The 69072-nt window shown below is 36.2% G+C and overlaps 12 protein-coding genes and 1 pseudogene across 17 annotated transcripts; 9 read left to right on the top strand and 4 right to left on the bottom strand.

Annotated features, from left to right (window-relative positions):
- Window positions 1-1906: 1906 nt before the first annotated feature.
- Window positions 1907-5846, top strand: LOC137738686 (equilibrative nucleotide transporter 3-like). Of its 2 annotated transcripts, none has more exons than XM_068478163.2 (10): window positions 1907-2378; window positions 2998-3065; window positions 3186-3290; window positions 3465-3620; window positions 3727-3870; window positions 3982-4087; window positions 4190-4365; window positions 4456-4616; window positions 5040-5298; window positions 5381-5846. In XM_068478163.2, exons 2-10 carry the CDS (start codon window positions 3024-3026, stop codon window positions 5486-5488), a joined length of 1257 nt encoding a protein of 418 aa, XP_068334264.2. In that variant the 5' UTR covers window positions 1907-2378; window positions 2998-3023; the 3' UTR covers window positions 5489-5846. The 2 variants fall into 2 exon arrangements, with proteins under 2 accessions (XP_068334264.2, XP_068334263.2); XM_068478162.2 differs by having other exon boundaries at window positions 1918-2378; window positions 4453-4616.
- Window positions 5847-7925: 2079 nt separating this feature from the next.
- On the bottom strand, window positions 7926-9665 carry LOC137740231 (putative GPI-anchored protein At4g28100). Its single transcript, XM_068480074.2, has 2 exons — window positions 8544-9665; window positions 7926-8463 (listed from the first exon to the last, which is right to left on the bottom strand). The coding sequence occupies exons 1-2, from the start codon at window positions 9189-9191 to the stop codon at window positions 8128-8130; spliced, it is 984 nt and encodes a 327-aa protein (XP_068336175.2). The 5' UTR covers window positions 9192-9665; the 3' UTR covers window positions 7926-8127.
- Window positions 9666-18817: 9152 nt separating this feature from the next.
- On the bottom strand, window positions 18818-20469 carry LOC137738670 (transcription factor MYB102). The gene is made up of 3 exons (XM_068478144.2): window positions 20219-20469; window positions 19964-20093; window positions 18818-19855 (listed from the first exon to the last, which is right to left on the bottom strand). Exons 1-3 carry the CDS (start codon window positions 20349-20351, stop codon window positions 19015-19017), a joined length of 1104 nt encoding a protein of 367 aa, XP_068334245.2. The 5' UTR covers window positions 20352-20469; the 3' UTR covers window positions 18818-19014.
- A 5652-nt stretch (window positions 20470-26121) lies between these two features.
- LOC137709196 (coumaroyl-CoA:anthocyanidin 3-O-glucoside-6''-O-coumaroyltransferase 1-like) lies at window positions 26122-28081 on the bottom strand. The gene has a single exon (XM_088700488.1). It carries the CDS (start codon window positions 28024-28026, stop codon window positions 26638-26640), a length of 1389 nt encoding a protein of 462 aa, XP_088556614.1. The 5' UTR covers window positions 28027-28081; the 3' UTR covers window positions 26122-26637.
- Window positions 28082-31799: 3718 nt separating this feature from the next.
- On the top strand, window positions 31800-36754 carry LOC137738991 (diacylglycerol kinase 5). Of its 4 annotated transcripts, none has more exons than XM_088699959.1 (13): window positions 31800-32140; window positions 32488-32696; window positions 32816-32938; window positions 33040-33168; window positions 33461-33546; window positions 33857-33980; window positions 34272-34320; window positions 34530-34612; window positions 34918-34985; window positions 35076-35150; window positions 35763-35847; window positions 35983-36096; window positions 36191-36754. In XM_088699959.1, the coding sequence occupies exons 2-13, from the start codon at window positions 32499-32501 to the stop codon at window positions 36512-36514; spliced, it is 1458 nt and encodes a 485-aa protein (XP_088556085.1). In that variant the 5' UTR covers window positions 31800-32140; window positions 32488-32498; the 3' UTR covers window positions 36515-36754. The 4 variants fall into 4 exon arrangements, with proteins under 4 accessions (XP_088556085.1, XP_068334563.2, XP_068334562.2 ...); XM_068478462.2 differs by having other exon boundaries at window positions 31805-32171; XM_068478461.2 differs by having other exon boundaries at window positions 31840-32171; window positions 34248-34320.
- An 86-nt stretch (window positions 36755-36840) lies between these two features.
- Window positions 36841-39821, bottom strand: LOC137738993 (protein THYLAKOID FORMATION1, chloroplastic). 2 transcript variants are annotated; one of them, XM_068478464.2, is made up of 5 exons: window positions 39466-39821; window positions 38497-38764; window positions 37825-38041; window positions 37536-37651; window positions 36841-37208 (listed from the first exon to the last, which is right to left on the bottom strand). In XM_068478464.2, exons 1-5 carry the CDS (start codon window positions 39662-39664, stop codon window positions 37121-37123), a joined length of 888 nt encoding a protein of 295 aa, XP_068334565.2. In that variant the 5' UTR covers window positions 39665-39821; the 3' UTR covers window positions 36841-37120. The 2 variants fall into 2 exon arrangements, with proteins under 2 accessions (XP_068334565.2, XP_088556086.1); XM_088699960.1 differs by having other exon boundaries at window positions 37825-38062; window positions 39466-39784.
- Window positions 39822-46824: 7003 nt separating this feature from the next.
- On the top strand, window positions 46825-47912 carry LOC148694102 (uncharacterized). Its single transcript, XM_088700127.1, has 2 exons — window positions 46825-47563; window positions 47875-47912. The coding sequence occupies exons 1-2, from the start codon at window positions 46825-46827 to the stop codon at window positions 47910-47912; spliced, it is 777 nt and encodes a 258-aa protein (XP_088556253.1).
- Window positions 47913-51943: 4031 nt separating this feature from the next.
- Window positions 51944-52475, top strand: LOC148694101 (uncharacterized). Its single transcript, XM_088700367.1, has one exon. It carries the CDS (start codon window positions 51973-51975, stop codon window positions 52240-52242), a length of 270 nt encoding a protein of 89 aa, XP_088556493.1. The 5' UTR covers window positions 51944-51972; the 3' UTR covers window positions 52243-52475.
- Window positions 52476-55458: 2983 nt separating this feature from the next.
- Window positions 55459-55789, top strand: LOC148694100 (uncharacterized; annotated as a pseudogene).
- A 913-nt stretch (window positions 55790-56702) lies between these two features.
- Window positions 56703-57194, top strand: LOC137738672 (uncharacterized). The gene has a single exon (XM_068478146.2). It carries the CDS (start codon window positions 56718-56720, stop codon window positions 57060-57062), a length of 345 nt encoding a protein of 114 aa, XP_068334247.2. The 5' UTR covers window positions 56703-56717; the 3' UTR covers window positions 57063-57194.
- A 4533-nt stretch (window positions 57195-61727) lies between these two features.
- LOC148694099 (uncharacterized) lies at window positions 61728-62482 on the top strand. The gene has a single exon (XM_088699573.1). The coding sequence runs from the start codon at window positions 61807-61809 to the stop codon at window positions 62077-62079; it is 273 nt and encodes a 90-aa protein (XP_088555699.1). The 5' UTR covers window positions 61728-61806; the 3' UTR covers window positions 62080-62482.
- A 1446-nt stretch (window positions 62483-63928) lies between these two features.
- On the top strand, window positions 63929-64546 carry LOC137738715 (uncharacterized). Its single transcript, XM_068478187.2, has one exon. It carries the CDS (start codon window positions 64076-64078, stop codon window positions 64352-64354), a length of 279 nt encoding a protein of 92 aa, XP_068334288.1. The 5' UTR covers window positions 63929-64075; the 3' UTR covers window positions 64355-64546.
- Window positions 64547-67397: 2851 nt separating this feature from the next.
- On the top strand, window positions 67398-67986 carry LOC148694098 (uncharacterized). Its single transcript, XM_088699607.1, has one exon. It carries the CDS (start codon window positions 67474-67476, stop codon window positions 67744-67746), a length of 273 nt encoding a protein of 90 aa, XP_088555733.1. The 5' UTR covers window positions 67398-67473; the 3' UTR covers window positions 67747-67986.
- Window positions 67987-69072: the final 1086 nt, after the last annotated feature.

Below are 69072 nucleotides of genomic sequence, written 5' to 3'. Positions count from 1 at the left end.
TGATGCCGTTAATCACTATTAAGAATATTCGGTTAAAGTTGACGGAATATTCTCCTTTCTTCTCTGGTGGATCGCCAGACTCCGCCACCGACCGCCATCTGTGTCACCGGAAACTGGAAAATTTCAAAGCTTGATATCTTCGCCATTTCTCAACCAAATTTCATGAAATTTGTACCAAAATGAAGCTTAGGATGAGAATTTGGAGTCCTAAAACCAACGGAATCTCGCCGGAAAAATTCGAGGAAACCGACTAAACCTTGCAACTAAATAAACCCGGGTGTTTTTACGTCAAAACCACTCCAAAATTGAACCCATGTGCTTGAAAAGCAAGAGTATTACCTTCTTAAGTCTCAAAACCACTTAAAACCCTCGCGATCACATCGGAGGAAAATCACCCCTCACCGGAGTTTGGGTAACTCGAGTTCTCGTGAACCATTCGTTGTCCCAAAGGTACCACTCAACTCGTGAAGTCACGAGGAGTACGATGGTGGTCTTAAACACCTTGATCTGTGAGAGATGACGAGAATTGAGGAGATGACCGTACGAGTGTACGGACGAATGGAAAAAATCCGAGAGGGAGGAGAGAGATAGAGGGTCAACGGGATTGGACGTGTGTGTGTGTGTGTGGTCCTAGTTGGAAACAAAACAACCAACCACAAACTAGGACAAATTTAGTTCCAATTGGGTCCAAACAATTAGGACTTAACATAAATTGGACCACAACCAAAACATATCACCCACGACACCAAGGGCAATTTAGTCTTTTCACACCATCAATAAAAATAATTCGGGATGGGCTATCACATATGTGCACTTCTTAAAATATCCCATTTATCTCGATGGGAGCAAAAAATTATAATGCTACAACAGCAGATATAGTAAGCAAAATAATATGAAAAGGGAAAGAGCAGGGGGGATTGTTACGAAGTAATCATAACAGATGTGTCGTATAGACGTCAAGTGGCTGATATTATCCCTCCATAACTGGAACTTCTTGTTTAGGTCTTTTGTTCTTCTTTGCATTGTTATTTTGGCACAAATGTTTTTAGTTCTTAAAAAGAAACAGTTTGAGAAAACTCAATTGTCCAAAATGAATTTTCTAGATCTGTGAATTTATCAACATCAAGCTCTAAAAAATGAACAAATTTTTGTGAGAATTATGCATGATAAAAACTATGAATTTTTTTTTTCTTATGATCAACAAGTAGAAGATGATAGATAGTATATAACTTAAGACTACCCGTCCGAGTATTTTGATGACCCTTACCTGTCTTTGGCTTTCAAGCTTGTGCATCTCTCTTTAAATATGTAATTATCTCGTGGATGCAACTAATGCATATATTAGATACACTTCACATGTCCTTGAGATTCATAGAGGCATACCAATATTTTCTGGCGATCTACGTTCTTATTCAACTAATACTTCACTGAGGAGCTGTTATATCCGTATACTTAAAAAGGAAAAATATGACATGCTAGGAGCATTATCTTTCAAACTTAATTTGCCTCTAAAACTTGTTTGCAAAAGTCATATATAAATAAGCCTTGTAGTTACAACAAAGCTCACTCCAAAGATCCTATGTTACTCGGTATCGAAATATCTGTTGATATATTTGTAAATTCCATCGTCGATATTTCTGTGAAGATCAAATACTTAAAACCTTGTGTATGACATGTTTTTCATTTTGGTCTCAACCCTTTTAAGAATCCCATGAAGTATTAAATATAGTATTACCAATGTGAATGTGGAAGTGGATGAGAGAGAAACAGGCATCGTGACGGCAGAGTCAACGCCCTCTAAATTGTGAACGCAGAAACGTCCCTTTTCATGGACTTTCACTCCTTTCTGTCTTTTTATGGAAACCCAAATAACCGGCCATAAACGTCCAAATCCTCTTCAATTCGAGCTTTTAAATTATTCTTCTTTAATTTTTCAAATTTTAATTTTAATTTTCTGTTGCGATTATTGAGATGTTTTCCCGGGATATTAAATGCGGTTGACATTTAATTTTTGTCATTGAATTGTATTGGATTGGATCATTATCTCATTGCGATTCCTGAATCCTAACGACTTTGATGAATGAATGAATGACTGCATGCATGCAACGCTGGATGCCACAATGCCAGAAGAAGTTAAACGCAAACATAGGATTTGAGTTTTACACGTGCAACCAAACACCCGCGAGTTCTTATTTCTGGGTTTGCACAGCTGACGTCTCATAGGATTCCATTCTTGATAGAAAAGGGCCTTTTTTCCTCATTGGATATGTAAGATACTAGAGAATCAAATTGCACGTAAATTGCAGATTCTGATAAAACAATCCACAGAGTCACAGTCCATTCCATACATATCAAATCCCACCCACCTTCTTCTAAGAGTAAGTTTCTATTTCTCTCTCCCCCTCTCCTTTTGTGGATAAAGCTTTGGTTTTGCATGTTTATGAAACATAATGGTGAAAGAAAGTCAAAGGTGAGTGCTTGGTTTTTTGTTGCATCCACTAACCTGTAACGGGTTTGTTTAGCTTACAACTTTTGTTGCTTCTTGCATCATAGAATTAAAATTTAAGATGTTCAGAATAACATATATTGTTTGTTTTCACCAAGAGATATCCTAAATTAGTCTAGTTCACGGTGGAGAGGAATCCATACATGAGTGTTTAAGAATGATGACACATTGTCATATTCAACTGACCTAACTTGCATATGCATACATTGTTCTATTTTATAATGAAACTTCTGGCTAAAAGTCTACAAATTCAATTTTGAAGTTCGAAGTAATTTATAGATAAAGATGGACCAATACTTAGTTAAATGTCTAATGCCTTCTCGACAAGATTGAGCAGAAACTTTGTTGCCAGAGCAGCAAATTTAAGATGAATAGCCGGAGATAATCACTGTAAACTAGCCATTGATGAATAATTTCCAAAAAAACTACTTCTAATCATGTGGGCTATTATATATTGCTGTGCTAATTAGCCATGGGCATTCGCTATGTAGGGAAAGCTGGTTGAAAGGAAGCAGCAATGGCAAGCCCTGATGTAAATGCACCCCCACCAAAGCTTGAGGTTTGCTGCCCTTTCTTTTGTTTCCTTTACGCTACAACGAATTTGTTGCACCCAAGTTCGAATCTGCCTCCCGATTAGCGTAGAATCAATTCCTTATAAGGATTTGTTCTCTAATTGTAGGGGAAGTATGCTGCAATGGTAGTGTGTTGGCTTCTTGGAAATGGATGCCTCTTTTCATGGAACAGCATGCTCACAATTGTAGATTACTATGTTTACTTGTTCCCGGTAACTGCCCGAATAAATCAATTTTTGTTCTCACTATTCCTGTTAGTTCATAATCTCCCGTATTTGCTTTTGAATCATGTGAAAGTAGGCAGTGTGTTTGGACAGTTTGTTACATTTGAAGTTAGATTAAATGCCTCATCCCTTAAGTTTTGTTTCCTTTTTTTCCGGGTGCAGCGGTACCATCCCTCGAGGGTACTTACAGTGGTATACCAGCCATTCGCAGTTTTAACAATCATTGTACTGTCATACCATGAGGCGAAGATCAATACGAGGAAGCGAAACCTATTAGGATACATTCTGTTTTTCTTAAGTTCTCTGTTGGTGCTAGTTGTAAGTTCCCTTCAAATCTCCAAAGACTATATTTTCAGTATACTTTTTAAGTTCACAAAATGTTAGCATTGGTTAAGCCTCTAAAATTTTCTTGATTCTGGTACAGTTGGATTTAGCCACATCCGGGAAAGGAGGTCTTGGAACTTTCATTGGAATTTGTGCAATTAGCGCTGTCTTTGGAATTGCAGATGCTCACGTACTAGGAGGAATGGTTGGAGACCTCTCTTTCATGCCAGTAGAGCTCATCCAAGTCAGTATTGTTTCTTTCCACAATTTCACGTTCGGTGCTAAATATTTGTTGTCCATCGTGTTTACGAAGTTGTTATAAATTTCTGAGTATCTCTTGTTTCAAACTTTTCAGTCTTTCCTTGCTGGTTTGGCTGCATCAGGAGCTCTAACCTCTGCTTTGAGGTTGATTACAAAGGCAGCATTTGAGAATTCCCAAAATGGTCTTAGAAAGGGAGCCAGTAGGTTTTTTAGTTCTCAGTTTTTCAAATTTTGTTGAACATTTTACTGTTTTCTTTTGGACCTCTAACTAAAGACTGTTTATTTTTCACTGTCCGCTGCAGTTTTGTTCTTTGCCATCACTTCATTCTTCGAGCTTCTCTGCATTCTCCTCTACGCTTTTTCTTTTCCAAAACTGCCAATTGTTAAGTACTATCGCTCTAAGGCAGCTTCCGAAGGATCTAAAACTGTTTCAGCTGACCTTGCAGCTGGAGGCATCCAAACATTTGCTGAAGCAACAGTATGTTATTTTGTCCATTATTTGCTTACAAAGTTTTCCAAGCATTCATGTTCTAATGTTCTGCAAAAAAAACACCCCAATTTGAAGCAGGATGAGGAGAATCTTAGAGAATGTGATCGACTTGGAAACAAACAGTTGTTGCTTCAAAACATTGATTATGCACTTGACATGTTTTTAATCTATACACTCACTTTGTCAATATCCCCCGGATTCTTATCAGAGGACACTGGATCTCACAGTTTGGGAACATGGTATGTAGTGAACATAATCTATCACATGTTTGCGTCTCAGATCTTACCAGTGCTCCTTGAACTTATGACTTTCTTTCGGTTTTCCATCTCGACTTTCAATTTGATCTTCTGATCCCCATATCTTTTAAGATGTGCTAATAATTTCACTCACCATCAAATTTATTGCAATTTTCGTTAGTTTTCCCCTCCTTGAATGGACGAAAGTAACACTCAATTTACAGAAAAATTGACAGATTTGAAGGTATGGGGGCATATCCGATCCTAGTGAATGATTAATTAGGGAGCCTCCGAATGAAGTCGAAAGTTCAAGAGGCAAATCGGAATAGAGAACTAATCTTAAGAGGCATTGTCAAAATGTCACCTTTCCCTTATGTTCCATTCAGTTCTATGCTTATATGAATGCACATGCTTTTTCTTCGTCAGGTATGCACTTGTTTTGATTGCACTGTACAATGTGTGTGATCTCATCGGAAGATACATTCCGCTAGTGAAATTCCTGAAGTTGGAATCGCGGAGAGGGCTCATGACCGTGATTCTTTCGCGCTTCTTACTTGTCCCGTGTTTCTACTTCACAGCCAAGTATGGTGACCAAGGCTGGATGATCATGCTGACATCCTTCTTAGGTTTAACCAATGGTTACCTCACCGTCTGCGTCCTTACTTCAGCACCTAAGGGCTACAGGGTTTGTGAACTTCATTTTACTAAAACCTAACAGTTTTTTCGAGTTGAAAGTAAAGACTTGTCGGATTTTTTCTGGTTTGCAGGGGCCGGAGCAAAATGCTTTGGGAAATCTTCTGGTGTTGTTCTTGCTTGGAGGTATACTAGCAGGGGTGGTACTTGACTGGTTGTGGCTTATAGGCAAGGGCTGGTAAAGGATGGATATGGTATTAGCTCACTTGAAGATTGTGATTTTTTTAATGGTCATGATTTCCAGGAGAAAATATGCTGGATTTATGATTCTTTTTTATTGGTGATTCATTAATTAATGAGTAAGAAAACGATAGAGTTTTTTTTCTTTTTTCTTTTTTTTTTTATCACAAGACATTTTTAGGAAGGATGGAAGTAAGTCATTGCTTTTGTCTTGTATTTTGGGACTAGTGAACTGTAATATATGTACAGTAAAATTGTTTTTTGAGGAAATTGGGAATAAAAGGGATTGGCTCCCACTTCACACTTCCCAATTTTGCGACATAAAATTGAACTCGATTGGTTATAAAATCTTTTGATATATTTTTTTGCATGTCTATTGTTAGTCATTCTACACAAATGATAAAAATGATTGCACCACTATCGATTAGTTAAGTTGATAAAAATTGTTTTTTTCGCTAGTTCAAGATTTAAGTTTAAATCTGATTACTGACAATATTTCTTGGTAAGCGATGAAAATAAAAAAATGACTAAGACTTCCTTTGTAAATCATCAAGACACTAATGATATGCTCTGACTTTAGATAGGTCAACTTCCCCCGCATCTCAACTTTTTGTTGGCAAAAAAAGAAGAAAATAATAAAAGCAATTGCACATGAAACGTATACTTTTTCCGCTCTTTTCTCCTCTCTCTCTCTCTCTCTCTCTCCCCATTCGCCACTTTTTCTCTTCCCTTGTCCGGCTCTCAATCTCTTCTCTATGTTCTCTCTCTCCTTCCCCTTCTTCCTCTATATTTCCTCTCCGGCTCCTTCTCTCTCCCCCTCATTTCCAAGTTGAAGAAAAATGATTAGACCAAGTCAAGACCGATCAAACCGACCATATTATCCGGTGCCAACCCATTCACTTTTAGTCATGCGGAGCATCTCCATGAAGATGTCAAAAGATGAAAGTCAAATACTATTTGATGATTGAAGTGGCAAGGTTAATTTTTTTGTTCATCCAAACATAATGTTTTTTTTTTTATTATTATTTTGTTATAATATTATTTGTAGGATTCATTTTTAAAATGAAATTAATTAAAATAAATTTTCATGATTTATTATTTGTGCATTAATGAGATCCACACAACAGAACATTTAAAAAAAAATTAACTAACAGCATCTTTCCTCATATCTCAAAATTTGGCAGCAAAGAATTCTTATGTCAATCCATATAAAGTTGGTATATCCGTTAGAGCTCCTTTAAGTTCAAATTTGATTGTATAGCATTCAACTTAATATTTTTCATCTACGTTTAAATATTTTTCATCTACACTACCATTCCACGCAACTAAACCCCTTTCAATTTCAATTTTCCATTTCAATAGAAGAGAGGATGGATCACACAATCTGAAGTTTGTGTGGTTACTTCAGCATCTTTCCTCATTTCAATCTGAAGTTTAACGCAAGTGGAGATTGCACAAAGATGAAATAGTTTATAGTATTTGTCCAATCAAACCAAACCAAAATTGAATCCAAACACGATACTCAATGTAAACACAAAAACATTTATCCAATGGAGGACAAAGACAATCATTCATCCGCAATTCGCTCCCTATAACATGTGAAACTGCATTTTCATCCTCCAGATTCCAAAAACAATTTATAAATTAATCCATTTCTAGTTCTTCCTCAAGTTACAATGTCCTGGGTTTTATAATCCAAAATTATTTGGTCCAAAATTTTGCATTTACTATGCGACCAACATACTCAGTTTTGGGGAGTTTCTATGTTATAAATGAGCATTGGGCACCCCCTATTTCTTTATTTCTCTTGCTCCTTTCCCTTGGGGTTCTTAAATCCCAAATGATTTACCATTAATGCAACTCCAGAAATTCCCAGTACCATGAACAAAATCAATCAAAATAATATTTAATGCAAGTGATTTACCATTATAGCGATTACTCTTGCTCCCAAGCCTTCACTCAACATCTTTCACGTAAAAACCCCCAAGTCCCAAACAATGTTTACCACAAATTCCCATAAGGAACTTCAGAATGTCTGCGTGACGATATTTTAAAACAATCATGCACTTCGCTCGACTGCAAGAGTAGGAGCTCCACTTCTTGTAGTTTCGCTGTACGATTCTAGATTTAGAGGGCAATTCAAAGACGATCTTGACGGAAATTTGGAACTCTGTTGACAGGTACTCCGCTTTTGGAACTTCTCATGTGACGTCGTATGATTAGCTTGAGACATTGTTACTTTAGGATCCCAATTTCACATAAGTTTGTCTTCCATGATTCGGAACTCAGTTATCAAATTTTCTCTCCAAAAGTGTCCTTTCCTAACCTATATACTATATAGCACTCATATGTTATTCAAAAAAATCACTTCAACCAACCCCTTATTAGGTAAATTCTGGATTTTGGCAGAAAGAAGAGGTTACAAATCGCAGAGGTAAATAAGGAAATGTGGGTAAATAAAATAAGACCTTCCCTGCTGTACTACTACAATTTTGACTACAATTTGGAAACCGAGCTGAAATTTTTACAGTGGGCAAAATGACAAAAACAACCCAACAGCCCCGTATTGTCCACTAGCATCACGTGACCCGACACGACAGGACAACCAAAAAATTGGGCAGAACCACACCCCCGGATTCCCTTAGACAAACAGAGACGCCCAAATGATCAGGGGCAGAATCGGAAACAACAAAATGGACGGCAATGATGCGGCAAACCCTTGCCCCTTCTCGATCTGCAGCGAATCGACGGCAAGCGGCATGTTCTCCTGGTCCGGGCTACACATGTTCTCGTGCGGCGGGTGCGCACTGTACATTATGGCGCGCAGCACGGCGGAAACGGTCGGAATGTACGCCGTTTTGTTCCGGGCGAGGAGCCACGTCAGCCCCATGAGCTGGCAGTCACGGTTGAACATCTTGTTCGCTCTCTCGCTCGTGCTCCTGTCCCCCGCCGTTCCGTTCTTGCTCCCTCCCTTGAGCTGTAATTAGATGGCAAGTCAGAGGGCATTCTGATAGTTAAAAGAAAAAAAAAAAAAAAAAAAGGAATCATTTTTTATACCTTCTGGACAGCGCCAAGGCACTTGGTGCAGCCGGAGTACGAAGAGTTGCGGCAGTTCTTCTCGAGATTCCTGAGGGCGGCGGTGGGGGTGGCGTTGTGGAACCCTTGCGACACGTTGAAGGCGGCGGGGCAGCTGAGGGATCCGATCTGGTGGAGCCGGATTCCGCAGAAGCACAGAACGGCGTCGCAGCTGGCGTTGGGTTGAGGAATCCGGATGTTCCGACTGACGAGCGAAGACTGCAGCGAGTTGACGCACTTCTGCGAGTCGTCCGGCATCATCGGTTGGTCGGGCACCGCCGACTGATCCGGAGCCGAGGAGGGGAGCTCAAGGGCTGATCTGGCGTGGGCGGCGAAGAGCCAGGCGGCTAGAACGGGGCAGCATCGGCTCCGGTCGAGGTTTCGGCCGCATGCTTGGCTGACGCCGCCGAAGAGCTCAGCGGAGAGGTCAAGGTGGCAGGTCTGGGTCGGGTTCTGGGTTGGGAAGGCGGGGACAGTGTTGGGAGTGGAGTTTTCCCCCGGTTTGAGCGGCTGCGGGTTACCGGTCACAGGTTCGGCGAGTAGACCGGCGAAGGAAATGTTGAAGCTGGATATTAATAAGAGGAGGAGGAGGAAGAATGTGAGAGAGGAGATGGGAAGAAATGATGACATTTTGGAGTAAAGTTGTTTTGTTTGTTTTGGAGAAAAATGATTAAAGGTGAGGACTTTAAAATCTGGTTTTGTTTTTTGTTTGAGAAAGGTGACAACTTTATGGTTTGTTTTTCGAAATTATGAACTGGGAAAAGTTGGAAAAAAACAAGGAAAGGAAGAGATTCGGAAAATATTCAGAGGCGAAGAAAGGCTGCACTCGCTCTCTCCTCCTCAAACCTAAACAGAAGTAAAGCCACAAACTTTGAACAGAGATTAGAGTGAGAAGTGGAATTAGTAGAAACCCAGATTAAAAGACTAGTTTTCTTCTTCTTCTTCGGTTTCTATCTCTCTCTCTCTCTCTCTCTAGAAGAGGGAGTTTCTCTCTCTGGAAATGGTGTGGTGTGATGCTGATGGGGGATTATGATCCAGATGAAAAGGGAACCGTGAGCTCTCGATTTATGCAGAGAGACGCTCTGTGTACTGTACTGTGAGTGTGGAGTTCACGCAGCAAAGTGGGCTCTCAAAAATTTGGATTATACAATATTATAAAAGAGTACTCCTTTTGGGTTCAATAATTTTATAAGATTAGAGAACCAAAGAAGAAAGGGGGAGGGAGTGGGGGGGGGGGTCCATGAAAAATAGAAGATATTCGTTTGGTGGAACCCTAGAGAGAGAGAGAGAGAGAGAGAGAGATGGCAGTAGTACTGGGTTTTTGCATGATAGAAAAGGCTGTATAAAGATTTGGAAGGATGTGGTGTCTTTTTCCTTTTCATTCTCTATCCTCCTCAAACAACTGAGAAGTGCTCTCACTCATTTTTCATAATTTTGAGTGATTGACGAAATGGCTAATTGGCAATATAGTTTTTTTTTTTTTTTTTTTTTTTTTTTAATATTACTCTTTAGTTTTCGATCTTCATTCTCATCTTCTAATGTTGTGTAATGATGAAAATCGTTAACTTTTAATTCTCTGTTTAATGATTAACTCTTCAAAAAATTAATCAAATTAGTATTTAATTAAATAACATAATTAATTTATTAATTGAATAACCGTTAGAGGACTAAACGATTAAACATGAGTTTTATTCACACTCCAAGTATGAAAAATATTTACCATCTTAAAAGAGGAAAAAACAAAGTCTTTGTCTAAAGAAATGCCTTGAGAAATGATTGATGTATAGAACCTTTAAATGAGATAGTGCTTTTTCAAATTTGGTTAATTTTAAGTAGAGTTGTTCTTTAAAGGATGTCATGTATAGAAAACAAATGGGTTGAATCATAATGCTGCAAGATGAGAAAAGTCAAGTAGGTAATATGAGGATTTTCAAATGAGAATGTTAACACTCTTCCGTCTTAAAATTGGTACTCTCACCTCAACTCAAGTAAAGAAAATTATATAGCACGTAAATGTAAATGTATATCGCTGAATTAACGACTGGTTAACCGTTGAAGAATTTTGAGAAATTTAATGAGTGAATTAATTTGAGCCACTATATAGACGTATAGTAGCATGACTCTTGAAGCAAAGATTTCCTTTGTTGCTACCAAGGGTCATGAGGAAAGAAACTTGCATGCATCGTGTTCATAACTCTTCTTTCTGTATCTCTGTGATCATGACTAAATATTGAGATGTGGATAGATTGGATATGTATCTGGTATTCTAGTGCAGACAAGTTCTTGAGCCAGTGAATCACATTTTGAGCTAATGAGATCTTATTTAGTGTTATGAAGTATAAATCAAGCAACGAAGGACTGAGCCAATTTAGTCCTTCGTCCTATTCATATGGGTACTGTTAGGGCCGGATATTAAATTTGTAGATAAAATTTGTAAAATGATTTGTTACCAATAGAAATAAGCACGTATATCAACGTTAAGTAATAACTCAATTATCAACTTTTATTCCATTTAGTTTACAAAATTTTATCTACAAATTTTTTTCCCATTCTCATTAGTGATATATTATTTAGTTTGTAAATTTTGTTTATAAATTTAATTTTCTAACATTACCCAAATGTAAAATTAAGATAACCATAGTTCATAATATGCAGCTAAAAGGGGATAAAAGTGAAAAAAGAGAGAGAAAAGAGGAAAATAGAGTTTTGTATATTGAAACTTGTGCATGAAAAAGGAAAGCAAATTGAGCAATTTCAGTTTTGGAATGGGAGGCATCCTTCTAGGGATTTGACCGTTTCTGTGCTGAACTCTTTCAACCAAGCAGCACATGAATGACCTTGAGCGTTTGATAGAAACTGGTTAATTTACTGGGTAACAGCTGTGTGCCTGCGGGACAGCCAAAAGCACACAACTTTTTCCACATACATTATTTTTTTAAAGATAACATAAAGTAATATAGTTGCCCAGAGCGTAAGAGAAGACTTTACATTGCAGTTCACATGGAAACGGAATGCCCACTCTCCAAATTTTCAAAGAGCGTCTGTATCAAATTTCAATGAGTACCTACATGTACTTGAATTGAAATACATTTTATCATTTCATAAAGTCCAATGATCAGTAGTCACTTAGTTTCAGTTGGTGAATTAACGGTCAAATATGAATCGAAGTGGAGTGCTTGTACTCAAGATAAATAATTTTTGTATAAGCAAAAAGCAAAATTGTAATGTCTTAAAATGGTGTCCATTAGATTTATATATATATATATATATATATATATATATATATATAATACTTGGCTTCCTTCGTATATATGAAGTTATCTTTGCTAATTTAATGTGTATAAAAGTTATTTCCTGTTTTTTTTTACTAACTACTTTTACATACATACATACATACATACATATATACATATATATATATATATATGTATATATCAGACGTGAGTTGCATATAATGAATGAGTCAAATAGTGTTCATTCAGCCTTACTAGGGTTAATTAACCTAAAAAAAGCCTTGCATGGGTTAATAGCGAAATTCCTTTTCTACAAAGGGACAAATTAGCACAAACCCAAGTAGGTTCCTACTCACAGAAAAGATAAAGAGTGTGGGGATCATATGTATACGCAAAGGTAAACAAACAGTCCAAAGCACAAATGAAAAATATAACTTGTTATTAAGACAAGACAAACATAAAGGACGAATCAAGCAAAAATTATTCCAACCAAAAGTTCCTTTGGGAAAAGCTAATCCTCTCTCGTTTGCCCCACATACTTTCTTTACCCGCATTTTAAAACTTTGATTTGTTAAAGCCTTAAGCTTTTTTTCTCCTTTGGGTGTTGGGATGCGTCTTTGGGTCCTCCCATTTGAAAATTATTGTCTATGTAACTGCACAACGTAGGGTTTGAGTAACAAACCACTTCGTCTTAAAAAATAAAAAAAGCTAATGCATGGACTTAAACTTTTTCTTGAGTCAAGATTATTATACAACGAGATTAGGTTTAAAAGCAAAAAGAAGATTCTTGCAAAGTTAACTTCTTGGTAATGGAGATTGAAAAGTAGGAGAGGAAAACCGTAAAAGGTTTAATCATGGTGTTGCATATATAGACAATGGGATCAAATATTTGTATAGTATACTCCTAGTAATAGCACGGTTGTTGTCCGGTATTGGCATGCTGTACGAAAAGGAAAGGCATGGTGTCTTATATTTCTGGAGAGGCAGTGCTGGCCCTTGTTGATTGCAAGGTTAAGAATTAGACCATGCGTACTTAAGATTTTTGAATTGAATGAAAGCGACCTCACCAACAAGGCCCGTTTTGCAAGGATCGGAAAAAGAACATTTATCGTATACAGTCTTACTTTGCAAAGAGATTGTCTCCACAACTCGAACTATTGACATTTGAAAAGGAGCAACATTTTTGTTGCGCCAAGACATGCCCTCATACTTTTGAATTGAATAAAAATAATAAAATTAAAGAACAAAAATGAACAAGAGAAAAAAAAATGATATGTAAAATGATATGTAAATATAATTACTCATTGTATTGAATACGAGATAGCTGATTGTACACTAAATCATCAATCGAAATTATATGGTTGGATGAGGAATTGTATGATAACATTTCATATTACACATGACAAGAAAAAAAGCATTTCTTTTATAATTGATTTAAGGATTAATTTCAGTTCAGTACCTGAACTTCATTCAATAGGACATGTTAGTACTTGCATTTTTTTAGTTTAAAATTTTATCATCCATCGTGAAATTTAACAAGTCGACTCCGCCGTTAGATTGATCGTAAATAATTCTATTAAATAATGACATGTCAAACAAAAGGAATAAAGGAATATGAACTAATTAACATTAAGCAAGTTCAGAATGGGGCTCTACAAGCTAAGATTGGGGGTGTAACAAGCACCTCAACACACAATTATAAACAGAAGGCCTTGATCATGTTTAACACGGCGTCCACTCAATTAACTACAAATTTGGGAAGGAGGCCCATTCACGACTCTGTCAATGTCATCAAATACATTATAACTTCTGTTTTTTCTTTTCTAGCCACCAAGAAAAAGTTTTCTTGACCTAAATGTGCATTTCTTCTATACAAAAGTGAAACATGTGAAAAATAAAATTAAGAATCGATCAATCAAACCGCCAATACTCTTTTTTGCTTTATGGGGTAATAAATATGTCATGCTTTGCTTGATTCTTGATTAAATCATGTGACGAAAATTTTGAACTAAGAAGTTTGAGTTCATACCCAATATAAAAGATATTAAACGTGTCAGACGTCCATTATTTTTGCCCCCACTTCAAGTGGAAGAAAACTCTATGTTTGAAATATATCACAACAAGTATAGCGACCGGTAGCATTGCATGATTGGAACAAAGTAAATGTACCTTTTCTATTGTCGTGAAGAAAATGAAAAGATGACTGCCAGTGGCGAAGCTACGTGAGGGTGAGGAGTGGCGGCCGCCCCTTTCCTCGCCGGAAAACACGTCTAGGAGCGCTTGTTCAGCCCCTCCGCTCTCGTCGGAAATGAGAATTCCCGCTCCGGTGATTTGGTTTCTGCTGCTGCGGGGGAGACTGTCTTCAACAATTGCCATCGTTCAAGAGAAGGACGACAAGTCGGTCTTTTTGTAGAAGAGAGTGAGAGGAGGTGGGTCGCCGGAATAGAGTAGGATTGGTGGTGGGTCGCCGGAGGAGATAAGGATTGGTGGCGGGTCGGAGTGAAATTTGGTTGTTTGTCCAGATTTGAAAAAAAAAAAAAAAAGGTTTTCAAATGGGTAAATTATTGCTGGATTATTGTTTTTGTTTGTGCTTATGTTTGAAACAGAGTGGTGATGATGAGAGCAATGGCAACCATGGCACACAGACGTGCGGAGATGTTAGGGACGAAAGGTATAAATGGGTCGTTTGGATGCGCGCCTTCCTTAAACATGAGGGTGTTTGGTTGCTAGTTTTAATAAGGACAGTGGGACACGTGTTTTAATTTTACTGAGCCACATTGTAGTCAATGAAAAATGGGTACTGCCTAGGCAGCACCAAGTATTTTCCTTATTAACCTATTTCTCTCTTTTTTTTCAATTTTTTATTCTTGTATGTATTTTTATTTTCTCTTTTGAGACTCCCACCGTATTTTTCTTAAACTCTCACATTATCTATAAAAATTGTATTATTTTTTAAAAATAATGTAAATATTGTTTAATGCTCATTTTACAATAATTTAAATCCATCTAGGCTCCTACTTAGATCTTGCCTAGGCCTGTTAGGTCCTAGTCCACTATTTGACTAGCGCCTAACATTTTTTAGGATCTAATCCTAGTCAATTTAAGCTTCTTACATTGGCTTTGATATTATTACTTACAACCGCTTTGGTGGAAAGATTATTTTCTACTATGAATATTGACTCAAAACTTTGCACTCTCAAATGTGAAAGCAACCACTTCGATTAAACTTTGCACTCTTTTGAATTTCGCCCCTCCTCTCGGCAAATCCTGATTTCACCACAGATGACTGCCAACGTTTTAAAGTCAAAAGTTCCCCTTTATTTTTGTGAAATAAGAAGATAATAAGTGCAAGGTGTTACACTAACTAATCCCATAGCCTACTTCTCGAACCCTAAAACAACGTAATCATTGGCATGCTTATTTGTACATACGAATTTGTAAAGAATGAGTTTCATCATGTCATCATGCGTTTACTAACAACTAAGGAATAAAAAAAAAAAAAGCGATCGAGTCTCATGATTTTGAGTATGATATAACTTTCAGGTATGGGATAATCAAGGGAAGAATTATTAATTAATCTCATATGTACTCATGTTAGTGGTACATTTACCATCTATTTGTACCATTATTTGTATTATCTCTCTAATAGAGGTAAGGTCCACCAACAAATGTAAATCTTATTTCTATTAGAAAGATGGTAAAAATGATAGTACAAATAAATGGTAACACCATTTTTGTTTGTCATCCTATTCTCCTACCGATGTCATGATTTATCCGATTCCAAATAATTAAACTTGCCATACATTTATATGCCGTCATCGGCAATTATTCAACACTGGAATTATGTTTTCTTTTGACAAGGATACGACGATCATCAAGAGATAAAAGGTTGGGAGGCATTGGCATGTGAAGACAATAAAACACTTTTTGAGTTGTTTTTTTGAACTTCGAAATCGAAATTATATTTTGGCTTGAACAAGTAAATGGCTATGTGGATATTGGGCGGTCGAGAAAAATCCCAAGTGAGAAAAGACTGAAAGTAGATTGAACTTGAAGCACGAAGACATGTGCATAGCTGCTCTCTTGACCAAAATGAAAAGAACAACCTTCATTGTCTTCCATTCGGCCAAGAAAAGAAGGTAAATTTCTTCCAGATCAATCATTCATGGTCATCGCACTAGGCAGGTGGCAAGAGCTCGATAACAAACAATCGTCATCAGAGTTCTACCAAAGTTACGTTTGTATGCTGCTAATATGCAAACGCGTAGATATTAGACGAATAAATGAAGAAAAGATAAAAAGGGAAAATATACTTTGTTAAAAAAAAGGAATTATACTTGTGTTTCGGCAATGAACATCTTCCATGTGTATTGTATCATTGAGCTTTTTGCTTCTTTGTTGATTTGAGTTGTATTACGAAGGGGTAATGCTAGGTAGATCAATTTTTCAGATCAATTTTTCATATCAAATATATAAATCATGTTATGTGTCACTAATAAGAAATAAGCATGTTAATTAACGTTTAAGTAATAAAAAATGTACCATTCCAAAGCCACTTAGTCTACCCAAGTGACGTGGGTAGAAAAATGAGTTATGATTAGGTTAGAATAAGGGCTTTTTTGGAAGTTAATTGATTTATTCACTAGATGTGGAGTAATAAATTTGGTTTGTTAAGCTAGAATTTCCCTATATATTTGTTTGATTATGTAGGATTTGAATTGTTAAGATCGCTTCCTTTATAAATACTCATTTTGTAAATCATTAACGTTTAAGTATATTGGTAATTAAGATGTAGCCTTTTTGTTAATTATATCATCCTCTTAGTAATACATAGTTTTCTTCTTTCTTTTGGCCAATAATATAAACTTCAAAGTTTGCAATTAGTTTTTGCTTTTTTCTTTCTTTTATTTGCTAACATGTTTCATTCCCTTACAATTAATGTAACAAAAACACCGTGACAATGCTGCAATTTCAAAGTTTTGTAATTGGTATTATAAGGTTATGGATGAGGCTCAGTTCTAGGCTTCTAGTTAGTTGGCAATCAACATAATCGAAGGTAAAAAAAAGAAAAAGAAAAAAAAAAAAAAGGACCCATTACTACTAATTCTTAGGAGTATCGTAATTCAGACCTGTAAGAAATGTTGAATATTTTAACAGCTTGTTACTGTGGAAGTGGTGGAGATAGTAGCTTAGTCCATGTAGGCTTAATTGAAATTTGTAATTAGGGTTTTCTACGATCACTGTTCTAAAAATTTCCGCCTAGGCATTAGGCGGCTCGTTACTGTCTCGATTAATCTTTAGGCGTTCAAAAATTAAAAAAAATCCCCTAGACCTGCTTAGAGGCCTTGCCTATGTCCACCTAGACCCGCCTAGGTCACAACTCTCACTTAGACAGAACATAGATAACTTTCATTTTGCATTGTATTTTTTTTCACTAAATTATAAGAGACTTGTTGAATGCTTGGATGAACACTCATTATATGCTTGTTCCCCATGCTTTCAATATGTTTTAATACTTTATAATCTATATGTCATTCTACTTAACAATTAATGTATCTCAATACAATTATGTATTTTTTAATTATGGATATATAGGAACTTATTTATATGATGTATAATAAATTTACTTAAATCTGCCTAGTTTGCCTAGAAGCCTAGATGCTAAGCTTCTGCCTGATGTCCGACTAGCACTTAGCGTCTTTTAGAACCCTAGCTACAATCATATAGTTTCATACTCTTTTATAATTAACACATATAAATTGGCCTCATACGAAGAAGAATACAATACAGAAAATTCTCAAATATTTTAGCACAAATTAAAAAAAAGGGGTTTTTTTAACTTTAGTCCTTGTAAAAGATTAAAATTAAAAAAAAAAACCTGGTGCTAGATTACATATTCAATTTAATCCCTTGAAGTGTACTTTTATCAAAATTTACATTCAATTTTTGTTATTTAATGTGTATTTTTATTTAATCTCTCCACATTAAATTTTAATTTTATTAATATGCACATATTTAGTTTTTAATTATGAATGAATGTAAATGAGAAAATATTAAAAGAAATTTGTGATACAAAAATATATAAATACATAAGTGTACAAAAATGATTGTGCTGAAATATATAATTGACTTTTTTGTACCGAAATATTTGTACCTACATGATTGTACAAAAATATATTATAATGAACCTAAATGTATTATATTGAATTAATGTACCTAAATGTCAATACCGAAATGTACGTACCAAAATGTACGTACGTAAATGTCAATACCGAAATGTATGTACCAAAACGTACGTTCCTAAATGTATGTACCGAAATATAATATATTGAATTAATGTACCTAAAAGTCAATACTCAAATGTGTGTACCAAAATGTACGTAACGAAATGCATTACATTGACCTAAATGCATTATATTGAATTAATGTAATTATATGTTTGTACCGATGGATATACCGAAATATTCAAATGTATTAATGTACCTAAATGAAGAACATAAAAAATTGTTATCGGAATATATATTATAAAAAAATTAGTTCCCTAAATGTAGACATTAAAATATATTATGATGAATGAAATAAAAATTAAATTTAAATGTAATTAATACATTAAAATAAAAATAAAAAGATAAATAAAACATCAAAATATAAATAATAAATGATATGATTAAATGTACTAGGGACTAAAATTGAATTTTAATCTTACACAAGGTTATAGTCTAAAACTTATCTTTTTTAAGAATTAAAATGAAGTTTTCTATAAATAAAAAAAAAAAAAATCAAAAGTGCTGTGTAATTTGCTTCTCTGTAATACATTTAGCTTTGTAATTGATGGTCCTACTGCCGACACATACCAACAAGATAAGATTACTCAATCTAATAGATGAACTATCAAAATAGTACAAATATTTATATATAAGATTAATTTGAAAAAAGGGTTTGGCACAGAAAATGATAACATTATATATATGCTTTTGATGTACAAGAATATTCATCGTCGTGCATGGAAGAACCCTAATTAGTAATTAACGCGCATGCAAGCCCTACCTTTTGATCGGTATCTAAGATGTATAGGATAGTGCTATTTTAATACGTAAAAAAATGGAAAACTTTGAATTAAAACAATGAAAAAGAATCTCAGTATCAACATCAACTACAAGAACATAAAAAAAATACAAACACAATGTATAAGATTATTGAACCTACAAGACCAAGAGATTCTACATGATATCACTAATGTCCACAGTACTCTCTGGGATTTCAAACTTTAACCAGCTGCTGCAGTAGCTTTCCTTCTCATCCTCTGTGCTGCTGTTTATGTATGTGCCTGATGAATTCAAAGGAGTCGGGCTTGAATAAGGCGTTGACATAACAGAATCGAAGCTTAAATTATGGTTCTTGTTGTAGTTTAATGATTGGAAATATGAATTTTCCGGAAAATCAGGATTGGGGCTACTAGAAGTAGTACTGCAAGGCACATAGTTTGGTTGGGAAACAGCTGTTTGATGGTGATCGGTGCTTAAATTCGAAGGGACTATATTTTCTTGGGAAAGGGGGCAGCTCAAGTTGTTCATGTTTGGTGAATAGGCTTCCACATTGATCTGTTGCATCAGATGTTTTGCCATGTCGGCAGAAAAGTCTCCTCCTTGGATGAGATTTTGGAACTGATCATTGGATTGCAAAGGTGGGAGAACTTGATTATTTTGTTCTTGAGAACTGCAAATCTGGTTTTGATGGAGAGTATAATTTTGGGGACACAATTCCGGGTTTTCTTGTTTGATCGATAGCAGACTTGTTGCTAGCCTCAACAGTTCTGGATTAACAAGTGGTTGCTGCTGCTGTGTACTATTCAACAAGTTCGATAAATTGAGAAGTGCAGCAGCTGGGTTGTTGCACACATATGAGCTGAGAATTGAGGACAGGTCAAGAAAATCGATGCGCGGAGCATGAGTCACTGGATCGATTCCCATTCGGAGGAGCCTTTTTCGGATGTGAGTGTTCCAATGGTTCTTGATTTCATTGTCCGTCCTTCCTGGCAAGCGAGCTGCAATAGCTGACCATCTAACATTTTGAAAAAAGAAAATTGATCAGCAGATGTAAATTACTTCAATAACTTGTTTATGTATCAATTTGTATGGTAAATTAAATTGCAATTAAACATAAGCTTACTTGTTTCCAAGAATGCTATGTAGTTGGATTATAGTCTCTTCTTCCTCAAAGGAGATCCTTCCTCTCTTTATATCTGGTCTCAGGTAGTTAGTCCATCTAAGGCGGCAACTCTTCCCGCATCTCTGCAGTCCTATACAATTTAACACAACAAATCATCAATTAAACTGACAGTTCAAATCTCATCGATTACAGTCGTTGATTAACAAAAGGGAAAAAAAAAAAAAAATTGTTTGATGAGCACTATGTGTATTATACCTGCATTCTTTGGAAGGTTTCGCCAATTTCCCGGTCCATGCTTCTGAATATAATTGACGAGCATGGCATCTTCTTCGGTTGTCCATGGACCTTTCTTGAGTCCATTTTTATCACAGCAAGGTGCTCTTCCCATATTGTCAGTGGCGCAGCTGGTGCTGTTATCTAACTTGATGTGGAGGTGGAGGTGGAGAGATGAGTTTGTAAAGGTACTTACTAGGAGAGAAAAAAGGTACTTTTGTGACTTTGGAATTAGATTGTAGCTCAAGTCGCTGATCAAAAGGGAAGAGATGAGGCATTTATATAGTGGAAGGGAAGAAGTTTGAGAAACATTTTTGAAGTCAAAGGGATTTGGCGCCGGCCTCAGGACACATGTTCATTTATCTGCAGTACATGGAATATGAATACAATATGTATAATATTTAGTTATGTCGTAAGCCTACGTTAAAAAAAAAATAGAAAAAGAAAAAAATAAAGATTGAGCACATGCAAATTTAAGGGCATCATACTTGGATACAATTGTGCCACCGGAGAAGTAAAAACAGTGATAATAATACAAACTAGGCTTTTGGGTTTTAGCCTTTAAGGGTTTGACCTTTTTTTTCTCCACGATTAAACCCTAATTTTGTAGTTTGTTAAAGTAGTACTCATGAAAAGGATTGGACGGTAAGGTTGTTAGATCTGCTATCAACATGAAGAAAAGCTTGATCTTCTGGTTTTGCAATTTCGTGTATTCATCAACTGTTTGATCATTTTCCTATCAACTTTCTGTTTAATTCTAAGGTTACTTGCTCATCAATGATTCAATGCTAGGAAGCCGAAGCTTATAACTTTATTTACGTAGGGCTCTCATCACCATTGTCAACGCTGCTGCCTGCTACCTCCACTATTATATGTATAATTAAAATACACTTTTCTTTCGATAGTTGTTATGTTAAATATATTAATGGTACAGTACATATATGAAAGGATAGAAGTGGAAGTTTGATATCGATGTTGTGTTTTTCTTTTCATGATAATATTTAATATTTTGACCATCTTTTAAAACAGAGGTATTCATCAATTTTCCCCCTGAACTTGTGATCATTGGCCAATTTCCCCCCTGAACTTTAATTTTGGCCAATTTCCCCCCTCAACTCTCATAATTAGTCAATTTCCCCCCTCAACTTTAATTTGGCCAATTTCCCCCCTCAACTCTTATAATTAGTCAATTTGCACCCTACTATTAATTTTTTAATTTGATCATAATTAAACAAGTGTGTGTAAGAAACTAAATAAGATGTATGTTAATCATGTTCCTATATCTTTATCCTATTACAAATAGATTAAAATTTAGAATTTTACAATTTATCATAGATAGTATTATTAGTCATAATAAATCAGTATGGAGTAATTTTATTTGATTTTTGACTATACAAAATTGATAACAAAAAGGATTGATGTGTAAATTTTTGTATGTGAATACAATTTTCTTTATAAAAGTGAAAGCTAAGTTCAAGTAAATTGCGGAGAATCGAGCTTTAGTGAAAAAATGGCTAGTCTATTCATAATTTTCGACTCTTTATTAAGAATAACCCATTTTATTGAAATAGGTCTGATCCATGAGTTTAGGATTATTATTTCTTTTTGTTATTATTTCTTCTTCTACATGCTTTAAACCCGATTCATAACTTTTTCTTATAATCAACCCATATCACATACTAACTGTATTATGTTTTTGTACATTTTACCCTATATTATGCAGGTGAGTTTATGTTCATTTTAGTACTTTGTTGGAAGTTATTAGAAAGATTGAAAATTAAGAAAAGAATAGATGAAAAATTTAAAAAAAAAAAAAAATTAACAGTAGGGTGCAAATTGACTAATTTTGAGAGTTGAGGGGGGAAATTGGCCAAATTAAAGTTGAGGGGGGAAATTGACTAATTATGAGAGTTGAGGGGGGAAATTGGCCAAAATTAAAGTTCAGGGGGGAAATTGGCCAATGGTCACAAGTTCAGGGGGGAAATTGATGAATACCTCTTTAAAACATTGTCCTTTGTTTCTAAAAGTGCAATTAATTTATTGATTGGTTGAAATCTACTATGTACTATGAATAATTGAAAATAACTTCTCTGCTTGGTCCTACAAGCAATTGACAAAATTTCAGTTTTATGTCGACAAATTTGGTAAAGTTGTCATTTTTTGGGATCGATTGATTGGAACCTAACCTTTTTATGCGTTTCACTAACGAAAGGAAAGAATGAAATTATTAATAAATAAATTTACAAAATTACCCTTGCATTATTTTTTGCATTCTTCTTTGCTGCTTTTGATTTTTTTTGGTTGAGAGGCATTCTGATCCTAATGATTTTTGTCGAAGCCGTGATCCTAAATTGGGGCTTTGCCTTTATATATAAGAGATTTGTGTCCATACTACCATCACTATGGAAGGAAACAAACATACATTTGTATCCCTTCATTTCTAGTTAATAAGGTCTATAGAGGTTATATGCATGCCATTTTTATCCTAAGAAATATCGGACATAATACTTCTATGAAAATTTATTTTGTTGTAGTATATTTATCAAACGATGATACAAGAACTCAAATTTAAGACCTCATTTAATGTGGTTTGAGTACCAACAAACAAATACGTAGTTGATTGTTAAATGAATTAATTAGATTGATATATAAGTGTCATCTTGGAATGGAAACACCAGAGGCCCGAAGCAAAAAAAATTAAAGATTGATAGTAAATAATAGGATGATACTTTCTTCGTTCATAGTAAAGAAGGAAGTCCTCATTCTCTACTTACGTGACATTGTTTTACCCTATAAATTATAATCGAAATTCACTCAGTATCATTATCTAATAATCAGCTCTAAAAAATTCATTTAATTTAAAAACTATTTAATTATCCATATAAATTAAAAAAAAAATGACGATTCATTGCGAGAATGCTTGTGCAATCTTGTTCACACGTCTTTCACCTTGTTAGTAACCCTACGGGATCCTCTCCAGATCTTTTTGATGAGGATCTTGGGGATCCATGAATTGTGTCCGTTCATCGCATATCGTGTGGTCAGTTTTTATCAAGTACTATTTGTTTTTAATTTTAAATAAAAATATTTAAAATAATTTATGACTGCACGATATACAATGAATGGACACGATTCACAAATCTCTAAGGCCATCTCCAACGGAAGGGTCCAGAGGGCCGAAAATAGCCCGAAAACCGTCTCCAACCAAGGGTTAGGCCAGAGGGCTCGTGGGCCCCAAGGAATCTGAAATGGCCAAAGGGCCAACCGACTGGCCCAATCCAACCAGCCCCGGGTCGGGTTGGATTTTTATTATTCCTGTCTGATATAACTGACAACATTGTGTTTATTCCTGTCGGTTATATCCGACAAGAATGGTAAGCCCCTTTTTTTTTTTTTTTTTTTTTTTACAATTTTTTTTTAATTCTATTTTTTTTCCTATAACTTCCTAAGCCATTATACAACATGAAACAACATTAAATAACATTAAATTTAAATAATAAATTATGTTTGGCCTTCTGTTGGAGATGAAAACAAATATGATCATGTACTGTTCATTAAAATGTTAATATATTAAAGGATCAGAAGGTTAAAACGAGCTATCTGGTCAACCTTCGGTTGAAGATGGCCTAACATCCTTACAAAGAGGATCCAAATTCGTTGGTAACTTTCCAAGCTGGAATACATTCTACGACACACCTTTAAAATCAAGCCACGTAGCAAACAGAGACAGGTGTACTTCCTACTTTCCAACAAGTCAACCCATATCAAGCCATCTCAAAACTGACATATGTCCTCTGGGCGCAAGACACAAGTGTACAGTTCTTTCATCTGCGCGCAGTAACTTTGCTGGGCAAAGTGCTCTCTCTCCGTCTGCAAAATAAAAATTCCGAGTCATTGAAAATCAGGTGCCACAGTCCATCCACCTCTATCTAACATTACCCAAATTGGTAAAATACTAATTTATATAATACTAATCTACTAAGATTTTGCCGCGAGAGGTCAAAATGCTGCTGCGGCTTTCTTGCTCGTCTTGCTTTTCTTTGCAATTTTCAAAATCTTTCTTCTTTGCTTCCAAAAAGAGAAATCTAGAAGAACATGAACTTCGCCCTGCTGTTTTTCTACCCTTTAAAATATACGTATGTAACTATATAAGGACCATTTATTTTCAAATATATGATATCAGCTTTTGAATTTCAAAGAAGAAGAAGCTAGTTTAGTTCAAATCATACGTTACAATATTATAGTGCATGTCTCAAAATAAATTAATTTTTAAGCAAACCATAATTTTACTTTGTCCCCTGTTTGGTCTATTAGACACACATGTTAGTCATCACTTAATTTATTTTTTGGTGGCTATTAGACATACATGTTAGTCATCTCACTTAATTTAATTTTTTTTCGGATTAGAAGTCGACTGAGCTTAAATAAAAAATTTATGGTTGTGGACCTGTGCCCAAAAGTGATTGCATCAATTATATATGCTAGATCATGCATGCATATGTATCAAAAATCCATTTCTGTGGTCGTGGAAAGTTTCCGAGTCGTCCCTCGTCACTATAATTGCTTATTCAAGGGTTTACGCTCATGAGCTTCATGCATGCCTTATGCTAGACGTACACACTATACCAGTTTAGGTAATTACTTGTCACAAATCTAGGGTTGGTATTATACAATATAAAATTTGGTAGTTAATTAATTATATCTTATGATCGTTGATAGCTAACTTTTGTTGATGCGTGGCCTCCAAAACTCCCAACAAACTTTGAATATATATCAAATAGTTCTCCTTAACGTGTATCTTATGAAGGCACGATCGATTTATTGTTTTTAAAAGAGAAATGTGATCCAAGTTTTGTGGACGTAATAGTAATAGAATCACAGAGATCGATCCCTTAATTTTCTATACGTCCATGCACATTGTTTATAGTTGTTGTGTATGACAGTATGAAATCTCCAGTTGTTTACTACAAATGTGAGGATTGTATATACAGAGATTAATACAGACAATCTGCATGAGGGTTGACTCCCCTCATGAGGCCTCAGCTGTTGTCACTTGTAAACATGTGGATTAGAATTGTGGTACCAAAATTGTATGCAATGCATGGCAAAATTACACGTAAATGATCGACGTTAGTGGTTGTTCTGGTGTTCTTCAACCTTTGTAATTTTGTTTTTTTGTTGGCCACTGTGCTGTTCCTTCAAATATATGGTGATGATATTGACAGTGACATCATACATATTGAGTATATTAATCCATGAGTTTAGTGGTGTGCATGCTGGGAAAATGTGAGCATCAATACAATAACATGTGTGAGATACGGGGGTTTGCAAATTATTGATTTGATTAATTAAGTACAAGTATGAGATACGTGAGATTGTTGTTAAGTCTCTTATTATTGTCCTTCGCATCATTCCTTCTATTTTTTTATTTGCTTCAATATGTTTGTGCTTCAATAAAGGCGTGGGTTCAAGCCCCGTCGATGGCTAATTTAACAAAATCTATCATTTGACAAAAAAAAAAAAATATGTTCGTACTTTATCAATTTCTATTGATTTTATTTTTTGGTTTTTTATTTTCCATATTGGCATGCTGAACGTAAGCTGGGGTGAGTGACGGTCTCTTTTTGTTTTCATTCACGAGGCTCTGTCTTAATAATTAGTTATGCTAAGCTCAAATATTAGAGAGCAAAGATTTATTATTTTATTATGTATTTTGCATTTGAAGTACTTTTTGCCAGAAATTTTTCAAAAATTGATCAAAATGATTATTTTACAAGTTAATGAAACTATTCGTTTTCATCATATCAATAATAAATCATTACATATGATTAATACTTATCGTTATATTATCAATAATGATAAATTGAAAAATTATATTATAATCATTTTGATCAATTTTCCAAAATATTTTATTAAGAACATGCATACGAGGCATAATAGAGGCAAGCCTCAATACAAGTATATTAAGGTCCACAATATAGGAACCCAGAGGTGCTAAAATAGCCATAGAGCCCACAGATAGGCCTATCAAGTAACAAACCCCACAATATAGGTCTATCAAATAACAAAACCAGATTAGAAACATAAGGCAATGAGCCTAAACATTAAGCCCAACAAAAGAGGAATGAAAACCCTAACCCTAACAGTCGCGGCTATGAAAACCGTCGCACCAACCACCGTGAGAGGCACTGACGACAGCACCATAACAGCCATAGCCACCATATATAAAACCCTAAGAAAGCAAAACCCAAAAACCACACTCCACTCAAGGAGACAATCCAAAAGGATCATGCTCAAATGCCCCCATAAAATATTGCATCACCTGATTACTTTTATTTTTATTTTTTGTACCCATCACTAAAGTATTTCTAAAATGTAAATGAAATTAAAGCATCCGTATTTTAGCAGAAATTTTTCAGACCATGTTCAAACAAAGAAGTAAATGCATCCATTGTAGTCCTCGGTAGAGCTAAACCAACCTCAATGCCATCCTCCTCATCTCTACTCTCAGCAAGAGAAAAAACAGTTGAATCAACAAAATGAACGACCTCCACTTTCTTTGCTCTTCCCCATCCAAAATCAGTCCCATAAACTCCCAACTTTGGCGATCCAGCAATTGCTACACTACTTTCTGCTACAACTAACTCCCCTCGAAATGGAACCATCCTCTTTAACCCTTCAAGATCTCGATTTTTCAGCTCAAAAATTGCAGCCTCCAAGGCCTTCACCGCCTTCGCAATCCCACACTCCGCCATGATCTCTCTCTTTTTATCTGCCACATAACATGCTGACAAGCAGTTTCCGAAATAGGTGATGGGCACTGGATTCCGAAAGAGGCTTCGTATATCGGCTGCAAACCCTAACCGTAAGAGGTCATCATCCTTCATTGAAGTCACCCCAGTTTCACTAGCATGTAGGGCCTTCATCAAGCACACCCACACAAAACCACATGTGACCACAAATTTCGACAAGTGCTTTGGGGTTGGCTCATTACAATTCTTGCATTGATTCATGATAAGTTGTTTGAGGCTTTGAATATTTTCTCTTCCTAGTACAAATGTTGTGCGAAAGTTGTCTATGAAAATGGAAGAAGACTTAGCCGTGTCAAGATTTTTCCATGTCGATCTCAACCCGATGTATTGATTGAACAAAATGGGCTCATAATCTTTTGGGGTTTTGATCAAATCTCTGTTATAGATAGGAGGTGATTCATGTATACAAGATAAGTCTCCTCCATACTTGTAAACAGAAGCCCAACATTTCATGAAATGATTAGCAGTTCGTCCATCCACAACGTGGCGATATGCTATGGAAATGCATAAGCCAGAGTTTGGGAAAATTGTTGCTTGTAATGCAAGAATAGGAAGTAGAAATGTGGTTGTGTCACTAGAATTGGAGTCCAAATTATTAAAATCCGGCAAATGGGGAACAAGGTGATCAAACTCTTGGACATGTCTTGGGTGGTTGCCTATAAGATGGGTGAAGTTGGCAGCGGACTCAGTAATGGTGAATTTGACAGAAGACATGTTTGCGACATAGTGGATGTAAGGCATGGAGGGAGGAGGGGGACAAGTGAGGTTTCCAGAGAGCGGGAAGAAGTTCTGGAGAGTGAGGGAGAGAGTGTGTTTGAGTGATGGAAGGCGGGTTTGTGTGAAATGGTGAGATGGGTGAGGGAATTCATAGAAGTAGAGGCGTTGGACAGGTTGTAGCAAGACAAGCCAAGGTATGTCCAAAAATGTGAGGGGAAGAGAGGTTGTGGGAACGAATCTTTTGGTGGAGAGACCTGACATTGCTCTAGGACCTTAAGTGTGGAAGCCATTTGACTAGCTTAGTTAATTATGCTACAAATCTAAGTAACAAAGAGTTGAAGTTTTTATAAACACTAGCTAGTTTCAACTTGCCAATTGCATAAATTCTTGATTTTATATTTGTGTCATGGGAATCAAATGATACTCAAATTATGGAAGTGGATAGGTTGGTACCAATATATACCTGTATTTAAGGTCATGTATGTTTAATGTCTTTCAAATTCATTTGCGTAAAGAGTGTGTTCAAAAGTTCCAAGGGTGGTGGGATTGGATTGCAGATATTAAATGGGATTAAGGTTGTTATTGCCTTCTAATCGTGCCTGATTTCACTCTATAAGTGGGATCAACTCTGATGCAGCGTGACAAATAAAGAATAAAGAGAACATGAAATTCGGAATCCACGAAGCATGAGAAACCTCAAAGTTTATAAGGAATGATTTGAAAGTATGTAAAAATACAACCCTAAAAGTTATTTATATGTCTTAGCAATCCATAAGTTCAAAGGGAAAATAAAATGGGAAATAATTAAATCTCAAAGATTTCCTAAAACATGTAAAACACGGAATGAAGGTTTCTGTCAACAAGATCTCGAGACCAAGTAAACTTGAGGAAAGCTTCAGTTGGTCTCAAAATCGGTCGCGGTCGCACAATCGAGGATTTCGGAATCTCTTAGTCCTTCAAGTTTGTGTTGTGGGCATGCCAACTTATGGCCCAAGCCCAAGCGACTAAAAAGAAGTTGGTGATTTTAGTAGCACTTTGACCTGACTTCTTTCAAATGAGATCGGGAACTAAACAAGGAACTTGTCTTGGTTGTAGATTCTCCATGCCTTGGATGCAAGGACTTTTGATATGCGTTAGATAGACGTTGAGATGGGTGTTGTCCGTGCGGACATGAAGAGTGAATGGATGGGTGGAAGAGAATTTGGTGATTGATATGGTGAGATAGAATGTATGAGGAGGCGAATTGCAACAATCTAAACAAACTTGTCGAATTGATTGAATTGCTAAGTAATTACGTTATAATACTCGTATTGCGATAAAATAAAATAAAAGAAAATAAATTACGATAAAATAAATAGCAAGAAAGTAAATTACGATAAAATAATAATTAATCTAAACGTGAGGAAATATTTTTTCACGTTAAGTGCAAAAAAAAAAAAAAAAAAATATATATATATATATTGCATTAGCATCGAAAATTGATTTGAAATAAAAAGCTAAGTAGGACTACATTTTGAATAAAAAATAAGATGACAGCAACAAGTTGGTAAGGACCTCTAACAATGAGCTAGAGGGTTTCATTTATAGTAATTGAGAGCATCCATCCATGATGTCTTTCCTTTAATTGCCTCTTGAGCCTTGATTTCTTTTCCGCTACAAATTTCTCTCAAGGACAATAATGATGCATTTGTCTTCAATTTTGAAAATCTTTAATCAATCTCATCCTAAAATGTTCTTGGGTGATTGTGACTTAATTCAAGATGTAACGCAAAAAGCGTCAAATATGGGTCCAAACAACTTCAGAACACGTGACATTGTAAGCAATCACTTCTTTTCAGTAACGCTATATTCACGAATGTATTCGCCTTTATTTAACCTTTTAAATGGTGAAGTTTGAAATATAACTTGACACGTCCCAACCATAAATCCTAATGATACCTGGATGACACGTGCTAGCCGACACTCGGACGTGACAAAAGCCATAATTTCATACATACACAAGAAAATATCAGCACCTGAATATCAAAAATCATAAACAATAACAAGATCCTGAATTAAAAATAAGGGTATCAGAAAGTTCAATGATCACATATCCGAAACAAAAGAAACAAAAATATGTCCAGAGCATACTACTACACGGAACTACAAGTGCAAATAAGAATTCATATTACAATTCATCAAGAAAATCATACGCAAATGGAAGAGCTCAAAGTCACTGGTAGGGAAATGCCTCAACGCTTGGGTCGTACTTCTCGTCACTAGGTCCAAGGGGGGCGCAAAACAAAAAAGGTGAGTGGATCATAGTTATATTCATACTAATAATATTTAAACCCGAATTCTTTCTAAACATAATAACCCCCTACTTTGAAAACATATATAATGCTACGTATAGGTTTTTCCAAAACTCTAGCATGCTGGAAAAGTTCGTAACCGTAAAATCATCTCTAAAACATGCATCTCGAAATGCCCGAAGGTAAAACCATAAATCCCATCAAAACTATATTCTTTAGGGGTATCATAGTCGCTCGAAGGCAGTACCAGTCCATCGCCCGAAGGCGAAGTTGTATGACACTGGGTTACACCAGTGAAGAAACATGGTAGGTCCCATCACCCGAAGGTGAAACTGTATGACTTCGAGTTATGCCGGAGAAGAAAACATATCTTTATATATGGCAAACACATCGACACTAGCCGTGACTAGTGAAGCTGTTCAACACTGGTTTCGCCAGTGAAGTTGGGGTATAACATAAGTATTCTTATATTTGTCCTATGACCATGACTATACCTGTATTGTGTGTATGTGCCGTATGATAACCCACTAGTATCAATGAAAACATATCTCCGAAATCATGCCAAAACATTAGAGCTTAAAAGCATCAAAACCTTGCCTCGTAAATCACATGAAACCATGAAAGCATTCTAACTCAATCATTCTCATAAACCACAAATCCGTAATCCTTCATAAATCCGAAATATCTCAATGTGCATAAAAGCAATAGTCGTAAACCTTTTCTAAGTGTGAAATCAATAGTTATAACATTTCATAAAACGTAATTTAAATAAATCATAATATATTTGAAGGTTGGCCATGGACGGAGCTGGCCGGAATTTGGCTCGCAAGCCATCGGGTTCGCCGGAAAAATCTAATTTCGAGTTAGAACTCAAGGTTCTCGGGTGCTAATGGTAGAGCACTACCAAGTGTCTCGATGATGCATGCAAGACCACCACAGGAATCCTAGTGTCCCAGAGAACTCGAAAGTAAGGATTTGAGGTTCGATTAGCTGGGGAAACGGAAATGGTGAGAACGAAGACTCTCTGGCTAAAAGTTGGGGTGTTCGCAGAAATGGTGAAGGTGAATTGTGAGAGAGGTGAGAGAAAGTGTTCAGATGGTGGGGTGGTCACGGGAGAGGGAAGGAATAATGGGTTGGGTTTTGGGCTTGTTGACGCACAGCCCAAAGAATTGGACCAAATTATAAAACCCAACCCATGGGCAAATTCGTAATTTTACACTTAAATTTTGGCGTGGGTTGTTACATAACTTAAAATTAAACGATTTTCAGCAAAAAGAATTCAACGTTTCAAATCGTTCGTATACAACGAGTCCTGCAAAAAGTATGGGAATTATAGGACTCTATAAACGTGTTCACAAATTGACCAAAAAGTATGGGAATCTTAACATGGAAGTATTGTGCTTTGCATAGAAATATAGGATAGGAGAAGTCTAGCAGAATATCAACTCTACAACAAGAAATTTTTAGTTATGACGCAAATACAAATGGTACATCATTTGTTTTTATGCAAGTGGTAGAAAATTTTAATTTTTAAATTATTAATCTTTTAACACACATAACCTACCATTTATATAAAGACACGTGATGTATCACTTCGTGTGACCATTAGCAGCTTCCATAACTCTGCAGCCATCTCGCTAGAGAGAGAGAGGATGGGAAAGACAGTCCATCTGGCCCCACCAAAGTGCCGAGGGGATCTGACACGTCAGACCACAAATGAATAACGACAACGAATGATCCGGTATAACACATAAAGACAACATTGAAGGTTTCCGCTGTCTTCATCCCCACTCGTTCAAATCGCCGTGTGGGGAAAGTGCCAGCAGTAAAAATTCCAATCCAGGGAACTTTCCGCCCTCCCCGCGATAGTTTCGATCACGTTTTAATGGCTTCGATCCCGCTTCACGTTTCCACGACGATATAAAAGTTTTCTGAGTTCACGAACTAGTCAAACATCCCGCGTTTCCCTCTGCGCTTTTGGATCCGAAAAGCTTTCTGAAAGCCATCGAATTTTCCGCCCGCAGTTCCGGTTTCGGGTATTTCAGATACCCTTTTTCTTCAATACCGTTTGGTTCATGTTCATGGTTAGATGCTCACACCTCCTCAACTCACTACGTAAATTTTCCATCCTTTCTTACTTGTCTTGCCAAAATTGAATTTCCAGCACTTTTCTGATTTTATTTCCAAATGGGTTTTCTGTGAGTTAATTTTTGTGCCATTTGATGTATGTTTATTCTTCAAAGACTGAATCTTTCAACTTGTTGATGACCACCAATGCAAAATTATTCATTTGTTCTTGGACTAATCACTACGGAAATTGTATGGTATTGGATTAGTTTTGTGAAATTTGGTATTTCGCGAGGACCCGAGTTCAAATTGGTTGCAGACAACGGCTCTTTTCACGGTTACTGATTATGATCTTGTAATGCAGTTAGACCCAAAATGGCAAATTCGAACTCTGGGGAGGAATTCTTGAAGGATTTCAGAATTCCCAAGTATGTACTAGTGCCTGAATCAAAGAGTGAAAATGTTGCTGATGTACCGCAATGTCCGGTTTTAGTGTTTATCAACTCCAAAAGTGGTGGCCAGCTTGGTGGGGATCTTCTTGTATCATACCGATCCCTTCTAAATGAAAGTCAGGTATTTTCTATAGGGTTGAATGTTGTCAGATTTGTTTTTTTGAATATTTGGTTGAATATAACATTTGGATTTTAGTTCGAAGTTTTTATGAACCTGACCTTGAACTAGCTAATTTTTAGGTTTATGATCTGGGGCAAGAGGCTCCGGATAAGGTTCTTTGCCGAATCTATGCCAATCTTGAAAAGCTCAAGCGCAATGGGGATAAATTCGCTACAAATATTCAAGAGAGATTGAGAATCATTGTGAGTCAAACTAAATCAACATAAATGGTTTGATTTTTCTATTTTTCATGACCTTGTGTGATGTTACCTTTTCATGTTTCTAACATGAATTGCCCCTCTAGGTTGCAGGTGGCGATGGAACAGCTGGTTGGCTTCTTGGAGTTGTTTCTGATCTCAAGTTATCTCATTCGCCACCAATAGCAACAGTACCACTAGGAACAGGAAACAATCTTCCTTTTGCATTTGGATGGGTAAGGAATTTCCTATGTCGATGGATATATGGTCTTGGATTGCATGTATCATATTGGATGTGTGCATTATTGGTAGTTATTTTTTCGTTGATATGCATATTCAGGAGAAAACTTCTCCATTTCTTAATTCAAGTCACCATATGCACCAGAAATTCTAACTAGTTCTGCCATGTAAAGTTGACTCAAGGTTAAATGTTTTAAGTAGTTTGTGATTATTATGGTTTAAGTAAGTAATGCAGTCGTTGATTGCTAGAAATCGTGCATGCATGACATGATGTTCGCTAATTCGCAGGGGAAGAAGAATCCTGGGACAGATCCTCAATCTGTGAAGCAGTTTTTGGACCAAGTAAAGAGAGCCAAGGAAATGAAAATAGACAGGTTAGACAGTCATCATTATTTCTTTTTACATCTTAAAACTTTGTAAATTCAAGTTCTGTATATACACAGCCCTGTTTCTAGATCTCAGACGATCAGATCTAATCATTTTAAATCATCTCTTTGTTGTTGGTATGTCTTAGATTTACCTTTTTCCAGATGATGGAGTGATGAAGTATTATGACTAATGTGTTCACTCTTATTCTCGTTTAGGTCATTAGTGCATTTTTCTTTGTAGTTTTAACCAGTTGCCTCTCATTTTTTCTATAATTGGAAGTTCTAATTTTATTTTTCCCTGTTTATTCTGATATAGCTGGCACATTCTCATGAGGATGAGGAAGTCAAAAGAAGGTCCGTGCGATCCCATTGCGCCCCTTGACCTACCACATTCTTTGCATGCATTTGGCCGTGTCTCTGATTCAAATGAGCTGAGCATGGTAATTACATATTCTCCATATGGTCGAATTCTGACTTATCTGGCTCATTGGACAAAAGAACCAGTCTCAGGGAGTAGCAGAAAGATAAAATCAGCCATTTTGCTAGGTCAAGCTATCTTTTCAGGAGCTGGGCCAGCTTGTGATGGCTGATTTTTTCTTTGCAAATTGTCATGTCAAAATGTTACTTTTAAATGCTTGCATTACTTTTGTCAAGCTCAAAGCTGTTCTCTTTCTTGTTAGATACGAACTTTTGGTGCTGTTTTATAGGCAAAAACTTTTGGTGTTTCGCAGGAAGGCTGCCATACCTTTCGTGGGGGATTTTGGAACTACTTCAGTATGGGTAAGAGTTCTTCCCTTGGAGTCTTGTAAAGTCTTTTGAACATTAATTTGCAAAGATATCTTAATCTTTCTAGAAAATATCTCCTTTTGCGAGTCGATTTAAGTCCCACCGTTGTGCATTCAAAATAAGCCGATTAATTGTTGATTGATATCTTCTTTCACTCAACTGTGTTTTCTAAATGAACTCTACGTGTTTGTGGTGGTGTTTAGGAATGGATGCTCAAGTATCATATGCATTTCATACTGAGCGAAAGCAGCATCCCGAAAAGTTCAAAAATCAGTTAACTAATCAGGTATTTGGTTTCCGCAAAACCCTTTTTTTATTCATGAGCATAATGTAGTAAACTAATGAATATTATTTGATCTTGTAACAAACTTATAATAATTTATTAAATAATATAATACATGACATAAACTAAAAGGTTTCCAGTTTGTTGATAAGGGTGTTCTATTCATTTTTCTGTGCGTCATATACAGTAAAAGTTTCTTGCGTGGAATTCTCCAAAAAATAAAAACTGCTTGGATAGTGCTGTTAAATTCTGATGTATGGTGTGAAACTCTACTTATTCCTCTGTCTTTTCCTTGATCCTAAATACAGACTACTTATGCAAAGATTACCCATTCACAAGGCTGGTTTTCTTCTCCTCGTTCTCAATCTGCTGCACGGTGAGCTTCTAGAGATTCCCCCTCCCACAAGGTTATACTTTCTAAAACCTTGTTTAGTGAATCTGAAGTTTATTGTCTCTCTTGAAATAGGGACATAGCACAATTTGCAAAGGTGAAGATCATGAAAAACGATGGCCAATGGGAAGATCTACAAATTCCTCCAAGGTGCATTGTTGTCTATATTATAACGGAATTGAGCTTTGCTTGCTCAATGCAAATTTCTTTGCATTGTTTGTTCTATGTTTTCCCCCCGTTTTCTTGGGTTTTCATGGGCACGCGGTGAGCTGCCCTAAAATGACGAGTTGACTAGCTAGTGCCTGTTTCCCCCCAGTAATCTTTTTTATGCTGGAAAACACTATCCATATCGAGCTTCCCCATCGTGTGCAGATTTCACTTGCGCACAATATTAGAGATAATTCCCATGAGTCTCTGGTGTTTTGATGTGCATCTATTTAGGTAGCAATCTGCTCAGATTATCTGCCAACATCATGGATTGAACACCAAAGCATGAAATCCAGATTTCAGAAATCTTTACTTTGTTGCAATCTTCTTTTCTGTACACACTAGTTCAACTCCGGTGGTTCTGCAGAGATAGTTAAACTTATTTAGAGTTTTCTTCTTCCAATCTAGTTGATTTATTCCTCGTTTAGTTTCAAAAGGATAATATTGGTTTAGTATATTTTTCCTTCTCTTTGGTACTTGATGTTGTTTCCATTTGATTTTTTTCGCAAATAATATCCAATTATGCTTTGCTAACCTCTCTGTTTCATTGAACAGTATCAAGTCAATCGTGATCCTCAATTTGCCTAGCTTTTCTGGTGGTTTTAATCCTTGGGGAGTCCCGATTAGGAAGAGGCGTAATGTAGGTTCACAACACTCCCGCTTTTCTCCTATTATTTTTCTTTATTTTGTTTTTTTCACAGAAATAGTTGAAATGATCTTTGTATTGGTTTTTCTCAAATCTAACAACATATTTTGGTGGATTATGACTTTACAGGGAGGTTTTACTCCAGCATATGTAGACGATGGTCTCATTGAAGTCGTTGGTTTTCGAGATGCATGGCATGGGCTTGTTTTGCTTGCAAAGGGACATGGGACTCGTCTTGCCCAGGTATTTGATCAAGAAGCTGAATTTATGTTCATAAATAACTTGTACCGTCCAGCATTTGGTATTTATACTATCTATTATTTCTTATCGACGATAGGCCCACCGTATTCGCTTTGAGTTTCACAAGGGTGCAATTGATCATACGTACATGAGGATCGACGGGGAACCCTGGAAGCAAACCCTCCCAGTTGACGATGAAACCGTCATGGTTGAAATCTCTCACCTCCGCCAGGTGAACATTCTTGCTCGACATGGCTGCAGGTCTAAAAGCGTTTACAATCCTGAGTCACCTAGCAGCCAGGGAAATGAGGAAGATGATTGGGATGATGAAGAAACTCATGAATCAGCAGAGTATAGGAAGTTTGGTGCAGCAGACACATTTAAGCTCCCCGAAGAGATCGATATTTCGCATCTCAGTTAACTTCTTATTAAGTTGTTCCTTTCTCAGTCCCGTCCAAATTCCCCTATTAACGAGTGAGATTTCTTTTGGAATTTCATTAACATCTTAGCTTAGTAACATTTCTAGCAGGAAGCCATGGAAGATCTTTCTATCGGTTCATTGTTTTGTGACAGATTGCTTTCTAGGGTTCTTACTTAGTAACCCCATTGTTATCTACCTGTACATGATTGATTTGTGGATGAATGCAAATAATTCTTTTAACTCAGAAGTGTTGAAGTAAATCGAGAATTGGTTACTGCACTAACGCCGTATTCGAGAGGAAGTTATCATATCGAGAAAGACAGAGAAACAATGAAAATTAGCTTTACTATGGGGAACTCGATCCAAATATTCCAAATCGAGAATTGTAGTTACAAAAGATAACCGATGAGAAACAACTATTTAAGACACGTCGGTACATGGGCTGTTGCTGGATCACCACTGCAGGCCAATGCTAAAACTGCAAGCGTACAAGCTGATGAAAGGTATGTGCCTAAGCGTAAAAACTCCAACTCTACCTCAAAAACCTTAAAGATTTGGGGATCTTCAGCTTCGCAGAGAGTGATCAGCTTTGAAGGACCACTCCGATTACTGGCAAACATAATCCCCCAAACATTTCGTAACCGTTTCACTGGCCTTCTGTGTTTCCACCCTTTCTTCTCTTTTCTTCTTCTCCCTGAAAGCCAAATTCAATGCATTCATATATCATGTAAAGCAGTAAGCACAAAAGCTTCTCCATCCTTGAACCATACAGTACTTCCGGTTATAAAACAAGAAAACCCAAAATCCATAAATTATACCCAAGCTATAGATAAGCGAACTAAAGTCATGAGTTTTCGGTTAATGTATAGGGGATCAACCGGTTTGGTGTTAAAGCTTTCAATTTGTGGATGTCATCTGAACTCACATCAGTCTGATTTGAGGATTATCATCATGTCTATCTTATCTATCACATGTAATGCTATGAATTCAATAACTCCCATGATCCTGAGGGATTTGTTACCTGGCCACATATTCCCTTAGCAGTTCTTTGGCCTGAACCAGCTTGGAAAGCAGATTGCGGTACACATCAAGGTCCCGGTCCACACTTCTTTTGTCAATGTTTAAGGCTGCACATAACTGTTGGATAGAAATCAAAGTGTAAATGATCCAACATTGCTACCATCATGGAAGGCCATTCAATAATTTAATCCAACAGTCATTAACCCAAAAAAGTTCAAAATGCAGTAACCTAATCACTTGGCCGAATATCCATCATTATTCAAAATGTTCATAGGCTTGGAAAGTCTAACCTTTTCTAATACTGTTGGTTCAGTTGCTTTTGCCACCTCAAGAAGACGAAAAAGCCCAATAGCAAAGAAACGACTGTAGCTAAAACTTTCTTTGCCTGCTGCCCTTTCTGCAATGTCCTTCAGTGCTGCCTCAACTTCTCCTTCTCTGGATGGAAACTCCACTAATGAACTGGAAGTTTGTGCCCGAGCCCACTCTTCCAACTTTTGTGCATCAGTTCTGTAGTGCTTAGCATGGAAACTTATCTAGTAAAGATCGAGACCTTTCTCAAACATATAAGAAAGAGATTGATCATATGCAAATTAGGATTCGTTTTTCTTTTTTCTAAAGCATCTAATGACCAGTAATTTTCTAGAGTCACACATTATTTTATTAATCAACCTTCTGCCATAAACTAGGAAATTCTGGTGTAGAACTATTAAGTTTGCATGATTCCGATGACTGGAAAAGAAAATCTGTTCTTAACAGGATTTTCCTTAGTTATCACATAAAGGAATGAATTGCAATATCACAATCTCAATTAGCCACTTAAATTTTACTCCACTTTCATATTTTTTTAAACCTCATAATATGTGATCATCACAATTTACATACCATATTGCTGCATTTCGAAATGTTATGCAAGCCACAAAACAGAGAAAATCCCTAAAGAAGATAAAACACAAGTGACAAACCTGTATTGCTCTGGGTCCTCATTTAAAGCTTTAATGTACGCTTGGAAGATTGCCTCTCGATCCTCATCGCTGGGATATCCATCCATGAGTTGATCGTATACAGTGACAAAACCAAGAGCGAACACAGGATCATACCGGTATGTCCTCTTGTACTTCATCAAATGTTGCTGGACAATCAGCTCCTGTAGCACACTGTTGTAAACGCTAGGGATTGGTCGCTTATACGCCTTCAAAAAATTCAACTTTGTATCCGCCACAGTCGGAGTATCTGCAAATCAAGCAAGCAAATCACATAATGACCAAAAATGTTAAGCAGAAAACTTACACTAATATACACTCTGATACAATAAGGGCCCATTATTCTTATTTCACATGATTACATAAAATTATTAACAAAAATCCTCCCCTTCCATATCTGTAAGTCAAAATTCCTACTTTTAACAAAAAAGATCATAATTTGCAGACATAAGTTTAGCCATGCTCATGAATGAGGATCCTCTCCGGATCCTCTTTGTGAGGATCTTGGATCCTCAAATCGTATGTTCATCGTACGTGCGTTCAGTTTTGGTTAGATAATATTCATATTTAATTTTAAATAAAAATATTTAAAATGATTTCTGGTACGATGTTCATTGATTTAAGGATCTCAAATCCTCACAAATATGATCCGGAGAGGATCCTCATTCCCTGCTCATAAACACCTGTTCGTTGTTTAGATGAATTTAATGTAATTATCTTGTCGTTTGCCAAAAATACAAAAAAGACCAAATTTTGGAAATGAAATAAGTGAATTACATCTAATTAGATCAAACTTAATTATACTTTAAACATTGTTAAATGCACGATATTAAAAAAACAAAAGCATTTTGGCACAAAACATATTAAATGAAGCTCCAGTCAAGTTCCTGAGAAAATGTAGCAAATTTAAACGATTAAATGACATAAAACAAGCTACCAAGAAAAACCCACCTGACGACCCTGCCATGCAATGAACCACTATGCGAGAGCTCCAACTCGAAGCTCGAATTCCACCGTAATGGCTGGAAATGCTCGTACGGAATCGAATGCCTTCGGCGTTGGAACCCAAATTGCGAGCGGGCGAGACGACCGATTTTCTATCAGAGCATTGACTGAGCGCCGAAAAAGACAGAGAAGCAACGGCCGCCATTGGAGCAAGAGGGAGAGAGAATCTAAAGCTGGAAAATTTCCGGGAAAATTATGAGCATAGCGGAGAGGGAGAGAAAATTTCGTGGGTTTTCGGATTGTAATTTATAAATCAAGTGTGAGAGAGATAGAGGTCCACGAAAACAAGGGCTTATCCAAGTATCTGAAAGGATTTGAGAGCCAGTAAGTTTGTGCCAAGTGGTGTTCGGCGTAAGTATCCAAAGGAGAGAAATAGTAATGGGCCGGGTTGGATTTTATTGGACCGGGCCACGTTGATTTATGGGTCGAGCAATGATTTGATTCTTGTAGTTTTAAGCCAAGTTTCACTTTTATTTTTGTAGTTTTAATTGGTGCGATTTTAGGTTTATGCTTACTCTTTAAGAGGTGTGTGTTGTATTACGACATTTAAAAGAAAAAATTAATTGACCTTTATATATGTCACATAAGTAATAGTAACCAACAAAACCATAATTACAGTATTGTCGCTAAACAACAAAATTAATAAACTATAGAAATAGAAATTGCGAGAATTGAAACTAGTAGAACCGAAGTGAAATTTTGTTCAAACTATAGGGACTAGAACCATTCTTAGTATTTAGTGGACAATGTGGTAGTATCTCCTCCTTTTTTATCGTCTGGGGAAGAAAGATTTGACTTTGAGATTTCTTCCAATGCTGATTAAAACTTAATTGGTGGGAGATTGATAATAAAATAAGGAAAATTTTAACGAAAAACTTCTGGTACTGTTCACTTTAACGAAAAACCACAATTTTACACTAAAAAATCAATCTTGGTACTATTTACTTTACCTTTTTTTTTTTTTTTTGTCCTTATCGTTAAAACTCAAAGTTTTCAAGCCTTTTCATTAATTTTCCTTAAAATAAGTAACTTGATCAGTTCCTACCTATTGTACTTTATGCGCAAGCGAAAGCGAATTGAAAAAAAGTATCAAATATCAACGTCGAAGGCGAAAGTGAAGAAACAAACAATCTCAAAATAATAACACAAGATATAAATGTGTTGCAGCGTAAAGCCTACATCCATAGGCAAAGCACGGTGAGGAATTTCACTGAAAAACAAATAGAGATTACAAAAGAGTGTTTAACTCTTACAACCCAAATCCCACAAACTACAAACTCTAAACCACACAAGTACAGAACCCAAAACAAACAGAGAAGTATCTTCCAAATTGTTCTCCTACTCTCAAACTCACAAATTGACTCTTACCAAATTGGCAAATGAATGAGCCTTGAATTTGCCGCACATTCATGACTCAAAACAATGAACTCCACCAAAAACCAATTAGATAAAACTTTCTACACTCATGGAGAGGCACACACTAGTAATCTTAAGGTCCTATTTATGGAGTATAGAACTTAGGTTACAGTAAGAATATTAATCTTAATTGGAAGTAAATACAAAATCTAACCAAATAGTTAATTAATAAAATCTCTCCACCAAAAAAGGAATCGAACCAAAAAGTGAAAAATTCAGCCCAAATAGGACTTCAAAATGAACTAGGAAACACAAGCAACAAAACCTTGAACTTTCTGCCCATACGACCGATCGGCTGCCACTACTGAACATCACAACGATCTGAAACTTTCGATGCTGCTTCTTTCGATTGATCGTCCGGTTGATCACTGCTTTCAGGTTAGTATCCAACACTCTAGTTTTGAATAGTAAATCACAACACTACCTAAGCATGCTTGAAAACATTTTTTCGCTAAAACATTCAGCTCAAAAGCTCTTTTATCAAAAGTGTATTATTATTATTATTATTATTTTATATTTGAGTGCTTATTGAAAAACACTTGAAAATGCTTCTTAAGGAAAATGTTTTTAGAATTTAGAGAGACATTAAACTTTTTTTTTCATATGCCGTTAAAGTCGTTATTGATTATCTAAAAGTACTTTTAGCCCTCCAAAATACGTTCTAAATATAAAAGCTTCTCCTATAATAATCATCACATCTTTAAACCTTAAGTTTTTATTTTTAATTTTTTATCTTTTGGATAAAAAAGAGTTGGTATCCAAATTTTGAGTCTCCTAATATTGAAACGTGTTTGGACCCGATTTTACATCATCGGTCTGAGTAATCAAGGTCGTTGAGTGAGTATGGTTCTTCACTGTCGAATAAGAAAGTTAAGATAATTTTATTATTATTAAGAGATAATATTATGGTTTTTAATCATAGTAATTATCTTTTAATAAATTATCTTGATTTTCTTGTACAAAATAGATGGGATCCAAATCAAAGCCCTAACTTAGAAGCAAGCAGAACAATCCAATTTAATTTGGATTTGTTAGTAATGTACCGTGTAGATTAGAGCAGCTCGGCCTAGGACTCATATCACGTGGCATAGCCTAGGATTTGATGGTCTTGGATAGTGATGAGATAAGAAGCCTAGGTAGGCTAGGCCTTTTTACATGGTGATGGATGTTGTCAGATGAGTTAAAGGCCATTAATGGAGTTTTGATGATGAGATAAGAAGCCTAGGTGGGTTAGGCTTCTGATATGATGTGATAAGCCTAAATAGGTTTTTATTTTGTTTGAAAAGTCACGAATGGGAATGATAGATACAGATCAGTCTTTCTTCCTAGAGTTTGAGTTGCAGTTGAACACCATCAGGTCGTGCCAAGCAAATAACAACCCTATAAATACAAGACTTTGTGCATCGAAAAGAGCCCCCTTCAAATCAACACACAAATTGCCCTGCGCAAAGCTTCTCAACAAACTTGAGATTTTTCCCTTCCCTTTCTTCCCATCAACACATCTTCGATTTGGATAAACATCACTGGAGCCATAGAATCAGCTAACTGAGAAGCACCTTCAGTTTGGATAAACAGTACTGCTTCGAGACCAATTGGTTATTATCCAAGTCTCAATCGACAAGGATTTCTGAGTCCTTGTTGGAAAATGTCATCTCATTAGCCTTTTTGGCGAAGTGAGGTGTTACCAGGTTACTACATTTGGCACACTGAAAGCCGAATTTGATATTTAACTTCGCAAAACTAATAGCCTTGTCTTCAGGCTCTATAACCCAAAGGCCAAGATGTGTTCCTTCCTCAGCCGCAGTCGTAAGATCAAGAAGTCAGCAGCGCGCCCAACACCAAATCAACATATTTTACTCCCCGGCCGACGAGTTGGCACGCCTCGCACATAACTGAAGGACGTAGTTAACTTATTAATTACTTGGTCTGCGCATCACGTAGGTTTGATAGTTTTTAAAATCAACAAAACGAGAAACAATTAACTAAGGGGTGGAGTGGTAGCGAATGTAGTGATTAGCTTCTAAAGTAGTGAGCAAAATCCAATACTTAAAATGAAAATTAAAGAAAGTGTGTTAGGTGTCAATCTTATCCAGTTGCAGAGCCAAACGTGTATATGCTAATCTTCCACTCATGTGATAATATGCCTTTCTTTGCTTTAATGTCGATGCAGGCAACGTGCACCCTATTGTTTTTTAATTTCAGTCCACAACCATTTCCTTAGTTAAACACCATGGGACCATATATTGTAAATGAGAAGAGAATCATAGCTTGGGAATCCATCAAAATAAACAAGCAACGTGAGAGAGAAAAAAAAATGGCTTAATCTGTTGATTGCTATAAATTTGAAGCGAATATGGAAATATAATGCCAAGTGGAACAAAAAAAACGTTTTTTTTTTAATAAGCATGTGTAGAGCTACTTATACTTTCTGTTGTTTTAGACCCATAATGTTGAAAAAAAAACATTTGTTTCATCTACAAAACACATTTAAGACATCAACTTTTTTTAAAAGCTGCTTTTAAAAATTATTTAGCAACCCCAAACCAGCCTTGTCATGTGAATTATTTTCCACTTGGCTTGCTACATATAGCAAATCATATCTTATTATTAATCAGAATTACACCTAAAATAAATTACTCCGCTAATTTTGGCAGCTATTTTATATGCTACTGACCTTTTCTCTGCCTATATATGAAACTTGGTTCCCAAAGTTCTAAGCCACCCCAACTACTAAAACATTACTTTCATTTGAAATGATTCAAATATCACAAGCAATGCAAGGAAGAGGAAGCACTAATGGTGACCAAGTTTCTAAAGGCAAGGCATGTCGCAAAGAATCGACCACAGAATTTGCTGGTGCTGTAAACAACAAGAATAGTACCAGCAGCTGTGATCGTCAGTGCAGGCGTAAACAGCAGGCAGAGGAATCCCTCCGAACTGTAATGTACTTGAGTTGTTGGGGTCCAAATACATGAGAGATGAGTCCTAATTACCTACTAAAATATATCTGGAAATTCAACTCCCAGTTAACCTGTAATTAGTGTTTAATTAGACGGTCCATACAGATGCACTGATGTGGTCATCTTACTAGTCTTTTTGTTTTCTAGCGTTAATAATATGTACAGATAATTTTGTAGAATTAATTTTATGCATCAAGATCGATCTTGATCTTCCCTCCTTCCCCGTGCAATGTAAAATATAATGCGTTTTTTATATGAGTTGTTGTTGACACTTCAAAAATGTCATCATGCAGTTCTCTATGTATAAATTTTCCCTTGTGCTTTAAAAAAGTGGAGTGCAGATCTTTATAGAGTCTCAAAACATCTCTTCTATATCTTAACGAAAGAGAGAATTTTAAAAGATGATGAAACAGATGAGAACGGTTTTTAATTTAGTTCCTTTATTTCATTACCCCTCCCATGCACAAGTTTGTATTTGTTAAGAACAAAATTGCAGAGCAGCACAAGGCAAGTATTTATGTAACTAGTTATTTTACCTCGCAAAAATTACACCCTATATATGGGCTTGAATCCAAAACTCTCTTTTGAAGGAAGTAAGCTGCACTGCTTAGATCTAGTAAGGAGGAGATGGAGCACTACATGCACAGTATACATATATATAGTTAATTGTAGTAATCTAATGTGATCCGTCTCTCTTCCACTTCAATCTTCTTCTTCACGGCATCATGGATCGTAGGAAACCTTATTTCAGGAGACTTGTGATGATGATCGCATTCTGGTTTAGATTTTTTTTTTCTTGAGAAGCAGGCATGATTCATGTTACTTAGCTTCTTATATTTAATCATTGCTAACTTAATCAGTCTATACATCATCTAATTTTTACAAAATTATTATTTTCATTTATTCCAAGAATGTGGCTTTTCGGATCTTGTAAAACGGGATTTGGTTAAAATTTGTGCTTCTTTATTGGAGTAATAGCTACCAGCTTTTAGGGTTAAAAAAATATTGATGAAAAATGAGCTTAAGTTTGTAAATAATGTGATCACATTTTCATCCTAAATTATGTAAGGGTTGATGTTGATTGATTCTAACAACAAATGAGTGAAGCCATCGCAGAAACTTGAGTAGAGCCACATTTAGGATTATTGAAACTGTAATTTGAAAATTAGCACTGGAAAAAATAATAATAGGTCAGTGACCAAAATATGCACTCCAAAATTCCACATAAATACCCTTACTAAAAACCGGATCAAATTGGTACGAATATGACACAAATTCAATAGGGCGAAAACAAATCCAGTACAATACACAGTAGCACGAAATGAATCATATGTATCCGGCACACCTTGCTGAAAGATGTAGATAAGACCATAACCAAAGGAAGCAGTAAAAGATGTAGCAGGGATGAAAGGGTGAATGGACGATGGCATGATAACCTGTACAATTTTTAACAAATAAGCTGAGATCATAATATCCCTCTTCCATTACTTGCTTGATCAACTATTGCAAAACAAGCTGCAAAATCCTCAGGTTTTCTCACAGAAAACCGCTGCATAACTTGTCACGTTATATATAATAGCTTCACAAAGAACAAAGCCAACTAGCTTCCGGAATTCAACAAATCTCACAACAAGTTTATCTTTTGTCCCTTTTGAATCCATCTGGTTTTAGCCTCAATTCTCTCCCCTGTATATTCATTCACTAAAACTAGTGGTACGGTGGAAATAGCCGAGTGAAAGTTTTAATATATAAAGATGTAAATAAGAGGACTTAGAGGAGGGTGGATCGAAGCGGTTAGCGTTCTTTAACTTTTAATTATACATCTTAAAAAAGAAACAATAATGTTTGAACCTCTTGCACTTGTATGGTCAAGGGGCGGGGCAACTAAGTTTTATAGCATTATTTAACTTATAATTATAAGCTATATAACTGGTTTTGCATCTAAGTTGAGATCAATTAGAGAATGAAAATGATTTGTGCACACTTACTTTTTCCGCACTAGTTGTCTTTAGTTATTAGATTGAACAAATGAAATGAGAATTATAAGGTACACAATTAAAAGGCGCTGAGTGAGAAGAAGGTGGAAAAGGGTGTAAAAAATACTCACCATAAAAAATTCTCAACTAAGTTAACCGTAGAGATATATAAAGGATCCCAAATAAATTAACTGACATATAGCTTAACATGCTCAGTTCTCCAATTAAAAAAAGTTTTATGTAGCAATGTTGAGAAATTTCTTTTGAACACAGGGCATAGCTCACAAACTTTGTTAAAAATGCGATTGTTGAGTTTTTCAAAAGATTTCTGGAAAATAGTGTTAAGAAAGGAATCTTAGATTGATTTGTCAAATAATATAGATTGATGTTTACTTACCTATTAGGTTATCAGTTAGCTTTATTTGTAGGGAATAGAATAGGAAACAAGTCATGTTAGACTTTAGATAAAGCTGTAAATCCCGTTAATGTTACTATACAGAAATTCATTCCTATACTTTCTGCTTCTTATGATGGTACCAGAGTGAACGATATCTGGGAAAATAAAAGGCAAAACAACAACCATAAACCCTAACAGACATCGCTATGGGCGATACATCATAAAAGCCAACCTTTTCAGGCATGGCTTCGCATCAAAGTGGGAACACCCCAATCACCCACTTTTCCTCCATCACTCAGACCAACCTGGTGCAATACTTGTGCCGCAGTCTCTCGTGGAGGATAACTATGGCACATGGGTTCAATCCATGACCATGGCTTTGACAGTAAAGAACAAATTAGGGTTTGTTGATGGAACGGTCAAGAAACCTCATGAAGAACAATTTGAAGAATTACAACAATGGAATCGATGCAACAACTTGGTAAAAACGTGGTTGCTCAGATCCATGTCCAAAGAAATTTCTGGGAGCGTCATACACTGCAAGGATGCACGGCATATGTGGCTTGACCTGCAAGAAAGGTTTTCCCATGTGAATATTGTCCAACTGTTTCACATCGAAAACGAGATTCACGACTGTGTACAAGGTACTATGACCGTAAGCACATACTTCACCAAACTAAAAAGCCTTTGGGACGAACGAGATACGTTGTGTTCTATCCCAACATGTGGCTGTGACACAAAGAAGGAGATCACTTCCTACATTGAAACCCAGAAGACGATGAAGTTTCTCATGGGTTTGAACGAGTCTTACTCTACTGTTCGCAGCAACACTCTCCTTCTCGAGCCTTTGCCCACTGTTAACAAGGCTTACTCACTTGTTCTTCGTCATGAAAGGCAAGTCGAAGTCTCAAGTGGACGGAGTACTGCCCAACCAGAAGCTGCTGTATTCGCTGTCAAAGGTGGAAGCCGAGAACATAAAACTGAGGATGGTGGTTTGCGATGTGACAAGTGCAATAAGACGAACCACAACACAAAGAACTGCCGCGCACACATCAAATGTACTTTCTGTGGTTGGAAGGGTCATTTGTACGAGTATTGCCGCAAAAGAAAAGCAGTCATAGACAGCGAACCAAGCCGTTCTGCCCAAGGAAATCAAGTTGCCGTGACCAACAAGGAGATCTCCAACTTCCCATTCTCTCCAGAAGATTGCAAGCAAATCCTTAAAATGTTGCATCAAAACAAATCTTCTTTTGCTAATCATGTTGGTAATTCGTCCAGCCACGATGATCTCTCAGGTAAAGCTTTTTCATTCATGCGTCATGGCAAGCACAATGTTTGGATCCTGGATAGTGGTGCCACAGATCACATAGTTTGTAGCCCCGAGTCCCTTACATCCTCTAGGCCTGTTCAAAATCACACTGTTGCATTACCCAATGGATCCCTTGCCACGGTCACTCATGTTGGCCAAGTCATTTTTTCTCCTAATTTTATCCTTGACAATGTTCTTTATGTCCCAATATTTACGTTAAATTTAATATCCATTAGTCAATTGGCTTATGATTCATTTGCTATTACCCTTTTCTTAAACCATTTTTGTGTCATCCAGGACCTACGATCGGGGAAGATGATTGGGGCAAGAATTGAACGGGAGAGACTCTACTACCTTGACTCACCGAAGAAAGGAACATGCAATGCTATCCAAACCATCTCTCCCAACCTTTGGCACCAACGCCTCGGCCATCCATCACCTAAAGTTACTAAGTTGTTTCCCTTTTTCTCCAATAAAACCTGTGATCTCACTCAATGTTTAATTTGCCCTTTGGCTAAACAAACAAGGTTGCCTTTCCCTTTAAGTTCCATGTCTACTACTTCTTGTTTTGAATTAATTCATGTTGACATTTGGGGTGGTTATCAAGTACCTTCTTTTTCTGGTGCAAAGTACTTTCTTACCATTGTTGATGATCATACTAGGTGCACATGGATCTATTTGATGAAACATAAATATGATACAAATGACCTTCTCACTCGATTCATTCATATAGTTGCCACACAATTTAACACTCACGTTAAAATGGTTCGTAGTGATAATGGTCCCGAGTTTAAACTTGATACATTTTCAGCATATCTCATTAATCGCACACCTATTCCCATTCTTCATGGGCAAACTCCATCTGAAAAGCTGTTTCACAAACCACCCATTTACACTCACCTCAAAGTCTTTGGATGTCTTTGTTTTGCATCCACTCATGCACACAAACCCTCCAAATTTGATCCCCGTGCACGTCGTTGCATTTTTCTAGGGTATCCTTATGGTACAAAAGGCTATAAACTTTTTGATCTTCAACTTCAAAAGGTTTTTATCTCCCGGGATGTGCTTTTCTTTGAAGATACTTTTCCTTATTCTCATTTAGAACCCTCAACTGCACCTACAACCTCCCCTCCAACACCACCTTCCGCACCCTTGCTTTCTTTTGACATGGAACCTCCCTTTAACCCATCTCACCCCTATACTGACATCACTTCTGATGATACTTCTACACCAACACCATCCCCACATTCCCCTCAGCCTCTTCCTTTCGCTGATGCCACGACACCATCCACCCTTACACCCTCCCCTCCCTCCTCATCTGCTCCCACGACCACACACACCCTACTCCCACCCCCACTCCGCAGAAGTACCCGCCCTACCAAACCTTCTTCCTTTTTGCAGGACTTTCATGTCGAGGCGTCTCTCCCCTCCCGGCCGGCTCCCACATCTTCCACGAACGTGGTTCGGTCGTCGTTAGGTACACCCCATCCACTTTCTTCTCACTTATCTTATACTTGTCTCTCACCCTTCTATAAAGCTTTTGTTGCTCATCTCACCCTTTATAAGGAACCAACTAGCTATTCCCAGGCTGTCAAGGATCCCCATTGGCGTGCTGCCATGCAAACTGAACTTGCAGCCCTTCATGACAATCATACATGGACGCTCGTGCCTCTTCCTCCTTGCAAACGTCCTATTGGCTGCAAATGGGTCTACAAAGTGAAGCTCAAACCCGATGGCACCATTGAACGGTACAAAGCCCGTCTTGTTGCCAAAGGATACAATCAGGTTAAAGGAGTTAATTACCGTGACACGTTTGCTCCCGTGGCTAAGTTAACTACTGTTCGAGTTCTCTTTGGTGTTGCAGCCTTGCAAGGCTGGCACCTTCACCAGCTTGACGTGAACAATGCTTTTTTACATGGTGACTTGGAAGAGGACGTCTACATGTCTTTGCCTCCTGGTTTTGGATGCAAGGGGGAGACTCGAGTATGCAAATTGCATAAGTCTCTCTACGGTTTAAAGCAAGCATCGAGGCAATGGTTCATAAAATTATCCAATGCTCTCAAGGCTGATGGGTTTCAACAATCTTTGTCCGATTACTCTCTGTTCACCAGAAGTCATCGAGGTACATTCATTGCTTTACTGGTTTATGTTGACGATGTTATACTGGCAGGGAATGACTTATGTGAGATTAACAAAACCAAACAACTTCTCTCTCATCGTTTTCAACTAAAAGACTTAGGGGTACTCAAGTATTTCTTGGGGATAGAAGTTGCAAGATCGAAGCATGGAATCACTCTATGTCAACGTAAATATGCACTGGAGATACTGGATGATGTTGGTTTTCTAGGAGTGAAACCTTCCAGGTTTCCTTTAGACCAAAACTTGGCTCTCACGCAACTGGAAGGAAAACTGTTGGATGATCCCTCTTCATATAGAAGACTTGTGGGTAGATTGATATATTTGACCATCACAAGACCCGACTTGGCTTATGCGGTACATGTGTTGAGTCAATTCATGGAGAAGCCTCGGCAACCACACCTTGATGCTGCACATAAGGTCCTTAAATACATCAAACAAACACCTGGGCAAGGCATTCTTTTTCCTTCCACAGGTTCATTGCAGTTACAAGCATTTTGTGATGCTGATTGGACTAGATGCCGAGACACTAGGCGATCGATAACTGGTTACTGCGTCTTACTTGGCCAAGCACCAATCTCATGGAAGACTAAGAAGCAAACCACAGTATCTCGTTCTAGCACTGAAGCCGAGTACCGGTCTATGGCTACTACTTGCTGTGAGATAACATGGCTACGGAATATTCTCAACGATTTGCAAGTGAATCATCATCAACCGGTCGCCTTGTTTTGTGATAATCAGGCAGCTATACGTATTGCCTCAAATCCCGTCTTTCATGAACGAACAAAGCACATAGAGATTGATTGTCATCTAGTGCGAGAGAAGATTCAAAAAGGAATGATACGCACGTCATACGTACGGACGGGTGATCAGCTAGCTGACATATTCACCAAACCATTGAGCTCGACACAATTTGAAATCTTACTCAACAAGTTGGGTGTCATTAACATACACTCCAACTTGAGGGGGAGTGTTAAGAAAGGAATCTTAGATTGATTTGTCAAATAATATAGATTGATATTTACTTACCTATTAGGTTATCAGTTAGCTTTATTTGTAGGGAATAGAATAGGAAACAAGTCATGTTAGACTTTATATAAAGCTGTAAATCCCGTTGATGTTAATATACAGAAATTCATTCCTATACTTTATGCTTCTTATGAAATAGTCCTACTATTACTAAATCTCATAAGTGATTTTTGTTGAATTTTTAACCTGAAAAAAAAAAAAAATCAACTGAAATATTAGTAGTTGCACAATAGATTCCGATAGTTGGAATAAATTATTTGGCGATCTAAAACATCTTTGGAATGTTCTGCATGAAGTTTAAGACTTACAGTGTAAAAAATTCCACAAAAATATGGCCATAATTGTCCGATGTGATGATAGATGAGTATAAATTCGTCAAAAATGGGATTGTCAAGTAGCAATTGATGCTTTAATTAATTCATTTTTATGCTAAATTATGTAAGGTTTGATGTTGATTTATTCTAAGAACAAATTAGTGAAGTCATCACCCGCAAATTGACTAGCCACGTATAGTATTAAAACCATAATTTGAGAAGGACAAAAAGGATCAAGTTGGTATGAAGCATGACACAGACTCGATAAGATGAAAATGGATCCGGTACACAACGTATAGTAGCACGAAATGGGTCGTATTCGTACGTATCAGGCACACCATGCGTGAATGATGGAGATAAGAACATAACCAACAGAAGATACAGCAGGGATGAAAGGGTGCATGGTGGCATGCATGAAACATGCACAAATTGAGACAGATAAGCTGAATATTGGGATCCTCCTTCCATTACAATTTTCATCAAATTTTGCAAAAACAAGATGCAAGGCCTCTGGTTTCTTCACTGAAAACCACTGCACAATTTGTCAATTCATATATAAAAACTTAAAAGGACAAATGCATGGCTTCCTGAATTATACATGTTAAATGTCCTGGTGGGTTCAAAGAAACCCAATAGGTTTAAATAGAATTACTCTACTCTAATTAATACTGAGGTTTTTTGTGGTAAAACCCGACACCTGACAGATTAGGCAGGTAGTAAAGGTGAGGACAATATCGGTGTCATTAAAGTGGGACGGGCCCGGCGATCCAACAATACAAGCCCACAGCAACTTTGTATTTTTTCCTTTTTGAATCCATCTGGTTTTAGCCTCATCTTTCTCTCCTATATATATTCACACCCAAAAAACTAAAACTAAAACTAGAGAAGCAGATTGTTCCGTTGATCATATTTCAAGATGTGTGGAACAAGAGAAGCGTGGATAGTAGCAGTTAGCGTTGGAGCTGTTGAGGCTTTGAAAGATCAAGGTTTCGGCAGATGGATTTACACCATGAGATCTGTTCACCAGCATGCCAAGAGCAAAGTGAGATCTTTCCTGCCAGCCAAGGAACTATCGCCTTCGTCTTCTGCTATGGTTTTGAACAAAATGAATTCCGAAAAGAAGAACCAAGCAGCTGAGGATTCCCTAAGAAAAGTCATGTACCTGAGCTGCTGGGGACCTTATTGACACAAACTGGAGCTCATGGTGAAGTCCTCAAATCTTAAAGTTGAGGATGTACCCACTTAGATTCATTAGAAATTGAATTGAAGCTGCATACTTGCACGCATGATTCGAATTAATGTATATTTCCCAAAAAAGTAAAAAATATCACAGATGATGAGAGAGCTTTGATTCTCTCTGATTTTTATTATTGAGCATTAGCATTGCTAGTTTTACTCTCATTAACTCGACTGAATGGCTTGTATATTGGGTGTTATTGAGCGCCACTTTTACTAATAGTACGAAATTATTCATGCATGGCATGTGAACCATGCATTTCCATCTTAAAAAAATAGAATAACTTTTGGAACTTGCTCTTATATGGTCAAGGGTGTGTCAAGCATGTTTTAGCTTATAAGATATAAAATTGGGTTTGCATCTGATCTATACTATTATTAAGAGAAGAGCCCTTGTCAACTTTTTTTTTTTTTTTCCTACTTTTTCCAATTTTGCCCCTCATTTTTGAATACGCAATATTGACATGAGGAGGGCAAAATAGTAATTTTATACATTTTGACAAAATGACAACCATATCCCTATTTTTCCTATTTTACCCTCACTTTTGATACACAATTTTTACATAAGGAGAACAAAACAGTAAATATGTGTAATATTAAAAAAAAAAATGCACTTATTAAGAGAAATTGTTTACACATACAAAGTGTGTGCTCTCTCTGCTAGTAAAGTTATAAGGGTAACTCCAATTGAACGAGCTTTGTCTGTTGAGATTCTAATCTAGTATAATTTTCCGTTCCTTGATTGCGGATTAAAGCATTAGGGTTGTTCGACCATGAACGGGCTAATTTGGAAGTGATCTAAGTAGAATTATTAGAGAGACGAGCTAAAAGTCCACTCCAACAACACTGATATCGTCCCAAATTTGATGATTATCATCTGCATAATCTGTTAGGTGTGAACTTTTATCACAAAAGACAGAAGTATTAGTTGGAGTGGAGTTGAGATATTTAAACTTTTTTTTTCCTCAAAGATACGTTCGATATTGGATATTTCAACATGCCTCTCGCGTGGGACCCAATTAGTGGGTCACAAGTGGAAGATCCACACATTGACAATCATGTGGAGAGCCAAGGGGACTCACCCATCACGTGGTAGTACGAGCCTACTTCCTGACTATGAAACCAAGTAGAATTATTTGAGAGACGGGCCAAAGGTTCACTCTAACAATGTTGATATTATCCTAAACTTTGTAACTACCACAAGCACAATTCATCAAGTATAGAATTTTATCATAAAATGTTTCGGCATTAGTTGAAGCGAAATTTCGATATTTAAACTCTTCTTTTCTCAGAGATATGATCAATATGAAATATTTCAACAATCTACACGTTCAAGAGTATTCACCCTTGAATATGCTGACTTGTAAGTGAACTACCTCGGATGGAAGTGCATACGGGGTGTTTGGCCACGAACTGGAAGTGCGTTCAGGCTTACGACCTCAACGAGAAATGTTTGACCTTGAATGGTCCAACTTGGAAGTGCACCCCCTCGACTTGAACGAGGGATGACAAATCTAAGTCCAAACACAATTACACTGGAAAGTTGCTTATATATCTAGATCACTAAATTTGTACCATGTGTTTGGTGTAAAAGTTCGCCACCCACGAAGGAATATGAGAACATAGGGCTGAAAAATTTTCCCAAAAATCCCAAATCAAATAAAAAAAATTCCGATCCTATACCGAAAATTTCCAACCCAATAATACCAAATTTTTTTGGATCCATATCGAACCGATTCCGAACTTTTTGGTGCGAAAATCGGAATTACATATTCAATGGTTCGGAAATCCCAAACTAAACCAAAAATATATATGTATATTTATTTTGGTTGTATGCATGTTGAATGTTGAATTTAAGTAATTTGAGAGTAGACTATATTAGAAATAAAAGTATGAAAATAAGTAGTTTGGAACTTTGGAACGTTAATTTGACTTGGTAAGAACGTTTTGGTATTTCAATCGGTAAGAAATTTCAAAGTAATTGGTAAAACACCTAAATTTCAATTAATATGAAATTGAGTAACAAAATTTTAAACCAAAAGCTCAAATCTTAAGCCACAATCCAAAAATCTCAAATTTATGCTCAAAAACCCAGAACCCAAAATACAATTCCGATCCATTCTGAAATGATGAAAATTTTTCGAGAATCTCAAAAATTAGGAATACCAAAATTTTGATTCGAGATTAGTCTTCAAATTTCCATCTTAAAATTTTTTAATTTGAAATTCAGAATCCTATTTTCAGTTTAAGATCTCGTACCAAACCACTCATACGGAAATATAAAAGACAGTCTCATAGAGATGATAAACCAAATCTTGGATGTACTTAGTGGAAAGTAAGGATCCCTTGCCGTACTTGGTGACTCAACTTCCTCCTTCTTAGATAGTGTGAGAATCACACGAAGAAAAATTCTGACAAATGTTAAGAACATCGTCAGCATTCGACGCGTGATAACCAAATGAACCCAACACGTGTGACAACAAAGAGATCCACGCAATCGCATCAGCAATTGGTAGCAGCCCACGTATCAACAAGAGAACTACTGGCATCACTCTTCAAACTTCGTGCCAAAATAATTGTTTTTTCTCACAATCCTCACCAGGCAAGTAAACAATGGTTTTCACTTTCTTTTTTGCCAAACAATGTTGGCTTAAATGGATAATTTAATAGAAAAAACCACGTGCCCATATGGCGGCAAAATGTTGTGCTTATCCGGATCCTACTGTATAATTTTGACAAGTTTTAATGAAACATTTTTAGTATGGTTTATTTTTAACGAAAAATTATATTTTTATATTAAAAAATTAATCTTGATACTATTCATTTTATCTTTTTCGTTAAAACTCAAAATTTTCAAGTCATTTTCATTAGTTTTTTTTGTAATTTTTAGAAAAATTAACAAAAAATCTTTAAAAACTTTAGTTTTAATGAAAATGACGAAATAAAGATGTAAGTAAATAGTACTAGGAATGATTTTTCAATATAAAAATATTCTTAACTTTAAAAGTGAATAGTTCTGAGAATGTTTCATTAAGATTCTTATTAATTTTTTCATCATTTCAACCCCCCCATTTTAAAGATTTAACTCGTGATATCTTCATCAACACTCAAGCATTCACATTCACAGCTGGGGAGTTTCAAATAATCAAGGGGAAATTTAAAAATCATGAGTTCAATAAGAAGCAAAGTTATAGTGGCTGCAAGTGTGGGAGTTGTGGAGGCATTGAAAGACCAAGAAATATGTGCAGATGGGACTTTGCTTTGAGATCCATGCACCAACAAGCCAAGAACCAAATTGGGTTATTTTCTCAGGCTAACAGCAAGCTCTCTTCTCCTACTTCGTCAGCTCTGAGCAGATCAGTGAGAGACGAAAAGGTGAAGAAATCAGAGGAGTCTTTGAGGACAGCCATGTACTTAAGCTGCTGGGGTCCCAACTAATTTAAGTGACCAAAAAAACGAAAGCAAATATTATTGCTTGCAGGTTTTTGTACAATTAAGCGGTTTGCTGATGGCACAACCCAACCGTGAAGGAACTTTTGAGTTTTCATTGGTGATCGTTTGGGGTTGTAAAATTGGGGCCAAATTCATGATGTTTGCTCAGGGCAAATTGATGTAAATTTTTTGCTCTAATTATCAATTTACCATATGAATTTATTTATATATTTATATTGCTGTCTTGATCTACTCATTGGTGCTCTTTTATTTTAGGATGTTACTTTTAGGGCTTTTTAGGCTATTAATAACATTACACGTTAGAATGTTTGGACTTTCATTCTAAAGTTGATTGACATAGTATTTCAGTTTACTTAAAAGCTCATATACAAGTCCTCGTTTCATTAATGTTGAATTCATTTTTAATACATATTTCATGTGTAACAAATTTTTAAGTTTAATATGTGAACAACCCAATTGCAGAGATGTTGTGCGTGTGCCTATTGGACTATATGTGACAACTTGCTTTAAAACTACAAAAAAAATTAGGATGCCACTATAAGTCCATGCAAAAACCCTCTGCCTAACAATATAATACTCATTCTCAGCATAAACATTATATTATAACCACAAAGTACATAATTAAAAATGAATTAGAGCTTGATAAAGAAAAAAAAAAAGGATGAAATTGTTAGTTCATTATCAGTCTTGAGCAGAATTACAAAATACGAGTTAGCTTGTCAAACAAAGTGACAATTTTCACTTATACAATTCCTCCCATACTTGAGGCTTAAATGGATTTTATAACCAAAACCGTGTGCTCGTTTGTAGTCTGGTGGGCAGTGAGTTACTTCTTCCCACCCAGCCCAATTTTGTCTCCATCAATGAGTGTGACAGAAGTTCACAAATACCATTGGCTTCACACTCTCTGAACGCCCCTGGTTTTGGTGACAAGGCCCACCTTTTGTAATCCCCCTATATAAAGAGCACTTGATGCTCATCTTCTTCATCGAACTCTTAAAACTTTCACAGTCACTACTACAGAAGTTCAGAAGATTAAAGAGAGAAGAAATCATGAGTTCAAGCAAGGCTATAGTGGCAGCAAGTGTTGGAGTTGTGGAGGCACTCAAGGACCAAGGGATTTGCAGATGGAACTCGACTTTGAGATATGTAGGCCAACAGGCCAAGGGCCAAGTGAGGTCATTTTCTCAGGCCAACAACAAGCTCTCTTCTCCTTCTGCTTCAGCTCTGAATAAAGTGAGAGATGAGAAGCTCAAGAAGTCAGAGGAGTCCTTGAGGACAGTTATGTTTTTGAGCTGCTGGGGTCCCAACAACTAATTCAATGATTCATTCGCAAAAACAAGAGCTAAGATTAGGGTTGTAAATTAGGGCTAATTGTCATGTTGGCTTGGGGCCAATTGATGTAAATTTTGAACAATTACCATATAAAACAGAAATTGTTGCTCAGAATTTCTTCCTTGATCATTTTTCTTTATAATTATTAGCCAGTAGTTACTTTGTCCTGAGGAGACGATTTATCATCCCATAATAGCGTTAAGTTTTGCTAGCATTCAAGAAAAAAATTTGTTCGAAGTTTATAAGCCTGTGCAAGCACGCTATTTATGGGTAAGATGAGGAAGAATGTAAGGACTCTGGAAATCAGACACTTTTCCATGGAGCGACAGAAATACTACAGTTCACTCCTCCTTTTCCTTTGAATCTCGTGAACATAGTTTAGTGTTTAAGCCTGCTCAGATGGTTAAATATATTGAAGACTATTAGTTAAAGAGTATTTAGGTACGAGGCTTGTAGCTGAAGTGACTGGACTGACTGGACTTGCTTGAGAGTAATTTTGGTAAGGCTAGAATCATTTCAGGGTAAAATCACTTGAAAATCAAACGGTGAATCACTTGAAAGTTCATCAGAAAGTGAATAATAACCTTTATTGAGGAGAAGCATTACATAAGAAAAACCACAGGAGAAATTTCTGGATCAGGAAAGAGAGGCCAAACATGCTAAAAGAAATGGGGAAGGATTCTCTTCTCTTTTTTATTTTTCTCCTCTATCTCCTCCTATTTGAACGATTATGGTTAAACTAAATTAATATTTTATATTAATTTATTATAAAAAGAATAAAATAAAATAAAAAATGTGAGATGAGAGAATGAAAAAAATGATGAAAAAGAATCCTAATCCAAAAGAAATATTTCGATTACGAACTCATAAAAAAGACTACACCACCCGGATAGTACAAATCCAGACGGAGAAATACTATAACTGCATCACAAGGAAAAGACTACATAATCATTGGCATTAAAAAAAAAAAAAAAAAAAAAAAAAATCTCAGCAGGCCCTTTTATGTGCAGGGTCATTTTAAGTATAACACATGAATAACATATATTAGTTGGCATGTAGGCACGCAGACCTTTGTTAAAAGAGTTGATGTTTTACCATAAAATCAATTAGTAAATGAAGAATAACTCAACTTATATATCCATACAAAGTCTCTCATTCTATCAATGTGAGATTTATTCTCAAATGCCTCCTTATGTGTGAGAAATTTTCAAGCCTAACATGAGGACAACACAAACAGAGTGATGTGTGGTGCGAAACTTATGTGACACACAAATTAAACCCTATTTGTGACAATTGTAGTAATGATGTAAGTAGGGATCGTTCTAACCGGGGATTAGCTAGGGGTGCTAAACACTTTAAACTGACTCAAATAAATAAAACTAACCTTTAAAACACTTAACTTACTTAAAGAAAACTCAAAAGAAGTTCACAAGACTCCAAATACTTAAAAACACAAAATAAGATAGATTGTAATGACTAAGACTTAACAAAATATGGGGGGATTGTGTTTGGATGAAATTAAATTAAATGGACAGATTATAAAGAAAATAGATTGTAATTAAGGGCAAAATGTAAGTATGAATGTGATGAAAATATGGATGGAATGCTAGCTAGAAGGTTCTTCTCCACACATGTTACACTTGCATACAAGATTGATTTTTAGTTGGTCTTTCGATAAATTATGAAACTCAACACCCCGGGTTAATTAGGTCCGCTTAAATTAACCGTCAAGTTCTCCTTAAGTTAATGAATTGGATGGGTTTGCGCAACGCAATTCACAACATTCTCCAAAAGTCCTTTACGTGAAAAGCACAATAAAGATACAATCAAAGATTATTAAGCATCATGAAAACTATAAGTGTTGACGAGGCCTTCGTTACTATGATGAGCATGAAACTAGTGCCAAGAATTCATTTGACGCGATTGTTTATAAGCAACCTCCACTACTTGTGAATATAAGTTCATAACTATTAGGTGAAATTCACTTATATTCTAGCGTCATATTCATGCATGAAAATTAAGCGTGCACTCTCAATAAACATACATAAATAAGTTATCAATCAAACAGTTAAACAAATTGAATCCACAACTTATGAAATTCCAACCAAAGGTAATCAATTCATATTGCAAGCATAAACATGGTTTCGAATCACCCCCTAGCTAAAGGGGGTTTAGTTCCTCATACGTACAAGACAAAGAGAATTGAAATTAAACATTGAAATCAAAGGAAAAGAAACACCTAAACATTCCAACAACTCAAACTTGAATTGTATGAACGTTTAGGCCCTCTTCTCTTCCTCTTTGTTGCGGCACAAGGTCTAAGGATAGGTTTTGGAGTGGTATTTGTATGGAGGAATGGTTGTGTGATGGTGTGAAGTGTGTATGAATTTCTGGAATGGTGGAGGAAGGCACGGCACAAAGGGATTTTGTGATGGTGTGTTGTGTGATTGAATTTCTGTGGTGAATGGGAAATGTGTGTATGAATGCATTGCATGGTTTTATAGGGAGAGAATGGATGGGAGAGCATGTGAATGGCAGCTAGGAGGGAATGATTAAAGAGGGAATGCATGTGGAATGACAACTAGGTTGGTTGGTGGAAAGCTGGAAATGCAAAGGGGAATGCTGGAAATGGGATGGGAGGCCACGGCAATGGGTTGTTTTGTGTGATTGTGGCTGAATTATTTGTTGGGAAAGCATGTGAGTGAATGATTAAAGATGCATGTGGATTAAAGAGGGAATATGGAAGAGAATGTGCTGCAATGATGAAGAGTGAAAGCTGGAAATGCAAGGGGAATGCACGGCAATGGTGGGGAATGAATGTGTGGCTGAATGGTTGAATGAAAAGTGTATGGAATGTGGCTGCCATCATGAAGAGTGATTAATTAATGTATGTAGGGTGCAGCTAGGTTGGAAATGCATGTGGAATGGCTGGAATGAAGGAGGTTTGCACGGCAAAGAGTGGAGAATGAATGTGTGGCTGAATGGTTGAATGAAAAGTGTATGGAATGTGGCTGGAATTAGGGAGGTTTGCACGGCAAAGAGTGGATTGAATATGGCTTGGGTGATTAATCCATGGGAGAGACAGCTAGGGGGGGAATATATGCATGATGGTGCATGAATTATATAATGAAAAGTGAATGATTAATGCTCTAGTGTTAGGACAAAGGTGCGGCTGAAATGGTGGAAGGTGTGTGGCTACTTCAAGTAGGAATCCTTGTGACATCAACTCTTCAATTTCGTCCATTCCTTTTGCTCCAAGCATATGCTATCCATTCCAAGCCCAATTTTGCTCCAAAATGCTCCAAAATGCACCTTTTTGCTTCCTTAGCCATATGAACCTAGAAACACACGAAAATGGCATAAAGGACTAAAATAACTAAAGAAACACAACGTAAATGCATGAGAACAAGCCAATTAAGTCGCATAAATATGCTCCTATCAATGTGGAGCATGTGGGACAACCTCTTTGATAAGACGAAAAAAGTTGAGGTTCCATTATAAAACTAATTGGCAATATAGTGAGCAGCCTAGTTTCTTATAAGCATGTGCAAGGTTTGTCATTTCACCGATGTGACTCTTTTACCTTTACATCCTCACATACCTTCTCATTTGTGGTGAATTTTCAAATCAAACACATGGACAATATGAATTGAGTGACGCAAAACACGTGTTTGTTTTGAAAATTTGCCACATGTGAGGGGCCGTGTGAGGATGTGAAAGTAAAAGAGTTCCACATTGGTGAAAAAAAAAAAAAAAAAAAAAACCTTGCAAGGAATTATAAGAGATTGGTTTACTTTCCATATTACCAATTAATTTTATGGTGGAATCTCAATTTTCTTCATGATATCAAAGCATATTGAACTATAGACAAAACCCAACAATTACAAGTATTCCACGTCCTCCAATTTATTTTATTCACGTATTTAGCAAGAAAATTCACTACTCACAAAGTAATTTTTTGAACAAAAATTAATATTGCTACAGCGGATTTGTCACTCTCAAAGTAATTGGATATAGTTGTTTAGCTGAATACATTTCCTTATCACCACGTAAAGGACCCTTTCCTCCTATACTTGAGGCTTAGATGGATTTTATAAGGAAATCCGTGTGCTCCTTTGTCCTTTGTGGACTTGGATCCAGCTTAAGAAGAGGATCCTTCTGACTAATGATTTTAGACCGTTGAATTTTTATCAAACGGTTACAAATAAAAGATTTTTTTTAAGTTATAATAATTATTACTGTTGGATGAAAATCCAACGTCTAAGATCCTTGGTTAGAATGATCCTTTCCTTAAGCTCAAGAGAGGATCCAAGTCCCTCCTTTGTATAGTTGGTGGCAATGAGTGTGACGGATATACCATTGGCCTTACACTCTCTAAACCGTACGAGGATCCTCTTCAGATCATTTTTATGAGAATCTTGAGGATCCTTAAATCGTATCCGTTCATCATATATTATGCGATCAATTTTTATTAAGTACTGTTTATATTTAAATTTAAATAAAAATATTTAAAATGATTTTTGACCGCATACTGTATGTTGAACAGACACGATTTAAGAATTTTTAAAAACCTTGTTCCTCTTAACCGCCTCTAGTAATTGGTGGAAAGGGCCCAGCATTTCTAGTTCCTATATAAAGAGCACTCCATTCTTATCTCCTTCATCAAACATTAAACATTCACAATCACTACCAAAAGAACTCAGAATATCAAGGGAGAGAAGAAATCATGAGTTCATCAAGTTCAAGCAACGCTATAGTGGCAGCAAGTATTGGATTTGTGGAGGCACTCAAGGACCAAGGGATTTGCAGATGGAACTCTGCTTTGAGAAATGCAGGCCAAAAAGCCAAGAGCCAAGTGAGGTCGTTTTCTCAGGCCGACAGCAAGCTCTCTTCTCCTTCTTCTTCAGCTCTGAGTAAAGTGAGAGATGAGAAGATGAAGAAATCAGAGGAGTCTTTGAGGACAGTCATGTACCTGAGCTACTGGGGTCCCAACAACTAATTCATTTATTCATTCACAAAAACAAGAGCTAATTAAGAGAGATGAGAAGATGAAGAAATCAGAGGAGTCTTTGAGGACAGACATGTACCTGAGCTACTGGGGTCCCAACAACTAATTCATTTATTCATTCACAAAAACAAGAGCTAATTAAGATTGCATGTGTAAGCGGTCGCTGATGGAACACCCCATGAAGGGCTTCTTGAGTTATTAGCACAGGCAATCGTTTGAGATCGTAAGATGCAGGCACTTGCTGTCTGCTCGGTCGAGCCAAATGGATGTAAATTTTGTTATGTTATGACAAATGCAATATAAATTAAACATATATATGTATATTTCTGAGAATTGTTGCCTTGAGCTATTGAGTTGAATTATGAATTTCTTATGGAATTTGAAGTTTAATTAACTATTGCTCCCACAAAAATTGTGCTACGAAGGATTGACAAAAGCGCCTATTATTCTCTCACTTTCCTTGAAATGTAGGCGAACATACTTAGGTGATTTCAGTTTGAGACAAAACTCTATGTATCTAACCTGTTAACTCTATTATTTGGATATTTTAATTTTTCAAGTTTTGTATTATTTATCTGAAAGAGTTAATTGATTCAAAGAATCAGAAACATCCAGCTACGCCAAAAGATAAAGGAGCAAAAACATCCCATTAGACCAAAGGAATAGAAATAGAAACATTCAAGTCTGAAACTAGGATAGATGAGATCCCATTCAATCCACCAAACCGACTGATCCTATCTGATTCAATCCGATTGTAAATGGTTTTGAAGATTTAAAGTATTACGAGTAATGCTACACTTATCAATATATGTGGATCATATATTTATTAAAGACGATACAAATAATGGTATAAAATATGTAGTAAGAGAGTTATATCTCTATTAAAGACGATAAAAATAATGATATAAAATATATGGTAAGAGTAATATTTTTGTTACTTGGATCCCTAAATATCAAAACCAATATGATTGAATCGGCTGACGACCTACGTGATTGGATTGAATTTGATGACTTTATTAGTGAGAATCCAGTCCAATCCAATAGTTTGTTTCATCCTCTTATCCATTGTAGGCGTTTGGTATGACTCTCAAATCTCAGTTCTTTCTATGAATCATTCATTTAAAATATAGGAAAATTGTTAGGATATAAATTTCATATTGAAAAAAAATAATTTACATGTACTTATAAAAAGTTGAATTATTTTTTATATTGTCAAATGGGTAATGTTAGATAAATTAAAATTTTAAACTAAATTTACAAACTAAGTGGTGTACTACCAATAAGAAATAAGCATGGTAGTCAACAGTTAAGGAATAATTCAATCATTAACGATCACATCATTAGTTTACAAAATTTAGTCTCTCTAGTTGGTCAAATTAGTTTTATAATAGAAACTTCAACTTCCTTTGAAAATGAGATCTCTAATTTTTAAAAGGGTATTGCATCCACACACCAATTTTTACTTCTTACACCTCTCTCAATTTCCAGTCGTCAGATCAAATGAATTGAAGAAGTTCAATAATCAAAACTTAATAAGAGTGAGTAAAAAGTAAAAATAAATGTGTTAATAATATTTTTCTTCAAAAAAAGGTTTGAGTCACTGTTTTAGCCTCATAAATTAAAACAAGTGGTGTCTCCTCTCCTCGAATGCTTGAGGCTTAAATGGATTTTGTAAAGGAAAACCGTGTGCTTTTGCTTGGTCTACCCAACCTAATTTTGTCGCCTCTATCAATGAGTGTGACCAGCTTGTAAAAACCATTGGCTTAATTCCCATGGTTTTTCCCCTCTGCCCCATTTTATTTTATGGGCTTCCACTTTCCTCCTACATTCATGAACTTAGTTGAACTGCACTCCCATCATATAAAAAGCAACACCCACTCACCAGTTTCTTCATCAAATCAAATTTCAAACGCATCAACCAAACATCAGTTTTATTTTCTTCCAATTTTCCATCAAGGTTATTGTGTTAAAAATATATACAGACAGTATGACTAGTTCATCAGTTGCAGCAAGGAGAGGTTGGGTAGTGGCAGCAAGTGTTGGAGTTGTGGAGGCCTTGAAAGACCAAGGGATCTGCAGGTGGAATTACACCATGAGATTACTGCAGCAGCATGCCAAGAACCAACTTGGGTCGTTTTCTCAGGCCAACAAGTTCTCTTCCTCATCTTCTGCTTTGGTCTCAAGTTTTAGACAAGATGAGAAGGTAAAGCAGTCTGAGGAATCTCTGAGGACAGTCATGTACCTCAGCTGCTGGGGTCCCAATTGATCATTCATTCAGCCACTCTTTCCATTTTTAGTTAGGCAAGAACTCGCAGGCCATTTGATCGAACAACTTGTAGACTGTAGCCTGAAGGAATTGTAACTTTTCACAACGAAATGTTAAATCTAGATCTTTGAGATCTCTGTAATTAATGTATTTACAAATTAATATATGAGAACTAATTTATCATGCGATCAACATTAACTTAGCCCTTTTTCTCTCTTTGGATTATTTATTTTCCCTTCCCTTCCAAATTCATTGGTGAACCAAAGTATTTTAATCGACATAGCAGTCAACAAGTCCCCGTCCACCAAATTAGCCATAGATTCAATTAGTTTCTTCTCTTAAATGAGGATATAACTTCTGTGTTGATTTATTACCATCTAAATTACTCACCTTGTCAAACGTGGAAATTGTCCATTCTTCTCTTGTGCATGCACTTAAAGATTCAAGTAGCTAGAATTTGTTAAATAACTAGCATGTATCGATATGTTAGGTCTTGAATTGTGGGGGCAGCAGTTGGAGTTGTGGAAGCCCTGAAAGACCAAGGGGTATGCAGGTGGAACGACCCCATAACACTGATGCACCAACATGCCAAGAACCATCTGACCAGGTTGTTTTCTCAGGCCAAGGAGCTGTATCCTTCTCCTTTTGCTGCTTCTAGGGTTTAAAGCACAATCATGAGAGAAGAGAAAGCAAAGCCGTCAGAAGAGTCTATGAGGAAGGTTATGTAATCTTAATTCTTGGGTTCCCAACTGAGACCCAATTAAACTCGGCTTAAGGTCATTGTAATTCGTACATACTTTGGAAACATTTTATGTTGGCACATTAATCTTTATTATCAATTAATTAAGACATGGAGGAGAACTTCGTTACAGAATACTAAAGGTCGGAGATTCATCCCCAAAATATAATTTTTGGAAGAAATATTTTTGTTCATGTACCCATTACTTATTGGATGAGTTTAATCTATCTACTACATAAATCATAAAATTTAAACTTAAGTAACAATAATTAAGTTAGTGAGCAAAAATGCACTATTAATTTTCTGAATCGTACCTCACCTCGCTTGTGCTAGAAAATGATTATATCTTACCCTAAGATTATTTTCAGGTTTGTGCAAATTGTAGAGTAGAGCTGTAGAGGGCAGTCAATTTTTAGCCTCTTACAAATATTGTTACCATAGAATTATTAGGGATGAAAGATGAAAATTTATGCAAATACTGCAATTACGATCCCATAAAAAAGACTACACCACCTGGAGGGTACAAATCCAGACGGAGAAATACTATTAACGGCATCATCAGGAAAAGACTACATCACCTTTTGATGATCATGTAATCGTTGGTTAAAAAAAAAAAAAAAAAAAAAAAAAAAAAAAAAATCTCAGCATGCCCCTATGTGCGGGGTCATTTTAAGTATAACACGTGGATAACATATATTAGTTCACATGTAGGCACGTAAACCTTTGTGAAGAGAGTTGAGGTTCTACTATAAAATCAATTAATAAATGAAGAATAATCTAATTTACTTATAAACTCATACAAAGTCTCTCCTCCCACCATTGTGAGATTCATTCTCAAATGCCTCCTCAAATGTGGGAAATTTTCAAACATAACATGAGGACAACACAAACAAGATGATGTGGAGCATGTTCGACAACCTACTCTGATAGGATGAAAAAAGTTAAGGTTTCACCGTAAAACTAATTGGTAATACAGTGAGCAACCTAGTTTCTTATAAGCCTGTGCAAGGTTTATTATTTCATCAATGTATGACTCTTTTACCTTCACATCCTCACATTCCCTCCCATTTGTGGTGAATTTTCAAACCAAACATGTGAAAGTAAAAGAGTAGAGCTTTAAAACATGTGTTTGCTTTAAAAATTTGCCACATGTGATTGGGTCGTGTGAGGATGTGAAAGCAAAAGAGTTCCATATTAGTGAAAGAAAAAAATCTTGTAAGAAATTATAAGAGATTGACTTACTTCCCGTATTGCCAATTGATTTTATGGTGGAACCTCACTTTTCTTCATGATATCAAAACATATTGAACTACAAACGAAGTCCAACAACTACAAGTGTTCCATGTCTCCCGATTTATTTTAAGAAAAACTAACGAAAAGTCCAAAAAACTTTAGTTTTGATGAAAAATGACAAATAAAGGTGTAGTAAATAGTACCAAGAAAAGGTAAAAATGTGGTTTTTCGTTAAAAATGAACAATACTGGGAGTGTCTCGTTAAAATTTCTTTTATTTTATCCACATATTTAGCTAGAAAATTCACTACTCTCAAAGTAATTTTTTGAACAAAAATTAGCCCTAGTTTGGTATTGATGTGTCTTGAAAAAAAAAAACTATTTTTGTTGTGTTGTGAGAATAAGCTCATTTTTGCTGCTTCACGTTTTTAGTTTTTTTTTCACCCAAAACTGTTAAATAAGCTGTTTTTAAGTGTTTACCAAACATTATTTTTAGCTCAGCTTCTTTTTTATACCCACTTTTTATAAAAGCACCTTAATACCAAACCAGTACTTAATATATTGCTACATCGGATTTGTCACTTTCAGAGTAATTGGATATAATTGTTTAGCTGAATAGATTTCCTTGTCACCACGTAGAAGGCCCTTTACTACCATACTTGAGGCTTAGATGGATTTTATAAGGAAAACCGTGGGCTCCTTTGTATAGTTGGTGGCAATGAGTGTGACGGAAACCCCGAAAAATAAATGAAGGTAAATTGTCTGCACTTCTATTTTCATACTCTACTTATGCCCTTCTGTGATATGTGGTCATGGTTAAGTCATATTAATATTTTATATTAATTTTTTATAAAAATAATAAAATTAAAAGTAATAGAAATATAAAATATTAACGTGGTTTAACCGTAACCACACAAACAAAAAAACATTAAAAAAGTATGGAAATAGAAGGATAAAGAATCCACCTCCAATATAAATATACCATTGGCCTCGCACTCTCTAAACCGCCTCTAGTAATTGGTGGAAAGGGCCCATCATTTCTAGTTCCTATATAAAGACCACTTCGTTCTTCTCTCCTTCATCAAACATTTTAACATTCACAATCACTCGCAAAAGAATTCAGAATATCAAGGGAGAGGAAAGAAAGCATGAGTTCATCAAGTGCAAGCAACGCTATAGTGGCAGCAAGTGTTGGAGTTGTGGAGGCACTCAAGGACCAAGGGATTTGCAGATGGAACTCTGCCTTGAGATATGCAGGCCAACAAGCCAAGAGTCAAGTGAGGTCATTTTCTCAGGCCAACAGCAAGCTCTCTTCTCCTTCTTCCTCAGCTCTGAGTAAAGTGAGAGATCAGAAGATGAAGAAATCAGAGGAGTCTTTGAGGACAGTCATGTACCTGAGCTGTTGGGGTCCCAACAACTAATTCATTTATTCATTCACAAAAACAAGAGCTAATTAAGATTCATGTTTTTGTGTGAGCGGTCGCTGATGGAACACCCAATGAAGGGCTTCTTGAGTTATTAGCACAGACAATCGTTTGAGACCGTAAGATGCAGGCACTTGATGTCTGCTCGGTCGTGGCAAATTGATGTAAATTTTGTTATGACAATTGCAATATGAATTACCACATATATATGTATATTTCTGAGAATTCTTGCCTTGAGATATTGAGTTCAATTAGGAATTTCTTATGGAATTTGAAGTTTAATTAACTATTGGTCTCACAAAAATTGTGCTACGATGGATTGACAAAAGCGCCTATTATACTCACTTTCCTTGAAATGTAGTTGATTTCAGTTTGAGACAAAACTCTATGTATCTAACCTGTTAACTCTATTATTTGGATACTTTAATTTTTCGAGTTCTGTATACTTATTTATCTGAAAGAGTTAATTGATTCAAAGAATCAGAAACATCCAACTATGCCAAAAGATAAAGGAGCAAAAACATCCATTAGACCAAAGGAAAAGAAATAGAAACATTCAAGTCTGAAACTAGGATAGATGAGATCCCATTCAATCCACCAAACCGACTGATCCAATCTGATTCAATCCGATTTTAAATGGTTTTGAAAATTTTAAACTATTACTTGGTGAGTAATGATACACTTAACATACATGTTGGTCTTATCTCTATTAGAGGCGATTTGAATAATAGTATAAAATATGTGACAAAAGAATCATATTTCTATTAGAGGCGATATAAATAATGTCATAAAATATGTGATGAGAGTAATATTTTTGTTATTTGGATCCCTAAATGCTAGGTATCTAAACCAATATGATTGAGTTGGATGACGACCAACATGATTGGATTGGATTTGGTGACTATTAGTGAGAATCCAGTCCAATCCAATAGTTTGTTTGATGCTTTTATCCATTGTCGGCATTTGGTATGACTCTCAAATCTCAATATTTTCTATGAATCATTCTTTTAAAATATAGGAAAATTGTTAGGAGTATGAATTTTATATTGGAAAAAAATAAAATAAATAACATGTACTTATAAAGATTGGAATTATTTTTTATATTATCAAAATGGATAATGTTAGAGATATTAAAATTTTAAATTAAATTTGCAAACTAAATTATGTGTTACCAATAAGTAATGTACCGTAGTCAACACTTGAGTAATAATTCAATTATCAACGACCATATCATTTTGTTTACGAAATTTAGTTTAGAAGTTTAGTCTCTCTAACATTATCCTTGTCAAATTAGTTTAATAATAGAAACTTCAACTTCCTTTG

Source organism: Pyrus communis, chromosome 9, assembly GCF_041283825.1.
Source record: "Pyrus communis isolate YQ-2024b chromosome 9, ASM4128382v1, whole genome shotgun sequence".
In the NCBI taxonomy this organism is placed as follows: Eukaryota; Viridiplantae; Streptophyta; class Magnoliopsida; order Rosales; family Rosaceae; genus Pyrus; species Pyrus communis.
Note: the sequence above shows the minus strand (reverse complement) of the source record. Positions and strands in the feature narration are given on the sequence as shown.

Coding starts and splice junctions, on each gene's coding strand:
- LOC137738686 (XM_068478162.2), top strand. CDS start 3,024: ATGGCAAGCCCTGATGTAAATGCACCCCCACCAAAGCTTGAG. Junction 3,871..3,981: donor TGCCAGTAGAGCTCATCCAA/GTCAGTATTGTT, acceptor CAAACTTTTCAG/TCTTTCCTTGCTGGTTTGGC. Junction 4,617..5,039: donor TCTCACAGTTTGGGAACATG/GTATGTAGTGAA, acceptor TTTCTTCGTCAG/GTATGCACTTGTTTTGATTG.
- LOC137740231 (XM_068480074.2), bottom strand. CDS start 9,191: ATGTCATCATTTCTTCCCATCTCCTCTCTCACATTCTTCCTCCTCCTC. Junction 8,464..8,543: donor GCCTTGGCGCTGTCCAGAAG/GTATAAAAAATG, acceptor ATCTAATTACAG/CTCAAGGGAGGGAGCAAGAA.
- LOC137738670 (XM_068478144.2), bottom strand. CDS start 20,351: ATGGGAAGAGCACCTTGCTGTGATAAAAATGGACTCAAGAAAGGTCCA. Junction 20,094..20,218: donor AAACCTTCCAAAGAATGCAG/GTATAATACACA, acceptor TAAATTGTATAG/GACTGCAGAGATGCGGGAAG. Junction 19,856..19,963: donor CATAGCATTCTTGGAAACAA/GTAAGCTTATGT, acceptor TCAAAATGTTAG/ATGGTCAGCTATTGCAGCTC.
- LOC137709196 (XM_088700488.1), bottom strand. CDS start 28,026: ATGTCAGGTCTCTCCACCAAAAGATTCGTTCCCACAACCTCTCTTCCC.
- LOC137738991 (XM_068478461.2), top strand. CDS start 32,132: ATGTTCATGGTTAGATGCTCACACCTCCTCAACTCACTAC. Junction 32,939..33,039: donor AAGAGAGATTGAGAATCATT/GTGAGTCAAACT, acceptor TTGCCCCTCTAG/GTTGCAGGTGGCGATGGAAC. Junction 35,848..35,982: donor CGATTAGGAAGAGGCGTAAT/GTAGGTTCACAA, acceptor ATGACTTTACAG/GGAGGTTTTACTCCAGCATA.
- LOC137738993 (XM_088699960.1), bottom strand. CDS start 39,664: ATGGCGGCCGTTGCTTCTCTGTCTTTTTCGGCGCTCAGTCAATGCTCT. Junction 38,765..39,465: donor TTGCATGGCAGGGTCGTCAG/GTGGGTTTTTCT, acceptor CTTGATTTGCAG/ATACTCCGACTGTGGCGGAT. Junction 37,209..37,535: donor CTAAGGGAATATGTGGCCAG/GTAACAAATCCC, acceptor TTTGGCTTTCAG/GGAGAAGAAGAAAAGAGAAG.
- LOC148694102 (XM_088700127.1), top strand. CDS start 46,825: ATGTGGCTTGACCTGCAAGAAAGGTTTTCCCATGTGAATATTGTCCAA. Junction 47,564..47,874: donor CAGCCACGATGATCTCTCAG/GTAAAGCTTTTT, acceptor TGTGTCATCCAG/GACCTACGATCGGGGAAGAT.
- LOC148694101 (XM_088700367.1), top strand. CDS start 51,973: ATGTGTGGAACAAGAGAAGCGTGGATAGTAGCAGTTAGCGTTGGAGCT.
- LOC137738672 (XM_068478146.2), top strand. CDS start 56,718: ATGCTCATCTTCTTCATCGAACTCTTAAAACTTTCACAGTCACTACTA.
- LOC148694099 (XM_088699573.1), top strand. CDS start 61,807: ATGAGTTCATCAAGTTCAAGCAACGCTATAGTGGCAGCAAGTATTGGA.
- LOC137738715 (XM_068478187.2), top strand. CDS start 64,076: ATGACTAGTTCATCAGTTGCAGCAAGGAGAGGTTGGGTAGTGGCAGCA.
- LOC148694098 (XM_088699607.1), top strand. CDS start 67,474: ATGAGTTCATCAAGTGCAAGCAACGCTATAGTGGCAGCAAGTGTTGGA.